Here is a 72,089-nt window from a genome sequence, read left to right as displayed (position 1 = left end):
TTTACTTGATTTACATGACTTTGTATTATGTTTTGAATGGAAATGGAACAAAGAACTGAATTGAATTGACTTATGCATTAGCTTACTTATCTTTGAAAACTTTGGTCCATTATTGAAGGTAGAATTGATAAATTTCCATGTTTTTAAAGATCATTCTTGCATTCATTAAATTGATCATGGTAATATGCCTTTTTAGCAGTTTACGGATGACCCCTTTTAGTATATTCTTATAATTAGTATATTGGCTCTGAGTAATCTCAGTTAATCTTGATATTTTTTGTTTTGTAATAATATTTATTAATCATTCAGTTCAAAATCAAAATGATGGTACATTGCAAAATATAACAATATCAATATTAACATAACACTGTTAAAAAAAGACAAATAATTTATCCATAATACATATAGTCGTACACAATGTCATAGTATCAACATATTCATATACAGTGGATAAATTCAATAACAACAAAAGTAAATATTAACCATTTATAACCAATATAAATTCACAAAATCATGCAATAGTTATGCAGAAAACTTCTTGCTCAACATAAATAAAACTTAAGGAAATTTATAATATAAAAAAACGGCAAAAGGTTCGAGTGCTCACTCCCCACACACACAAAAGAAAGAAATCGCTCTCACACCCGACCCCCCCCCACACACAAACAAGACACAAAATAATTAGACAGTATAAACAAACAAAAAAAAAAAAACAATACAAAACTAATAAAAAAAGCAGAAGGAAGGAAAGAAAGCAAGAAAGAGAGAGAGAAAAAAGAAAGAAAGAAAGAAAGGAAAAGAGAAGTAACATGTAAAGTAAAGAAAAGAGGACAATCTATAGTGATAGACAGATCAGCCAACCCCGAACGTGTGCAAATTGGATGAAGCCATCCCTTCCTTATCCTTTTAATTGCTTTTTTGGTGTTCCCACTTTTTATAGTTGCAATTTTCTTTTCTTCTTCTTTACTTTTAAAAAGCTTTACTTGTATCTCGTCAGCAGTTGGTAGTTTATGATTCCCTCTTCCGTGATATATTAAAAAAATTGATGAGTTAAGATAAAAAGATTTAATAATTGTCTATTTTTGCTGTCTATTCTAATCCAACATGGATATCCTTCCACTGAAAGCTTTTAAGAATCGGAAATTTTGATATATTGCTACACAATCTCCACAATACTTTAACCATTTCACATTGATAAAATATATGTCTACAAGTTTCTTCATCTTTACCGCAAAAAGAGTATTCATTACTCGATATAAATCGAAACCTATATAAATGGTGTTTAACAAAGATAATATTGTATAATAATTTATATTGAAACCCTCTTAGCTTATTATTTAGTGTGCAAAATCTTGGACGATAAAAATCTATTTAGATTTCTTTTTCAGACATGTTATATGACGATTCGAGATTGTAAAAACTGACAGGAGTGTCGGCAATCTTTTTTTATACATGATCTATACAATTGTTTTGAACAAACCGACTCAAACGGAAAAACATTTTCAAAGAAAACAAATCTTCAAACCATCAACTAAAGTATTATTTTTAATTCAACTTTCCATTCCACAGGAACGTGTGCAAATATTTCATTAATTGTTACTATTTCGTCGTCATTTAGACCAAAAGATCTAAAATAAGTATAAGTTCACCATGTTCATCTACAATATGGTGCAGTTTGTATGTTTTTTTAAAGAAAATATTTTCATGAAAACACGCTTTTCTTTCATTTTTAATACACCTGTTATTAAAAAAAAATCATTTCTTTTATTACTTATGTCATTTTTGATGAACACAGTTATATCAAAATAAATACTTAAACGTTTCCTGGTAGTACTTTGATATTTATTATATATTAATCATATCAGGTGTAAAATTACATTAAAAAATTAAATTACCACCTAATGTTCTTTGCAGAAATTTGAAATATATTTTCCATTTCACTTTCTGGTCACCATTTACCAGTCTTTTGACCCACATCACTCTCTGTATTTAATTCCCCTTGTTTATAACCCAGACATAATGTGTTTCTTTTAATTTTATCTTTTCCTCGCCATAAAAAGTCGAAACAAATATCTTCAATTTCTTTAAAAGCCCACTCCGGCATAAGCGTTAAAGAACTAAATAAATCAATTTAAAAAATGCATATGTTTTAAGCAGATGAATTTTTCCAAACAAAGTCAGATCACTTTGTTTCCACCAATTTAATAACTTGTTAATTTTGCTTAATATATTTATATAATTCATTTCTTTAGCAACGTCAGGATTTAATGAAAATACAATACCTAAAATTTTAACCATATCAACTTGTTTTCCAAAAGGGAAAGTGTGAGTAAGGCTAACAGAGGGTCCTAGAGGCAAAATAAACGTTTTATTTTTGTTCATCCTAAGTCCGGATGTCTTCCTAAAATTGTCAAGAATTCATTCTTATCTATATACTGAATCTAAATCTTCTACGAATATATATAGTCATATCATCAGCATGAAGTGTTTGATTAATTTCCGTTTCACCAAATCGGATACCCTTTACTAAATTATCATTACAAATTCAATTACAAAGTTAAAAAAGGAAAGGGGAGAGGGGATCCCCTTGTCTTAGCCCCCTCTTGATTGCAAAATAACCGGTCGACCCCCATTAAAAGCACAACTCAGCGAGTTAAAAAATGACCCAAAACCAAACGATTTAAGCACCCTTTGAAGGAATGAATGTGATATTGAGTCAAACGCCTTTTAAAAATCGATTGCAACTGATATACAGTGCGTCCCAGAAAAAACGAAACCGAGATTCATCGATGATTTTATTATCATATCTTAATCACAAATACAATAGACAAATGACCTACCATTGTAAAGCTTAGAATCTCCTCTTTCATCTGAAATTACTTAGATTATTTCTCATTCACGCATGAGTGAGCAAAAAAAATTGAAGAGGGGATACCAAAAAGTCATTTGGCGGGGGCTATCTGAATTTAAAAAAGAAAATCACATGCCGAAAAAGTTCAATATCTGCTCTTTTATTTGATACCTCAATTAAAGAAAATTGTCAAGAAATAAGAAAGTTCTGGTTATTTGAAACAAGGCTTGATTTTCAATAATTTCATGAAATGAAGAGGTTTTACAGGCTAGCGTCCAGACTCACTCGACACTCTGTTTTGTTGACGATCAGCCATGCATTAAGTTTTTTGTTACCGTGCGATAGCTCCTGTGGGAAACCGGTGAAAACACGTTTATTTAATGAAATTATGGAAATACAAGCATTGTTTCGAGGGATCATAACTTTTTTACTTCTTGACCATTTTCTGTGATTAAGGTATCAAATAAAAGAGCAGATATTGTACTTTTTACCCATGTGACTTTCTTTTTGAAATTCAGATACCCCCGCCAAATGAGTTTTTGGCATCCCTTCTTCGAATTGTTTTTGCTCACTCATGCGTGAATGAGGAATAATCTAAGTAATATCAGATGAAAGAAGAGATTCTAAGCTTTACATTGGTAGGTCATTTGTCTATTGTATTTGTGATTAAGTTATGATAAATCATCGCTAAATCTCGGTTTCGTTTTTTGTGAGAGGCATTGTACAGTGTACAGTGCGTCCCAGAAAAAAACGAAACCGAGATTATTTATTTATTTCTGTTTTCTTTAGACAGGGTGGTCTCTTCAGTACATAAAAACTGCTTTTCGAGAGAGCCCTGTACATATAAAAATACATAAAACAATCATAATACAATACATAATACAGAACTAATTCAAATGAAAAACTAAATACAATATAAAAGATATAAAAATTAAAAGCATGCATATCAAATTAAAATACACGATGGATACTCAGAGTGGTCGAAATGTAACAATAAAAAATACATCAAAATAAAATGAAATAGCGATAATGATCATGCTACTGGAATGAAAAATTTAAAAAAATATATAAAAACTGTGAAACAAACAATCAGATTATAGTACAATTTATTAGTATGATAAAATAACAATTAAATAAAAACGAAACGATTCTCTAATTGCATAGGACCCCCCCTTTTGTGGAAATTTTGGCAGTATTTAGTAAAAAGGAAAAATAACTTGTTTAAAAAGGTCTTAAAATGTGTGGCTCAGTTGTTTGCACTGTCTTTTAAAAGATTGAAATGTAAGGCAAGTTTGGACATTAAGTGGAAGACTGTTAAAAATCAATGTGCCTTGATAAGAAAACGATAGTTTCATATATTCAGAGCGTGGAGTTGGGATAAAAAGAGGGGTATTTGCAGCATTTCTTGTCGTATAATAAATTGGCCTGTTCGATATTAGCTTCTTTAGATAATTTGGGGTAAGGTTGTTGATTATTTTGAATATGATAATACAGTGATTAAACTTGATCCGTTGGAGAACGGATTGCCAATTAAGTTTCTGCAGTAAGTATAAAGTAGATGTATATCGGTCGGCATTGAGAATCATTCTGGCGTAGCGATTCTGGGCTCTTTGTAGTCTCTTAATGTTCGTTTTTGTTGTGTTACCCCAGATTACGGAACAATAATCAAGATGAGGGACAAACATTGCAAAATACAGATCAATCAGTGTCTTTTGTGTTAAGTAGGGCTTAATCCTCCGAATACAAGCAGTGACCCGATGAAGTTTGCTTAACACACTGTTAACATGTTTTGTCCATTTCATAACTGGGTCGAGAGTAACTCCAAGATACTTGATGCTGTTTACGTTTTCCAGTGTTAGATTTTTACATGATATGTCAATTTTACAACTTTTTATTTTCTTTGTGGAACCGAAGATCATGACTTTAGTCTTGTCGATGTTAATATACATTTAGTTTCTGTCTATCCAATCAGTTATCATATCAAACTGTGATTGTAAAGAATGCTTCAAATTATCTTCAGATTTTTCTCTGCAAAATATCACCGTATCATCAGCGTATAAAGATAGTTTTGAATATGGCATAAACTTCATATTGGCAATATCATTGATATATATACTAAAAATCAAAGGCCCAAGTGTCGAACCCTGAGGAATTCCTGTTTTTACGATTAACGAATCACTTAAAGTACCATTTATTGAAACACGCTGTATTCTACCTGTTATATATGATTTAAACCAACTATATTCATTTTCTTTTATGCCGTAGCAAGATAGTTTATTTAACAATTTATCATGAGGTATAACGTCAAATGCTTTACGGAGGTCTAAAAAAACACCGCCTGTTATAAGCCCACAGTTCATATTTTGTAAGATGTAATCTGAAATATCGAGAAGGCAAGAGTTGGTTGAGTGGAAAGGCCGGAAACCAGACTGGCTGTCAGTCAACAGGCAATGATCGTTGAGATACTCATATAGCTGTTTATGGACTGCCTTTTCAAAAAATGTACTTACAGTTGATAAGATAGAAATGGGTCTATATTTCATCGGTTGTGTTTTTTCTCCACTTTTATATATGGGTATTATTTTTGATAGCTTAAAATCATTGGGTACACTTCCTGTTTTAAGTGAACAGTTGTATATACATGTAAGTGGTTTGACAATAATTATTGCAGCAACCTTTAACAACGCAGGGTGCAAATCATCGAGACCATAGGCTTTGCGGGTGTCAATACCATTCAATTCTTTCAATACAAACTCCTCTTTAATTTCAGAAAAAGTGAAGGTACTCTCTGAGAATGGTAAAATATTCATATAATTATAATCAGTATCCAAATAATTTTGTCTTTGCGTACCGGAGCTCTTTATTTTATCTGCAATAGAATTAAACATTTCATTAAATACATTACCAATGTCTTCATTGTTTTCAATCATTATACCTTCATGTTCTATCTTAAAGTCATTTTGAGAATCCGACTTACTGGCTGGGAGGAGTTCTTTTATTACTTTCTTTGAACTTATTACAATAATACTCCCGTTTCAGTTTTTTGTTCATGTTATTTATTTTATTTCGTGTGCACTTATATTTTTTCCAGAAGTGTTCAATTTGATTTACATCAGATGAATTTTTACACTTTACAAATTTGGCTTTGAAAAAATCTCTATCTCTTGAAAGTAATAAATATTCATCTGTAATCCATGGTGCTGGTTTTGACTTTTTACGTATAGTGATGTATGGCGCATGCTTATCACATAGTTCAATGAACTTTGCTTTAAAGTCTAACCACATTTTGTCCACATTGTTTATGTCAGTAAATAAAGAGCTCCAGTCCACACTAGACAGATCATTCAAGAACAATTCAGAGTCAAATTTACGGAGAGACCGCATTTTCGAGATCTTTGGTTTACATTTTACACTATTCTCTTTTAAGACAGCATAGATTAAAGAGTGGTCACTTATACCAATAGAGTGAACTCCAGACCTTAATGGACCAAAAACATGGGAAACAAAAAAGAGATCAATCAATGTTTTACTATATGGTGTAATACAAGTGGGATTTGAAATTATTTGATTAAGTTGAAATGTTTCACATTCAGAGATTAAGCAATGATTAATCATAACTTAATCACAAATACAATAGACAAATGACCTACCAATGTAAAGCTTAGAATCTCTTCTTTCATCTGATATTACTTAGATTATTCCTCATTCACGCATGAGTGAGCAAAAAACAATTTGAAGAAAGGATACAAAAAACTCATTTGGCGGGGGTATCTGAATTTCAAAAAGAAATAATGGGGGCAAATTCGGTTTCAGATGTAACTTAATTGGTGTTGTTTCTATCATCCATAATTTTTATCACCACACACTTTCCGAACTTTTACACTGTCATGGTTAAATGAGCACACTCGAAAACTTGGGAATTAATACTCGAGTTACTGCATAAATGTATTCTTTTCCTAACAATTTTTCAGGATCAGTTGAATTTATGGACAAATAAGTGGTGGATCCAGAATTTGAAAGTGGGGAGGTGTCGAGAAATTGGGGAGGGGAATCACTGACATTTTCCAATTTTAACATGTTTTAACAAGTTACAGAGGATACTACCATAAACCCATATGAGAGGATGCGTCATCACCGAAACAATGTGCTCACTCAACCATGAGCATACGTTATCAACATTTTGTGTGGAGTGGTTAAATGATGGATAGTAAAACAACATTATCGCCATAAAATTTACTAAAAAAAATCCAACTTTGTATTTACACAATCTGAAAAAACGACTCTTGTGACTTTCAAAAATTGTCATTTTTAATTCAATCTTTGATTATTCATGCATGAACCAACTGATTAATCTCATTTCCTCCCAGGAATTGCCTAATGAGTGTAAAAAACGACCTACGAAATGTTATGTCTCAAAATTATTCCGTTCGAAAGTTACAGCATTTTCATATAAGGGGGACTTACTTTTTTTCTTGTGTATAGTTCAATTTAAATCTACCAGGAAGATATAGTTTTTGGTGTTTAAACCATGATTTAAAGAGTCAAATGATAAATTGGGACATCTTACAAGGATAGCCAGTGGTCCAGTATGTCCCTTTAACTTGTCCTAATGTGTTATTTGACCCTTAAGACCATTTTTTAAAACACCAATATCTTATATCCCTGACAGATATTAAATAAACTATGTAAAATTTTCAGTAACAGCAGTCAATTTAGACTCCATCTTTTACAGCCATCTTGAATTTATCGATATACTGGACCACTGACTGTCCTTCTAACTTGTCCAAATGTATTATTTGACCCTTCAAACCACGGCTTAGACACAGAAATCATATATCCCTGGCAGATATTACATGAAATATGCTAACTTGTAGGTAACAACAGCCATTTTAGACTCCATTTTTGGAAGCCATCTTAGATATTTGGACATACTTGACCACTAAATGTCCTTTTCACTTGTCCGAATGTATTTGACCCTTCAAACCATGGTTTAGACACAAAAGGCATATATCCCAGGCAGATATTAATGAAATATGCCAATTTGTAAGTAATAACAGCCATTTTGGACTCCATTTTCGGAAGCCATCTTGGATTTTTGGACATACTTGACCACTAAATGTCCTTTTAACTTGTCCAGATGTATTATTTGACCCGCCTTCAAACCATGGTTTAGATACAAAAATTATATATCCCCGGCAGTTATTAAATTAAATTCATCAATTTGTAAGTAATAGCAGCCATTTTAGACTCCATGTTTGGAAGCCATTTTGGATTTTTGGACATGCTTGACCACTGACTGTCCTTGTACATGTAACTTGCCCCAATGTTCTATTGATCATGAAAACCATTTAATAGAAACAAAATTAAAGACATTTAAGTAAGTAATGGATGAATTGTGGATTTTTAGGCTTTCACAGCCATTTTTGGACGCCATCTTGAATCTTTAGGTTCCCTGGTTTGCCTATGTTCACGAATCTGTGTCAATAAATCTTTTTACCCCTTTATATCATAAAAATATTCACCAAAATTGTATGTCTAATGTGGATAATGGGTGATTATATCAATTTTCTGTGAATGGCGGCCATTTAAGACGCCATCTTGGATTACGGAAAACCCTCAAAGAGGATATATGAGGACTTTTAGTATGTAATTCTAGACACAATTCTGAACCTATCCTGAAAAAATCAGCTGGTTTCCTAAATTTCCTTCTTAAGCCTATTTTGGCCTAATGCTCTTTATTAAAATTTGATGTATGAAAAATCATGTCGTTTATTATTCTTACAGCATCACCAATATTCCTATCATTTAAGTAACCTACTTGGTCGACTGACACAATATTATCCAAAATGGTCTTAATTCGTTTAGAAAGTATTTTGGTTAGAATTTTATAATCTACATTAAGCAAGGAAATTGGTCTATAATTGCTAATAAACATCGGATCTTTACCTTCCTTATGTATAATTGTAATTATTGCATGTTTTTGTGAAGGTGACAATTCTTTATATTTCATGGCATCATCAAAAGCATTGAAGACTAGGTCACCTATTACCTGCGAAAATTTAATATAAAACTCAACATTTAATCTTTCATTTCCTGGTGATTTATTTAGTTGCATTTCTATTACAATTTCAATACAACCCCTTGGTTTATTTTCCCTTCGCAATGATTTTTTTTTGGTTTTCGCTTAGTTTTTGTAAGTTACTAGGAAAGAAATAATCACCAGATTCTACCTCTCCTTTAGAATATAAGGAAAAATAAAATTCTCTGATTTCTTTTAAAATACTAGATTCGTCATTAATTATATTTCGTTTTACGTTAAGTTCTTTAATAAAACCCTTCCGACCATTATAATCTACCAGTTGTTTAAAATATGCAGTTTCTCGTTCTCCACTTTCAAATCATGGGGCTCGGGATCTGATATTTATCACAGAATGAGTAATGGCAAAATTAACATTTAATTCTATTGCAGAATGATCAGGCGACAAAGCCGGTATTATTTCACAATTTAATACGTTTTCAACAAAAATGTCTGATATCACCCAATAATCTAATCTGCTCTGCATGTAAGGATTTTGTTGATGATAAGTGTAGTGCATCTTATCGATATTTCTAAATCGCCATATATCTATTGCCTTATGATTATCCAAAAAAACTGTACTAAAAACCACAATTCATACCAAAAACATTTAATTAGACCAAATAACTTGTCTCGGTATGTCAAATTGCGAGTTTACTAAGGCAATTTACAATAACTACCTTGCATACTATCAGATCAATTAAAGTAGGAGTCAGTGAACGTTTGAAACATTTCTATAACTGGTTAAGCAGTGAAACATAATGATTCTAACAAAATTGAGTGAAATGGATTCTTGTATAAAATAAATTAAGCTTTTCAACAAAGGATAGGAATATTTGTATCTTAGTACTTAAGCATAAAATTGGCTGTACACAAACAAAATAATTTGTTCAGTATTTTGCAACAGATGCATGCACACACAATAACTGTTTTTCAATTCTCCAGAGAAAAGAGATTGATAAACTATACCATTGAATGTGCTACATTGTTCGATTATACAGTCTTCGTAAAGTTATAGGAAAGAAGAAAACAAAAATAATAACCCCGCCCATTTTGTTTAGCGTTAGATAATGCAAACGACTTGAATGCAATCAGTATGTATAGTAAGGTTGATTCTTACCAATAGAGCCCTGCATACCGACAAGCAAATTTAAATGGAAGTTTAAAACATTTCTATAACTGGTTGAACAGTGAAACATAATGACATAGATATAAAATAGTTTCAGCTTCATGCTTTACAACAATAGATTCCTTATTGGATTCATTTGCATCTCAGTATTTGAATTGTAACCGAGTATCCTCAATATTATTGTTTGGTATTTACAATAGACATACACACAGAAATCCAACACATTTTCGGTTCTCCGAAAAAAAAAGAGAATGATGAATTATATTCCTAATAGCCGTAATGCATTGTCTGAATCTATTCATGGGAAAAGTTATCACGCCGAGTTGTTAAACGTTAAAATTCAATGCAACTTTCATGCAAATTAAGTCAAGGTTACTATTGCAAGGTAGATCCTCATTAAAGCCTCTAATTGAAAAATTCAAATTAATTCAATGAAATGGCTCGTTTGAACAATGAATGATGAGGACGTTGAACTATGTGCATGGTAGACGTCAAAAACATAATGTCAAAGAACAAATTGTTTCTTTTAACTTGGACAAAGAAAAAAAATTTACTCCACCTCTTATTGATGTCTACTTTGCATATCAAAGAAAAATAGGGCATGTCAACCCTCCCAACATTGAGATGTTTGTCTCTGTATACCCATTTTCGTAAACCGATTTACATAAGATCCCGTGCATGCCATAAATATGGGATTCTAAGAAAATGTTTTTTTTCCAAAGAAAACCTAACATCCCGTTTTGATATGAAATTACCTTAAAGATTTGTACTATAAAAGCACTTTCTTTGCATCTATAATCAGAATATGCATAAAAAACCCAAACAAACACGTCAATGTTTCAAGATCCCACCAAATTGAACTATTCCTTGTTACTCAGTACACGTGTTCACTGCACAATGATAGCAAACTTTTTTAAGTTTTACTTAACGACCATTTTTTTTCAAAGCTTTCATTGATGATATTTCGTTAATCTAGCTCATTACAAGATATTATTAAATTCTCAAATCGTCAACAGAAGGTTATCATAAATTTATTCCGGTTTGAGTTAATCCAAAAGTAACATCTCATATAAGCTGGATCCTCTAATGATAAATATATCAGTATAATTATGCACACTAACGAAAACGATTGATTATAAACAAGACTTGCTCTGATAAACTTTTTTTTCACTTCAAGTTACTTAAAGCTGTCCTTTGTGATCAAACTTTTGAAATGTTGGTAATACTGGTCATATCCCTATTTCATCATCACTTGAAATAATGATTCATTCTGTTATAAAGACTGTTTAAAAGAACAATTATTACCTACCAAACAGATCAAAATACTGTCAGATTCTCCGACCGAATCAAATCCTTTCTTTTTCAAAACCATTTTATAAACAAACATTCGTATTGTATACTTGATAGGCCTGTATTATCTGAAATGATTTTACATAGATCTATATTTTGAACATACTCCTGATATTCCTCTTTATTTCTTTTTGTTTTACGAATTAATATCAACAATCTTTAAAACATCGTGCACTTCTCTCCTAGGCTTTTTCAAAGTTATCAACTCTCCTATGAATTATCATTCTCTTCAGTGAGATTTTGCAAAATAACTTCTGCTCATTGCCAACAGACATTCAAAATAGTCCTTTCCTAATGTCATCATCGCTTGAAATAAAGAAATTTTTGTTTTTAAAGTTAAATAAAAAACGAATCACCTTCCAAACAGATCAAAATACTATCAGATTCCCCGACAGAATCAATTCTTCTCATCCTTTTTTTTTTCCAGAACCTGTATAAACAAGCATTCTTCTTGTATATACTCGATAGGCCTGTGTTAACTGAAAAGAAAAAAAAACATTTTGAACATCCTCCTGGTGTTTCTCTTTATCTCTTTTTGTTTTGCGAAATAATATTAACAATCTCTAAAGCACCACTTCTCTCCTTTTTTTTCTTCAGTGAGATTTCCAAAATAGCTTCTGCTCACTGCCAACAGATATTCAAAGTATAGTTATATCCTAATTTCATCATCGCTTGAACTAATTATCTTTTTTGTCATTAAAACTGTTTAAAAAATTGAAAAAAAAATCAAAAACATTAATCATCTTCCAAACAGATCAAATTACTGTCAGAATCCCAGACAGAATAATTTTTTGCCCCAAAACCTGTATAGACAAACATTCTTCTTGTGTATACTCGATAGGCCTGCGTTATCTGAAGAAAAAAAATTTACATAGATTTTTAGATTCTGAACATCCTCTGATGTTCCTGTGTATCTTTTTTCGGTTTGCGAATTAATGCTAACAATCTCTAAAACACCTGCACTTGTCTGATATTTTTCCCAAAGTTGTCAAAACTACTATCATTCTCTTCGTTGAGATTTTTCAAATAACTTCTGCTCATTGCCAACACATATTCAAAATAATTAAGTACTGTCTGTTTCTCCAAATCATAAATGATTTCTTTTCCTCCGGCAGGTTACCAAAAAGAGTTTATCATCACTGAAATCATTTCATACATCTCTATAATCATCAACGTAAACGTTATTATTCTGATCTTCAAATTATGTGGCGTATAGATAAGCATTCTCTTTGCCTGTTTCATCACTCGCCGAGTTGGTTTAATCACTTCATTCCATCATGATCAAATCCTCTGTGTTTTGGTTCACTTTCCTTGTTATTTTCTTCCCTTGATCTTCCTCTGCGATATGATTCATATTCACATTTGCCATTGCTTTCATTCCTTCCTCCGTTAATTGCTTAACATTACCCGTTGCTCGATTATCTCCAGAATCCTTTTCCGCGTTGGTATTTCTACTTCTATCTCTCGTCGCATTCCTTCCCTCGTCCTCCCTCTCGATGATGACCAGCTTCCACGGTTCTGCTCTTGAGAAAAACGCAATTTTTCCTTCTTCTTTAGCGGCTCGAAGAGCTGGGAGTTGGCGGCTACGCCCCAGGCGGACTCTCTTCGGAAGATCATCCAAGATGTAGAAAGATGTGCCTTTCAGTTGACGGCCATTCTGTTAAGCTTTCACTTTATCACTATGACGGAGAAAGCGCTCTTTGATAGGACGTGGGTTTGTCACAGCTGGTACTTGATGCACCATCTGATACTCTATTTCTCGTATCACTCCTTGTTCAATTTTCAGGCTTCTCCGATAGAATGCTCTTACCAATTTGTCTGTATCCTCCTTCTCTGTGAGCTCCGGGATCTCCATTATTACAAGATTCTCCCTGCAAATGTAAGATGACATTCTGTCATCACGATTCAGTCTTTCCTCTTTCAATTTGTTTTGGATTCTGTGTATTTCTATCTTTTTAACTTCTTTAATCTCTTTAAAAAATAATTTTAAGGACTCCGCAAAGCTGTCCAGCTTACTTTCTATCTGCGACACCTTCGTGGCTATTTTGCTTTCTAAAATATCAAAGCGACTGTTCAGTTTATCAATCTTTGCATCCAGTAGTTTCTCTATTGCCATAATTGCAGGTAGCAGATCCCCTGAGCTTTCTAGTAGGGTAGGGCTGGTTGGCATGACTGGCCTACGCCGCACAGTGGGCCAGACTGAATCAAAAGTGCGCCAAAACCCATTATTCACACATTTGTACGATTGAATTTGGAAGATAGGGATATTTTCACCCGCAGAATTCAATAAAAGTATTTTCAAATAAGGATGACGTCGTCAAAATACCGTTTTCTGATTGGCTGTTAACATTTGAGAAGAAATTACATGTTTTAAATTCTACAATAAGTTTCAAATTTTCAGAAACTAGTTTCAGAGAAATTTTAGCAATAATTAAGCATATTAGCAAACAGCAAACAGGCAAACAAACAAGAAAAGTCTGTGCTCGGGGTACAAAAAAATCAATTGGTGACTTGAGTATCGCTTAAAGAGGGCGCCCTACCATTAATCCGGAATTGTAAAATTCAAAGTGAAATTGTAAAAAAAAATGCAAAGGAGTACTTTCATTCCCTGGTACAATGACTAACCACACCTACATGAATTAAAATGGATTGATACCAGAAGTGAACAGTGAAACCTTTAAAATAATGATTCCAATAATAAATAATAGAGGGTCCTCTGCAGGTTAATCACTATAAGGCCTACCTATTTCACCAAGAACGGCGAATACAAAGTTGTTCCGAATCAGAGTCTCTCTCTGCTATCTCACCATCTATTATGTCTTTGGTGAGAGGATCTTTTAGCATACTTTGAACATCAGGAGGAAGAGGCTGTGATTGTTGTACTCTTAAAGACTTGCTACTAATCACAATGTCACCTGTTACCATTAGTCTGCATACATCATTCATGGTGTCTGTACGATATGTCTTTATCGCATGCATTCGTCTGTAGATCTTATTGTCTTTGTTCCTGGCTTCTTGCGCCTCCTCACTCATCAATCCGGTTGGCAGGACTGAAGATGACAAGATAGTGGCACGATAGACTAATAATACGTGGACTTTTTTTTGTATTCAGTGGTTTTTATTGACAACTTCAATTCATATACAAAATAAAATATATATAACAAATATAAGTTTGATGTCTTTACAAATTGATAAATATCTTGACAACTTGATAAATTTAACATCATTTTTTTCTTGAATGTTACAATAAAACACAATCATGTCAGACATCTTCTAAAACATAATTATAAATAACCTTGATAATAATAATATGCATTAAGAATAAACTTCTACAATAAATTCAACATATTGAATTTTTTTTAGTGTCAAATACACAAAAATAAATCATTAATAAAACCTAACGAATTGAAGCCATCAGCATATTTTTTTTTTAAACCCATTGCATCGGCCTCTTCACTCAAATAAAATCAATCTCAACAACAAACTCAGCCCTGGACCAAACCCCCCTTCCCCCCTCCCTAAAACACCCCCATCCCCTATCCGGTAGAGAGCTGGCTCTGGGCTGCAATAAATGGTCTAATAATTAAGTTTTCCCATTTAGAGAAATGGATTGTATGAGTCCCCCTCTTTGTTGCTAAATTATTTTCTTCTCTTTGATCCCCCTAATACTATTTTTTTTATTTCATCCAATGAAGGAGGTTTTTTTAATTCTCGGATTTTGTAAATAAGATATTTAACTAAAATCAAAACATGATTAATTAATTGATATTTACCATTACTTTTCTCCTGCTTCCCGAAAAGAATTTCCTGCCAACTAAATTTATTCATTTCAAAATTTAAACTTCTTGCACACAGATCCCAAAGTGATTTTGAAAATTCACAAGTATAAAATAGATGTTCATACGTTTCTTCTTCCTTTTCACAAAATGAGCATAAATTGGTCGAAACAAGACCAAAACGGAAAAGGTGGTGGTTAGTGTATATAATTTTATGCAAGAGTTTATACTGAAACTCCCTTAATCGACTATTCAGTGTGCAATATCTTAGTCTTAAAAATATACTTTCTACTTCCTTATTGGTAAGATCATAATTCGTTCTAATTTTGTCGAAAATAGAAGGTTTAATGTCATTTTTATTCAACAGCTGTTCGTATATTTCTTTTGATTTTAAAAGCATTAAATTAGTTGTTTTCTTACCCAAATTGAAATCGATGCCAGAGTTATGCTTTGCATTTATTTCGATATTGTTCTTCCAACTAACGGGTAAACAGGCATATATATGCTTGATTTTTTCAACATCATTTGCATCTAAATTCAAATTAAGAAAATGTGTATCACATTTTAGTTTACCATTATTATCCAAAATATGATGCAATTTATAAACCTCTTTATCGTATAGGATCTTATCAAATATACAACTCCCTTTATATCGAATAAGCTTATTATTAAAAATCACCACTTTCCCAAACTCTATACTTCTAATATGTCTTATATTTACCCACTCTTCTAATAAGTCCATGTAAAATTTGGAAGCTGTTACTTTCAATAAACCTGGTATATAGTCACATGAAAATATCAAATCTCCACCCAAATGTTTAGTGGCAAAATTAAAGTACTGTTTCCATTTCATATCTTCATCTTTATTTAAAAGTCTTTTAATCCACATTATTTGCTGTGCCTTTACCTGCACATGGAAGTTTAACATCTTTAATCCTCCTTGCTTATAGTCTAAAAACATTGTATTCCTATTAATTTTGTCTTTCTTACCTTTCCATAAGAAATCAAAAGTTAATTCATCCAATGATTCATAAACCCACTTAGGAACAGGAGTAAGAGACGCTCGATAGAGGACTTTAGAATAGATATGTACCTTTAATAGTTGAATCTTCCCCATAAGCGTTATATCCCTTAGCTTCCAAAAGTTCAAGAGTGTTTTAATTTTGCTTAAGATTTCTTTGTAATTTAGATCTTCTTTCTTATGTTCATCTAGGGTGAAAAATACTCCTAAAACTTTAAGAAAATCAACGATCTCGCCGAAGGAGAAGTCATAATCCAAATGCTGACATGAGCCTAATTTTAATACTTTATTTTTTTCATTATTGATTTTTAATCCAGAAAGTTTTTCAAAATCTGCAAATAAAACTTTTAGTCTATCAACTGATTTTACATTACGAGCAAAAACTGTCATATCATCTGCATAAAGTGCTAATCTAATTTCTTTATCTCCAAATTTAATTCCTTCAATCAGATTATCTTTTCGTAATTTATGAGCCATTACTTCAATACACAAAATAAAAAGGTAAGGACTAAGAGGATCCCCTTGCCTCACCCCCTTTTTATTTCAAAATAACCGGTGGAATTTCCTTCATTTAAAACACAACTTAGAGTATCGGTATACAAAACTTTGACCCATCTCTGAAAGGATATACCAAAACCAAAAGCCGTCAGAGCCTTTTGAAGAAAATGATGAGATAACGAGTCAAAGGCCTTCTCAAAATATCTATAGCTAACAAAAAAACCAGGTAGATTAAAATGGGATGTATGAAAAATAACGTCATCTATAATAGTACGAATGGCCTCACCAATACTTCTACCTTGTATGTAACCCACCTGATCCCCTAACGATTTCATTAAGTATTTTCTTGATTCGCTTAGCCAAAATTTTTGTTAAAATTTTATAATCCACGTTAAGAAGGGATATAGGTCTATAATTTTTCAATAAAAGAGGATCTTTCCCATCTTTAGCGATTAACGTAATAACTGCTTGTTTTTGCGACGATGCTAATTCCCCGGACCAATATGCCTCATTTAAGGCATCTTTAACTAAATCTCCAATATCCGGCCAAAAAGTATAGTTGTCGGGTGTGAATTGGCGAGACTGACGTCATAAGCGATGATTTCGAAGCGAAATACAAGTTTGGCCAGTGAGGGCGTTGTCAAAGCGTGCTGCTAAATATTCTGAGTTTGGAGTTGTTTTGTTGCCCAACGATGCCATTAATTTTGGTTTAAAATTGCATACAAGCCCAATGATGTGAGTACACGAGCATTTAATCTTGAAGTTAAATAGTTGAATTATCTATACAACTGATTCAATTGTAATTTCATGGGATTTAAGTATGATTATTTGAAGTGCCAAATTACTGTATCGTGAGTTTCAATATGTGAATGAAAGTGCATGTGAAAGTGCACGCTATGTGTGTTTAATACATAATGGCGAACAATAGCGATTTCGCCGAGATTCGGGAAAATCCCTGTAACGTGCATTGCATTATGGGATAGCTTTTTCGGTATTACAACTTCCTGTTCGGAAGTCCAATGCACTGTTTTGCCATTCAGATCAACAGTGCCGTCATGCACAACAACACAACGTCGCTTTCGCTCGGAAAGTTCGTGATCACAACCCTCTCTTTCACGATACAGTTTAACAGTTTTACAGCCTTTTCTGCTAAAGTCACTAATTCTGCCCGACGCTTTCAATTGCACGGTATTCATCTGTCAGTTAAGATTTTTTAAAAGGAGAATGAAACTCTTGGAGCAAGTTAGCTTTTGTGAAAGCAGACAAATCAAAGAATAAGATCAACAAAAGTTTGAGTAAAATAGGACTAGCAATAGAAGAGTTATGAGCATTTGAATATCGAGATCACTAATGCTATGGAGATCCTCCTATTGGCAATGCGACCAAGATCTATGATGTCACAGATGAACAACTCTCCCCTTTTGGACATTGAAAATATACCCCAAAACATCTCTTTTTGCTCATTCTAATCATATGACAAACGATTCATCAATGATATAATGTTGTGAAACCTCTGTACTTGTCCTCTCACAAAGAGAACACCTCATCTTGTGATAGACTCTATAAAAGTGAGAATATAAGTGAAATAAGTACTAGGGTAATGAGGGAGTTGTACGTGTGTGACATCACAGATCTTGGTCGCATTGCCAATGGGAGGATCTACATGGCATTAGTGATCTCAATATTCAGATGCTCATAACTTTCTTATTATTCATTCAATCTTCCTCAAACTTTCAACAATATGTTTCTTTGATTTTTCTCTTTGATATGGATTCAGCTGGTTTCAAGGGTTTCATTCTCCTTTAAGTTCCGAAACTGATTTTTATCCATTTTGTGGTCGACAAAAAATTGAACGAAATGAATGCTGTATATATTTAGCGTCTAGTTGAATACGATCGTGATGTCAGGCCGGTCGCTAAATGCAAAATTTTAGGATATTCATTATTTGTTTGATTTTTTTTTTACCAAATAAAAACATGAATAAAAATTATTTTCACGTGAAATATATTTTTTATTTTTATTTATAATTCAAATGGAATCAAAACTGACCAAATGTAATAAAAAGTATTATACTCTGTACATGTTACGCTGATTGGCATCGATTTCAGCGTGGTGGAAAACTCAGTATCGCGAACCTCGCGCGAGCATGACTCTAAACCGGAAGTGGTGATGACGACCCGACGGAGTGAAAATTATCTTGTCTCGCGCATTATGAGATTTTTGTTCCTATTTGGGGTAGCGAGAATTACAAGAAAATATGACTATATGAGTTCTTTGTTTACAGTTAATATACATGTATTGAGGGCTATGACTAAAACAAAGGCCTGTATAAATTTGGAGTACATTTATGACAATTAGTGTAGTTCATGTGAGACAAAAAGGGGCAATGTTAGACAAAGTTGAGATATTTCAAAGCTGGTAGAGGCTCATGAGAATGCCTTGAGTAGAGGTTTGATTTAATCGAAGAAGGTTGTGAGAATACAGCTGATGTAAGCGTAGGCTATATTGAAAGAATGACACTTGATACAACAAAATATTAGTATTTCAAGCAAGATAGATATTTATTTGCGTGATGATATTTATTTGCATATAAATTAAAAGGAAAAGAAATAATTTCATGATACATGTGAGAAAATGTATCTGTTACAAGACATGTTGACTTAACAAGTGTTTATTGTTTATATTAAATTGCAGACTGAACCTGAACAGTTGCACGGTACTTTACATGGACTTGGCTAGTTCTGTCGTCGATGGTGTCAGGGGTTGTACGTCACATATAGTAGAACTCCGAAGAAAGACCGTCATTTCCAGGTGATTTATTATGTTTCAATTCTTTTAAAATTTCTAGACATTCTTTATTACTTATTAACCCTTCACAGAGTTCTCGAGATGTCTCCGCCAATTTAGGTAATCCTTGAAAAAATTCATCAAAGAGGTTATCCGAACACACGCACTCTACTTTATCATACAACCTACTGTAAAATTTCCCAATTTCTTCACTTATTCTTTTTTCATCACAACAGATGTTTCCATCTGTGGTTTTAATTTTTTTAATTGTGGTTTTTCTTTCATTACTTTGCATCAACTGGTTGAAATAACGCGAGTCTCTTTCACCACATTCATACCAGGAGGCACGAGATCGAACCTTAACACCTTCATTAACATAACTATAAATTTCCCTTAATTTCTCTTTTGTATTTTCTAGTTTTTCTAAAGTATTTGCATCAGTACGATCTTTCAATTGTTCTTCTAAAAACTGTATTTCTCTGTCTAAATCCGTTTTCATTTTCCTTCTTTTATCAGCCAATTTTTTCGAAAATTTTTGGGTAAAACTTCGAATTTTCATTTTTAGAAAATCCCATAACAACCTCTTAACTTTTATTTCAGATTGCAATTCATTTCTCAATTCACGAATTTCTTTCTTTAATTCTTTAACATAATCTTCATTTTCACATAAACTATTATTAAATTTCCAATATGACCTCTTCCTTGCATTAACTTTATTTTTTGTTTTATCGAATAAGTGTACAAAAATTGAATGATGATCAGGGGCCACAGATGGAATTATATCGCACTTTATAACCATTTCCTCTAAACATTCAGAAATTATCCAGTAATCAAGTCTGCTTTGCATGAAGGGGTTCTTTTGCATGTATGTGCATTGTCTTTTCAGGGGATGTCTACATCTCCAAACGTCAAAAAATTGAAAGTCTTCCATAAATTTTCCAAAGTCTCGATTGAATCTATTTGAAATCCTATTTTGAGATTGTCCGTTATAATCTAAATTATTGTCCCTAATCATGTTAAAATCACCACCTATTATAACAGGGTATTTATTTTTATTCAACTTAGCAAGGGTATTTCGTATTTTTTTGAGAAATTGCAATTGTTCTTTTTCAAAATTTCTTGTAGGAAAATATACATTTCCTAAATACATTTCATAAAATCAACCTAACCCCTTGAAACTTACAATCTATAAATCTAAATCTACCCTCATTGTCTCTTAAGACTTGTAATATCTCCATATCTACCGTTGGCGCAATTAAAACTAATACACCCTTGCTATGAGCTGAACCATTACTGAAATAACTGGTGCCGTCCCACGACGAATCCCATCTACCCTCACATTCCCTAGTACTAAAGGTTTCTTGCAAAAAGACAATATCGGCCCCTTTATCTTTACACCAAAAAAAAAGATACGGTCTCTTTTATCACTATCTCTAATTCCTTTCACATTGAGGGAGATCAATTTACAACTAATGTGGAGACTCATAAAAAATCAGATACAAAACAAATATTCTAACACCGGAGCCAATCCCCCACCCAAGGGGATCCCATAAATTAGAGCCCCCGTCCCCTCCCATCCCAGACCCCCCAAAAAACCCAGGGTTACTCCGAAGAGTAAACTTCATGCTATGAGCAAGAGGCAAAGGGGGAACGTCCATGACTATCGTAGGCAAAACCCCCTCCTCCGACAATGAAAGAAGACAAAAATAAATAAATAAATAAAAGTGATCTAACAAGCACTCTAAATTACAGGGATCCAAACAAATTCGGACGGACTACGACCCCGGACCAAACAAAATCAGGTCCCCACCCCAAACAAATACTATACGAGTACGGGAACCAGAATTTAAATCACAAACAACTCAGACCAAACCCCAACAGGTCTATAGAAGTTTAACAACTCCAATTAAGGTGTATCTGCTCTATTATCGCCATTATACAGAGCTATTAGAATTATCATGAGCACGAATCAAGAAGGCAACTGATTTCTTCTAACCACCAATATGCGTCACCCATTTAAAATTCTATAACCTACCTATATTAAACCAGAAAAGAACAATGTAAGCATACAAACAACCATCTGTAAAACTTCCAGTCTGTTAAAATATTTGTCCAAAGACGACATGGTCTACTATTCATACCAGTTTCTTAAGGCTTCAATAGTGAATTACAACCCAAATTAAAAATTCAGATAAAATAGCTTGGCACTGCATGCCATATCGAAATCAACACAATATACATTGTAGTTTAACTATTCAAAACATCTGTTAAGGCCACCTGCAACGCTTACAGGGAATCGATACCAAGGGTAGATCGAGCTCCAGTTGTAATTCTGCTGTTTCACGACAGTATTTTCCGAACTTGTTGGCATCCAATGGAAGTTTTCAAAATAAAGCCAACAAAACTATTCTGCACCTATGGATTAGCCCTTCGTCCAAACCACAAATATCTGCAAAGGCCTTTTCGTTCTTGAGAGCTCTTCTAGCTGTGTTGCCATCGTTTTTATTTCCTGCACCTTGTTTAGGATCATCCACTTTGATTCCAAGCTCTTCCTTGAAGCGATCATTGATCACTTTCTTTTTCCTTTGGATCAAGTCCTTGTCTCCATTCGATGATACACGCCATTTTTTTTAAATCTCAGATCGGTAAAGCAATGTGAAGCAGCATCTCGAAGCACCTGATCAATTTGTGAAGAGGTCATACACATAGGTCTTCGGATCGGAGCAATGCATTTCTACCAGGTTGTTGAACTGCGTTGGGGTCGCATAGCAGATATAGCATATCATGGAAGATTTTGTTTCGGTGACGCGTTAATGACCTTCCGGTCAACCATGGTGAGATGGGGTTCATAATTGACCTTCACATCTGCTACCGTATTCAAGTCTGCTTCCCCTTACAAAAAATTCCTGTAGTACTCTGTGATATGTACTGCAGGAAGTATCGCAGGAAAGTACTGCAGGAATTACGTGCACGTAATTTGGGACGGTACTACAGAAATGTACAACAGGAGTACAACAGGTCCGTGTCCTGTGATACTTCCTGTGGTAATAACCGCATAAGTATGGCAGGAAGTATGACAGGACACGATCACCACAACCGCTACAACCGCTACAACCACTACCACACTACTATTAGTACTACAGGACAGTATCACAGGATAGTATCACAGGATAGTATCACATGATAGTATGACAGGACAGTATGACAGGATAGTATGACAGGACAGTATGACAGGACAGTACTACAGGAATACCGCAGACCAGTATCACAGGGAAGTACTACAGAACAGTATCGCAGGACAGTACTACAGGAGTACCGCAGGCTTCTGGTACTGTGTCCTGTAGTACTGTCCTGTGATACTGGTCTGGTATTCCTGTAGTACTGTCCTGTGATACTGGTCTGGTATTCCTGTAGTACTGTCCTGTGATACTGGTCTGGTATTCCTGTAGTACTGTCCTGTGATACTGGTCTGGTATTCCTGTAGTACTGTCCTGTGATACTATCCTGTGGTGATAAATAGTATCACAGGACAGTATGACAGGACAGTACTTTAGGAATTCCGCAGACCAGTATCACAGGAAAGTACTACAGAACAGTACTACAGGACAGTACTGCAGGAATACCAAGAGACCTTACCGCAGGACAATTCCTGCAGTACTGTCCTGTGGTATTCCTGTGATACTGATCTTTGATATCTTCTGTGGCATTATTGGTCTCATCCTGCAGCCTTCTTGTGATACTTTACTGTGGTAATCCTGCAGGGGTATTCTTGTTGATTTCCTGTGACAATCCTATGGTATTGTCCTGTAGTAGTCTGTGCGATTTTCTCACGACACCGTCCTGCACTGGTTTGTTAGGCGTAGTAGTTTGTAAGAATTTCCTGTGATCCAGCACAACAACTTTGACATCTTGACTAATGAAAAGAGGCGTGAAAAAACCCACAAATTTGCAAAGACGTTAAAAGCATATTCACATACCTTTATTATGTATGAGCTGTACTATGCACAGTATAGAACATCTTTGATATCATAAATGACTGCTAGAATAATGCAGTAACATTTCATCTTTAGGATAAGACATGTACAAAGATTTATATCCATGAACATTGAGATGCCACATGAACTACTTTCACTATTCATACATTGCTGCCATTTTGAGATCACATAAAGAAAGCTAGATTCGACCCAGAATCCTTCCCTCTAACACAACAATAAGCGATTATTATTAATACCTTGGTCACATTCCTTGACCGGTTGCCTTACGGCGAGACAAAATCAGCAGTTTTAGGTATTCCTGTACAAACCACCCACGTGTAGCTGGTAGTAGCTGGTACAAGGATGATTAAGACTGTTAATTTTGACTCGACGTAAGGCCACGAGCCGGCGAATGTAACCAAGGCTTAACCAGTATTATGGTTGCAAAAAAAACTGTAATAGCTGAGCAATTGCATTTTCCCCTTCTTGTCAACACCCGATTGGCTTAATACTAAAAGCAGAACATCCTTTACTCAACCATGTTATGAAACAATGGATAACCACTTCTGCATGTACAGATAATGCATGGTGCACATACAGTAAGGGATGAAATTATGATGTGTTGATCACCAGTATAAACTTAAAGTACATGAACGTAATCATAATCACTTCATTTTGCTCAGAATTCACTTAAGTCCATAAATACTGAAAGATATTTTTGAATGAATTTCACATGATTTAGAACGTTCACCATAGGTTAGAAAAAATATGAACATAAGATTACTTTGCCAAAACGTAGATCAAATCTATTGAGACATTAACCTTTTTGACATTGAATAGGCATATCATTTTACACAGTCTTCTTGTCTAAGAATTGCTCCAACTACATATTGAAGGGTTATATATGAATGTAAGCATGAGCCCATCATAAACACGAAATTGCGGCATGTAATTTGATTTGCTACATGTCATAATTGATAACTAAATGACGTTCAATACTTGATGTTGCTACATAAAATAATTAAGGTCATGTGGCAATGTGAATTCATACCTACTCGAGTCATTTAGTAATTTCAATTAGTATATGACCTAATTAATTATGACATATAGCTCAAAATTGACTTGAATAATTATGACCAATTTGATTGACCTCAATTATTTGAAGTAGCAACATCAATTATTTAACATAAGCACTCTCAATCGAGGTGGAGTAACTCTTCTTTAGGTCATGTTACTATTCGAATTGGAACATGTCATTGTTTAGGTCATGCAGCAATTCAAATTACTTGCTCAAGTAAACAATTACAATTGTAATATCACGCAAAATAAATTAGCTGTACATGACATAATTCTGTTCTTTGATGGGCTTATGCTTCCATATATTAAGTAAATGGCTTTAATTCTTAATGATTATCCAAAAATTCATATACATAAAATAAACCAATATGAAGAGCATCATATCCAAAGTGATCACCAGCTCACCCAATGTTACAGTACAAAAATAAAAAGCTGATTTTCTTATGTACTTTCACACATGTTATACATGTGCACTGTATGTCACTTGACCCTGGCAGACAATAGAATTGACAAGCAGTGAGTCCTACATGTACATGTAGCTGCCTGGTTTGCATACTTTAATGTTATATGAATTTCAATCATGGCCATGTGCTGTTTATACACTAAATGGAGGGATCTTGTCATAATGTTATGTCAATTAAAAACTGAATAAAATCCCAATTATCCTGAATAGCTAGACTAGCCCCCTTGCAATGGACATTGTAATCTTGTTTTCTTTTACCTTTCATTATTTTTGAAAATTTTCATACAACTAGGGCTGGGACTAAAACCCGGGTACCCGAGTAGAAAAATCAATACCCGATACCCGAAAATTGCTCACCAGTATAATGTACATGTATTTGATTTGTATTGCGTAGTGTAAGACATGATTGTAACTCATTACAAAAGTACACAAGCCTCATTTTGAATTTCACCAATTACCCTCTAAATATCCATAAATATACAAGTTTTCAAGTGATGATGATGTGACCGAGATCGTTCAATCATCGCCATGTTTCTTTTGCAGCGCAGTGACGTCATCCAGCCACTGCGACGCAAACCAATTTATGAATGAAAATATAGTAAGCATGCGCATTGCAAGCCTCAGCCCCACGCAGTATTACGTCAAAACAAGTCTGCAATACTCTGTCACCTCATACCAAAATCGACCTACGAAGCACCAGCCAATCACGTTCTTGTTACCATTTTTAGTTCATCATAAACCGAAAATGGGAACACGATCGTGATTGGCTGGCGCATTTGACGCTCCGAAACCCGGAAATCAATTGACTTTGTTCACGTAGCGATACAAACTCACGAACACGATGTAATATCGATGCTACTTCGTAAGATTTTGACGGAAAAGCAAGAATAACAATTTGCTTACCTGTGCAGTATCGGTGAGAAAACCTTTTATAATTCATATGATATATAGGAAAGTGGAATTCTAGGTCGATTTTGGTACGAGGTGACAGAGTATTGAAACTTGTTTCGATGGAATACTGCGTGGGGCACGGGAGGCTTGCAATGCGCATGCTTACTATATTTTCATTCATAAATTGGCTTGCATCGCATTGGCTTGATGACGTCACCTATGGGGTTTTTCCACCAGTCATATTTCAAGTGACATGATTTTCAGGTACCCACCCGAAAATTACCACGGGTACCCGAAGAGAAAAAACCCGAAAGTCCCAGGCCTACATACAACTCTTTGTTTTTTTTTATACTTTATCAAAGCTTTTATGATTATAAATGTAATTAAATAATTTGATTTGATAAATGTATATTACTGGTATACTAATTGTGAATTTTTAGCAAGAAACAGTATTTGTGTTGGATTAATACATAAACATGTTGCGAAATTTCGGAACAGCGTACCCAGGCATCACAAATTTGGTCTCAAAAGATGTGCAAGACTTGAAAGTAAAAAGGCAGCTAACAGCCTCCCAGTTATTAACCCTTAGTTAAATTGGACCAATTTGACCCCCCCCCCCCTTCCAAAAATTTTGCGACCATGCTGTCGCACAATTTTTTTAAAACATGCCTCTTTCTAGTCTTGTGCATCTTTTGAGACCAATCTTGTGTCACCCGGTACGTGGTTCTGTAATAACGTGACATTATGTAAGTACATGTCATACCAAAAATTGCTCAAAAACGTGATTTTGTGTACAAAGTCAATGCAATAGAGGAAAAAGTATGATTTTGTATTCTAATTACGCATAAATTAGTATTATCACTTACTAACAATTTGCGTGAAATAATTTACAATTTAATTTTGTAAATTATGCCCTAGACAACCCATGTGCCAATGTTAGACGCGATTGTGCGGTCAAGATCTCAAGGAAGGGGGGGCCCTGGAAACCCCCCCTCCCCCCTTCCCCGGCCATATCAACTCCCAAAATACCCTGGCTTTAGTTGACTTTCTGGCTCCTCTTGAGTAGTCACCATTCATTGGACAGCTTGTTTTTATCCAAGTCTGTATAGCACGAGGCAGCTTAATCTGTAGAAAAAAAAACACATACCATTATGATAACATGAACAACATAAATATACAAGAAATAAGGTGTTTTGCTCCCATCTAGATCTCTTTTCACAAGTACATATCTATCGGATAATGAGGTCCTTGCGGCTATCTCTCTTAGCATATTCTTGCTTATAAAAGCAAACTAAGCCGAAGAGTGACAAACAATTTATAATGCAAACAAATTGTCATAAGCACATATTGAAACTCTTTAATAAAACAATGAAGAATAAATCTACATCTTCTAACAAGGATTACACTGTATGCCACTGCATGAATACAATCTGCTTAATTTTGTAATTATAATATCTACTGAAGTGAATGCCTATATAATCACCTTTTATGAACTCCAACCGTGTCTTGTACAAGAACATGGCCTTTTCTGTGTACACCTGTAGTATCTTTCCCACATAATGCTGGACTTGCTGCTCGATCATCCAGAGATCCCTCTTTGAATCTTTAATGAAATGAAATGAATTTGAGTGACATAGTAAAATTTTATTTGCAGGTTAATACAAATTCATGATGTAATAAAAATACATGATAAAACTTCTTCATTTCCATATTTCAGTGTTACAATTCAGGTGCAAAGAGTCATATTCTTTAATAATATTCAACATAAAATCAATGAAAACTAGTGCTGTTGTCGATAGGCCTCATATCGACATTGATGTCGACATACGAAGGATTTTCAAAATTCCGACATGTCGACATGCACGCACCCACATCGACATGTAAACATAAAATAAAAAGGGGTCTAGCCTACAATCACGAGTGTAAAGATTAGCTGAAAAGTTAGAAGCATTTATCCACAGTAATTGGCGCGATTAAAAGGTTTATTCAGCTTAGCAGCGCATTAAATGAAAAAAGAATATCTGCGAGCTGTGCGGCAGTAGAAATACGTCAGTGCAGGGCCGGCCTGCCCGATCGAGCCGCCCTCGATATCCCGTTATAGCGAGAGTAGCATTCACCGTACCCATCCACGGAAATATGTACCCATCGCGCGCTATTCACCGTGCTTGATAATACGTTGCTCCTCAATGCATTACTTTTCACATAAACGTGAGCAGCAGCGAACACGTGTTTTTGTCAAAGTTGTGACTGCCGCAATTGAGCGCTTACTTCATATCACGAAGTCACAGAAAACTTCCCTTCATTCGTTTGGAGATCGTTGCACGGATCGCCGCGGAAGTGATACTGAAATTATCGGTCGATTTTCATTACTTTTCATTGTCAAATTGAGGAGCTTGCGTTTGCAGCAATGATCACTGTTGTAATTGGTGATTCTCAAATTGGCTACGAGTGTTATTGAGCAATGCTTTCGAAACCGGATCCTGGTACAAAAACTTGATTCTCCAGAAAAAAAATGTGGATTAAATCGGTGATTTTGGAAGCTCAATTCCCGAACTGAGCCTGTATTATATAGATCTAGTGTGGGGATATCACTCGTGTCAAGGTGAATATATTTGATTGAGAGTGTTGTTCCACGATCGAATGCTTTTTTTTTATGTTAGGGAGCCCAGGCTAAATTACGGTCCCTTTTTCATGTCGACATTGTCGATGTCGGGATTAATTTTTAAGCGACATGTCGACATGGATTTTTGTTCCCGACAACAGCACTAATGAAAACATTAAAAGTAGAGGAGCATTTTAACCTTACTCACAGTCTGTTATTGTCGCTAAAGTCTTTACAATAAGAAGATTGGGCACTTTGCCGACATCGCGTAATGCTTTGCATCGATTTACATGTATAATAGTCTTTGTGCCTAGTCTTTTCTACGTGTCTTTAATATGTAGATAAAACATGCGTCCTTTAGCTAGTTAGACGAACAATTTTGGAAATTAAAGACGGATCCATATTTTATCAACCGGAAGAGAAATTAGTGCTTAAATGAAGCTATTTGAGGGATATTGATGATATTTAGGGTGAATTGACTTCACATCTTTTCGTAAGTTTGTCATGTTCATAGAAGGCCGGACTTGATTTTATAGAAACCTCTTTTAAATTTGTGGGATTGCCTACCTCGAGGGAAGTTTGTGCAGGCTCCACTCCACTTCACTATTGCTACACTACGCTCCACCTACCCAAACTTTGAGACCGTGAACTGGATCTGTCGATCTGATATTCCGAGTGACAAAAAGTGGGATCTTATGGGGGGGGGGGGATATCAAATTCATGCAACATCACGCTCTTTAAAAAAATTAAAACTAATATTCTTCCTGCACACAAAGTTTCAGTTCTTCTCCATGCCTCTATCCGTCTCAAAATTGATGATTTAGAGCCAACATGAAGTTTCTCACACGTATCAATATTCAATACATCGCATGCGTGTGAGGTCGGTCGGGTCAGACCAGGCCCGGTATCTCGCGAATATTGCATCCGCATGCAATGTTTTGAAATCGGCAGCGAATTATAAATATGTGTGAGGAACTTCATGTTGGCTCTAAATCACCAATTTTGAGACTGATAAAAGCATGGAACTAAATGAAACTTTGTGTAAAGTAAGAATATTAGTTTTAATTCTTTTTAAAAATCAAGATGTTGCATGAATTTTATATTCCCCACCCCCATAAAATCCCACCTCTGTCACTCAGAATATCAGATCGAGTTCATGGTCTCGAAGTTCGCGTCTGTAACGTTGGCGAAGAACAATAGAAAACAAGATGGCGGCGTAAACATCGGGCAAGTCTCTTCCGTCTAATCATGATATTTTTCGCATTTTTTGGAATGAATTTCTTCTTCAAAAATAACGACGAGAGCGTAGAAATGTTGGAAATTAAGTTTTATCCCATGTACATGATTTAGGTCTAACGTTAGGCTAGATCTTTTAGAAGGAAAGTAGAAATCTCGGGGCCGGGGGTGAAAGTTTCAAGTTTTGGCTTCCTCTGTGTGGGTATATGAGAAAGGATCCCTGGCTTCATATGAGAGTGACCTTACGAAGTTACGTTAGTAAATGATTTTCACTCTCTAGAAGCCGCCTGGCTAGGCCTACAGCCATTCCCGATCACGATATTTTGAAAAGTGGTGGATATATTGACTTCAAATGTGACTGAGAGACTTGTCATGACATTTGGGAACAAATATTGGTGATGAGGTATGCTGGTATTAATCGGCCGGTGCGAAACTGCATTAGCGCCCACCCCTGACCTGGCTACAATCATGACAATACAAACATCCTCACCGCCGCCATCAATATACTACTAACTTAGCCAGCCGTTGGCCGTCCCCGGCCGCGCACACCGCAGATCAGCCCCCACCCGATAAGCGATCGGGAACAACGGCAGTGCAGTGGCCGTACGGTAATGATTAAAAAGTCGAAGAAATTTAAGTGCATGCCGCGCCAAACTACGAAAAATGGATCTAACTTACTGTTTAGCCTGTTGTGTGAATGTCTTAAGAAGTCGTTGTCCGAATCTGATCCATATTCTGTTAGTTTTTGTTGAAATATTGACGGCCTTCTTCATCAAGCTTCGGGTTCAGCTGAGCAGTTACGAACGTTTTTTTTTCAAATGGCGGAACCGGAAACACGTATACGGTACAGTCCGTGCGTTGTACGGGGAGCTCGGAGGGGGGGGGGGGGGGGGGTCTTACTTTTTACTTGGCAACCAGACAATTTGACTATTTTCGCCATCATTTATATATCATATTATTAACGTAAAGGAATTGAATAAAGTAAAATTCAAATATTTATTTCTTCTTCCTTTCTTTTTCTTTTCTATGTCTTTTAATTTTTTTCTTTCTCTTTATTCTTTTTTTTAATCCCATGCAGGACCAAAATCCAGTTAAAACCAATTAGGGCAAAACCAATTGAAACCAGTTGGCCAACTGGTTTCAATAGGGAAATTGGAACAACTGGTTCCAATTGAAAACCAGTTGCCAATTGGTTCCAGTTAAAACCAATTGGTTCCAATTGAAAACCAGTTGCCAATTGGTTCCAGTTAAAACCAATTGGGCAACTGGAACCAGTTGGCAATTGGTGTCAATTGGTTCCAGTTGTTCCATTTTCCCTATTAAAACCAATTGAATCCAATTGGAGGCAACTGGTTTCAATTGGTTCCAGTTGAAACCAATTGGAGGCAACTGGTTTCAACTGGAACCAGTTGAAACCAATTGGTTTCCAATTGGATCCAATTGGAACTAATTGGAATGAACTTAATTAGTTACAAATTAATTAGCATTTGCACTAACTATTGCTCATATGCCAACACAGAAGCAGTATTATATGTCTATTAATACCAATGTAAAGGGCATTGATTAAATACAGACTTTCATATGTATATATTGTATGGAAGATCTTCAAATATATGTATTTTTATTTGATGTAATTTGGTAACAGTTAGTGGTGTACTAATTATCATTTAATCTGTTTTAATTATAATCTATAACATTTATGAACATGGTTTTCACTGCTAAGTATTCTAAATACTTATCTTTAAAAAGTGTGGCACTTGAAATTGAAAAGAATTAAATAGATACATTGTTAATGATGATGAATCTCATAAAACATTAATCTGTGCACACTGGCAGATAATATGCAAATTAACTGGTTTCAATTGGATCCAGTTGGGTAACTGGAAAATTTCCAATTGGAAACCAATTGGAAATCATTTCCAGTTACCCAACTGGTTCCAGTTTTATTTCCAGTTACCCAACTGGTTCCAATTAGAATTAATTTCCAGTTACCCATCTTTCCAGTTAGAAGTCATCTCCAGTTACCCAATTGGTACCAGTTAGGATTTCCAGTTACACAACTGCATGGCTCAAGTTAGGATTTCCAGTTACCCAACTGGTTCCAGTTAGAAATCATTTCCAGTTGGAAGTCATTTCCAGTTACCCAACTGGTTCCAGTTAGGATTTACAGTTGCCCAACTGGTTCCAGTTGGGATTTCCAGTTACTCAACTGGTTCCAGTTAGAAATCATTTCCAATTGGAAGTCATTTCCAGTTACCCAACTGGTTCCAGTTAGGATTTCCAGTTACCCAACTGGTTCCAGTTAGAAATCATTTCCAGTTGGAAGTCATTTCCAGTTACCCAACTGGTTCCAGTTAGGATTTCCAGTTGCCCAACTGGTTCCAGTTAGGATTTCCAGTTGCCCAACTGGTTCCAGTTGGGATTTCCAGTTACTCAACTGGTTCCAGTTAGAGATCATTTCCAATTGGAAGTCATTTCCAGTTACCCAACTGGTTCCAGTTAGGATTTCCAGTTGCCCAACTGGTTTCAATTGGTTTCAACTGGAAATTGTTAAATTCCAGTTAAAACCAATTGAAACCAGTTAAAACCAATTGAAACCAATTGAAACCAGTTGGAAATCCAACTGGTTTCAATTGGATTTTGGTCCTGGGATATAAGGATAGGATTTAAAAACATGTCTCACAATTTTACTGAAAATATGTTATATAGGCCTACTAGTATGCAAGTAGGATGACAAAGAAAGCAATGAGGAAAATCACAGCTCCAATCCTATGTATTTTTAATTTTATTTCTTTTCAAAAACACACATTTTATCCTTTCTTGCGATCGAAGGAAAGATCCCTTTATAAGGTTCAAGTAGTAAAAGAAAATAATCTTAGATCAAGTGCCGGCAGGGTATTTTGATAAGGGGTGGAGGAGCAAGACAAGCAAATATAAAGATACCATTTTGAAGCGAAACATAAGAAAAGATAATAACTTTGCCAACGAGGTAAAAAATAATATGATATCGGTTGTGACACTTTAAGGATGGAAAATAGTTTGAAAATATATAGATACAAACTTCATACAAATTAGAAAAAAAGAAGCAAAATAAACTGCCATCATATGTGAACAGAGATACAAGATTGTTCTTGCAATTAAAAAACATATTTACAAACTATATATAGCTTCGCATCATAAAAATAGACTGAAAATATCCAAATTTATTTGATTTAAAAAGAAATAGATATAAACCAGCCTGGCTAACATATTGCAAGGTGGCAAAGATATAAACCGGGGATATAAAGCAAAAAATAGGCCTTAAAATGGAAATTAAATATCCTATTTTTAGTTTATCCTATTCCACCTGTAAAAAATATTGTGAATAGGAGAACAAATATTGAAGTAATTTTATTTATAATAATATATTTGTAAGAAAATAGGTCCTTTTTACTAAAAAAAAATAAATAAAAAAATAGATGGGAAACTTGGAAAAATGTATTTTCTCGCAATAAAAACTTTAAGGGGCCAGAATCGCATTAAAACTTGGTTATGAAACGTGTAAAACAAAATCTTAGATAGCATTTTAACTGAGATTTATTTTTTAATCAACATTCAACGCTGAACTTTCTTATGTTAATTGTTTATCAATATTTTGTGAAAACAGATAGTGTGCACATCGTCATGAATATTAATTTGGTGGGCTGATGATGTGACATTCCCATTTTTCTTTTTTAATGTTAGATATGAAATTATGATTATCTATTTTTTCAATACATGTGTAAATAATGTGTCCCCATTGTAAAGTTGCTGCATTAAATAACTAATGCGGTTAATTAGTCGTCATTCCAATTGTTTAAGTTCTTGGTAGAAATATGTTGAATAAATCTAATTTCATATATTGTACAAAAGAACATGGGATATGACATCATCAGCCCACCTAATGAATATTCATGAGACATGCCTAAATAAAACTGTTTCATGGGAATATTGCAAATCCTTAAAATTCAACTTAACTTCGTTATTTGTCATCCGATTTTGAATAAATTTTAAGCATTTTGTTTTGTGAATTTTACTCTATTTATTGATTATCTCTAGCGTTGACCTCCCCTTCAATTATTTTCTTGTATTGTTAGAAAGAGATGGATGAAGTAGAATAATACGTTCATGCTTATATTTTTATTCATTACAATATCTCTTTGAAATTCAACCCGGCTTCCTCACAACCATTAAGCTCTAAGAGTGTTAGGTGTGTCCTGTATATTTCAACACGTACCCTTTTAAATATAGTCATTTTTTTATTATTCATCCTGTTTTTTATGAAAAATAAGTGGCGAACAAACAAAACAAAAATGATAATTGAAATTTAAAAGAGCGCATGAAAAAGAAATAACCCTGAAAACGAACAATAGTCCTCAAAATATAAGTTGCCCATTTTGGGGTCAATAATTTTTCGCATTTTTCAGTTCGCGCTTTGCTCCTAGTTTTGATCTAGTACGTATAGTACCCTTTCTCGTAGAAATAGAAGCTATCAAACTTAAAACCTCTGAGTCTCAGTAGGCATAACCCCCCCCCCCTCGCTGATATAGACCTACACAATGGGACAGGGTGAAATATAATTTTGAAATAGGGCCTATATGTCACAATCTAGCTATCACAAAATTAAATTTTCATATAAAAAATTGTACTTTTTAAAATGAATGGTGCCCTTTTAAGCCATATGGCCTTCTAAAAATATAAGACTCAATACGCTACTGACCTCTCCCGAAACTGAAAAAAAAGATAAATCCCTCACTGGAAATAAAAAAATTAGTCTGTGGTACAAACAGGGCTTCCATACAAGTACTGAAGGAAACTAATTTTTTCATGTACTGTACCACAGAAAATACACCAGTAGCGTCTGTGATACAGTTTCAGTCATATTTCTGGGGTGGCTGCATGAGAAGTACCGCAGGAAATTTTGAAAGTATAGCACTGGGGTTGCCATAGAATTTTAGAAGTGCCTATATTGAGTCCTGCAGGAAATTTCAAAATTTTCATTTACCACAGAAGTATCACAGGGTTTTCATAGAAGTGTCTTTAATAGGATCGAGTACTGCAGGAAATTTCAAAATGTTCATGTACCACAGAAGTATCACAGGGTTTCCATAGAAGTGCTTAGTAATAGGAGTACTGCAGGAAATTTAAAAAATGTTCATATACAACAGAAGTATCGCAGGGTTGTCATAAAAGTACTGCAGGATATTTTAGAATTTTCATGTACAACAGAAGTACGACATAACTATCACAGAGTGATATTGTATACAGTTATGTACAACAGAAGTATTACACAGGTACGACAGAGTACCATTAAGGTATTGCATGAAATTTTCATATTTTTATGTACCACAGAAGTAGAACTATCACAGAGTGATACCACAGGAGTCCTGTGGTAATTCCTTATACAGTTTTGTACAACAGAAGTATCACACAGGTACGACAGCTAGAGTACCATTAAGGTATTGCATGAAATTTTCATATTTTTATGTACCACAGAAGTATGACAGAACTATCACAGAGTGATACCACAGAAGTCCTGTTGTAATTCTATATACAGTTTTGTACAACAGCAGTATCACACAGGTACGACAGAGTACCATTAAGGTATTGCATGAAATTTTCATATTTTCCTGTACCACAGAAGTATGACAGAACTATCACAGAGTGATACCACAGAAGTCCTGTTGTAATTCTATATACAGTTTTGTACAACAGAAGTATCACACAGGTACGACAGAGTACCATTAAGGTATTGCAGGAAATTTTCATATTTTCCTGTACCACAGAAGTATGACAGAACTATCACAGAGTGATACCACAGAAGTCCTGTGGTAATTCTGAGGTACCGTCGTGTATGACAGAAGTATCACACAGGTACAACAGAGTACCACTAAAGTACTGCAGGAATTTTTTGTAAGGGTCTACCTCGTATGTTATATCTGCAGAAACATCCATAGGCTTCAGGCTGTCAATTTCCTGCCTTATTGATGCATCCACCTCCTGGCTTAGCTCCGTAGTTTCTTTCGCAATCTTAAGGCGGAGAGGTCTACAGAATCTCGTTGAGGACGGCTCAGGATTCTCCCACAATATCTGATCACCCCTTTTTAGTTGTAGAGGAACCACAGTTGTGCACAACAAGCTCTCATCCGTTCTCTCTGGAGATGATTCGCTCTGATATGATGAGCCATCAAACCCATACTTGCAAATTAACTTGCACAACACTTGTTCGTCATCCTCTAGACCCTCCACTATGTTTGTTATTGCCTCCTTTTGATCTTCAATGATTCTCAATGTTGTATGGTCAAGGAAATTTTGAAGAGGAACCTCTGCAGAATCTTCCTTTATAGTAATGTTTTCAGGATAACACTTTGACTTTGCATTCCTCACTTCATTGTATGTTGGGTATATGTCAGCATTTTTTTCTCTTTGCTGACAATCTAACGTTATGATATGATTGCTTCGTCATATTTGTTTCTACAATGAGTGACAGCGCTTTATCTGGAGTGTATCTCTCAGGCGTCTTTTCTTGTCTTGTGATGAGTTTCCTGATCTTGGCAGGTCGAGATGGGGAAACCATAGCAAATTTGAGAACATATTTCAGAGCTGGTTCTTTCTAGCTCATCGTTATGCAGCAAACATCAGTTCTTGTGGTTCACTATGACTCAGAAGTTCTCGTGCTTTTCTTTGTTGATATCTCTTTGATTACTCTTCCCAGTCTTTAGCTGGTTGACCCCAGTAGATTGCTGGGAGGTTGAAGGCATGTTCCTCTCCAATCTTTGCATCCACTTAGCAAGATCATCGGGAAGAATATTGCTATCAAGCCACTCACTGTACTTCTTGAGAAATGTTGCATGTTGGCGATGGCTTTTTCTCCACTTATCCCTGCATTTGCACAGAAAATCATTCACGGATTCAGATATCTTACAGAGTAAATCTTCAGGTAGAACAGAGTTGTCGATATCATGATATTGACTGATGAAATCCATAAATTTGCCGAGTCCACGGTAAGAGATAAGTTGATTGAGGAAATTTCGGTCACTATAACACAGAAAGTGGCAGAGAACATTAAAGCAAGAATGGACTTTGATTTAGCAGAGAGAGACGACAAGATCGAACAATTAGAGAAGGAGATAGAGAGTATGAAACAGAAACAAGACGAGTCTGAGCAATATTCAAGGCGCAATTGTCTTGTATTTCATGGTATAGCTGAACATGATGACGAAAATACGACAACACTTGTCTCAAAATTATGTGAGGAGAAACTGAATGTCATGATCAGTGACCACGATATTGACAGGTGTCATAGGCTAGGTGCAAGGAAAGGAAAACCGAGAGGAATTATTGTGAAATTCACAAACTATTCTATACGTGATCATATATACCACGCCAGAAAGATGCTGAGGAACCAACATGGACCCCAGATATTCATCCAGGAAAGCTTAACAAAGCAGAGAGGGGAACTTTTCTGGGAAATCAAATCAAAACAGAAACAAACAGTGAACAATATTTGGACACACGATGGCCGAATTCACGTACGCACTAATGATGATCGCCGTGTAACCATATTGTGTCCAAAGCGGATCTGAAAAAATTGTGAACCCTTAACAAACCCTGAAAAGATCTGAAAGTACTTTGACCTATGTTATTGGCCTTTGACAAGTGATTTTCTCAATGACTTTGCTGGCATGGAGCTTCTACCTTCAGATTATCCAATTGATGTTATTTTAACTTATTAGGACACACAATATAGTCTTAATCTTTTTCTTTCACCCATGAAAGTGGATCCACAATTTAAAGAATGGTTGGTGTTAATTTGAATCGCTCTGATGATTTTCTGACATGCTAATCAACTCACTCTCCAACTACAAGCTCTACATCCTGAAAAGATCCGTCAGTACTTTGACCTTTGTTATTGGTCTTTGACAAGTGATTTTCTCAATGAATTTGCTGGCATGGAGCTTCTACCTTCAGATTATCCAATTGATGTTATTTTAACTCATTAGGACTCACAATATAGTCTTAATCTTTTTCTTTGTTGACGCATGCTAGTGGATCCACAATTTAAAGAATGGTTGGTGTTAATTTGAATCGCTCTGATGATTTTTCTGACATCCTAACCAACTCACTCTCGAACTACAAGTTCTACATCCTGAAAAGATCCGTCAGTACTTTGACCCATTTTCTGGGCCTTTGTATTTGGGACTCTATGACTTTCCTAGCAGAGCTTATACCTTTATTATCCAATAGATGTTATGGTTATTTATTAGAACACAAAATGGTCTTAATCTTCCTTGTAGTTGATGCTACCTGTAAGCGGATCCCAGGGACCTGGGAAGCGGGGGTGCTGAAGCACCCCAACAAATTTTCTTGGGGGTGCTGCGTGTATTATTTTCCATAGGCAGCACCCCCATGAAATCAGGTTCCCCCTGTATTTTTTTTTATATATGTTATAATTTACATAATTATCAGATCCGACAATCGCAAATCATTTACATAGTCTTTCACATATTCCAATAACATCCCTTCTATAACACGACTCAATCAAGCTCCGGCATTCCTCCGATGCAGACGTGGTCGCGCGCGATACGTGATAACCATAGTTTACACACTACTCGATAGCAGGGAGGGACATATGGGATATGGGTGTGGTTGGACTTGAAACTTCCAGGTTTTATGTCGAATCAAGTGTGCACGCGCCCGACCTCCCGTGTTTTGTATAAACAATTACAAGTAAGACAATATAAATCAAATTTCACAGTCTTTTCGCCCTGCCCCATGGCCCTGGGAAGCGGGGGTGCTGGGGGTGAAGCATCCCCAAAATTTTGGGGTCTGCATGTATTATTTTCCATAGGCAGCACCTCCTGGAAAGCTAGTGGTAGGTATGATAAATGACAGAAATGTAATAAAAATGAACGACGTTTTGTAGAACCCCACTTCAGAATTTTCCGACACAGTACTTAAAATAGTGTATAAATTCTTCACCCTTTTTCAGATCGGAATATCAAATATTTTCTGCTCGCGCTTCGCTCTCGCATTATTGATTTTTATAATAAAAAAATGCCCAGATACTAGGTCTAACTCTAAACACGCGCACGCATGTTTATTCAGATATGCAGCCTGTTTTGGGGGTACTCCGGGCTGAAAATATTTATATCAAATACATTTTATCAAAATAAATAAATTTTATGAAAATCTGATAACAAATAGTTAAGTTATTTAATTCTACAGTTTATCAATATTTTATGAAAATGGTGATATGCATGTCGTCATAAATACTTAATATGTGGGTTGACATGGGCGGAAATCTGTCCCCAAAGGTAGGGGGACCAGGGCCTGTAAAATTTGACGAGCAAAAAAAAATAAAAAGGTTATCACCCTAAATGTAAGGTCATTTTAACCCTAACAAAATTTGACAAGCCCCCCCCCCCAAAAAAAAAAAGTTTGTCACCCAAAATGAAGGTCATTTAGTCAAAAATACATGTATTATATCGATTGTGAAGTGATGTATTTTTTCTCCATCATGAATGACCAAAAAAAGTACTAGGGGGACATTTGATCTTGTGTCCCCCTACTATTTTTGGTAGGGGGGACACGTCCCCCTGTCCTCTCTGGGATTTCCGCCCATGTGGGTTGAAGATGTCACATCCCCACTATCCTGTGCTTTGTGTTATTACATGGAATCAAAATAGTTTCATTTTTTTTCTTACCAGTGTGAATGATATGTCTCCCTTATAATGAAATAAGATGCAGCAAAGAATATATAATGGACCAAATCAGTTGTCAATTAAACTGTTTTTGGTTCTTGAAGGGAAAATATTGAATAAACCTAATTATATAAAATAAAATACAAAAGAACAAGTGGGGATATGACATCATCAGTTTGCTCATTGAATATTAATGAAGACATGCTTAAAACTGTTTTTTTTCACCGGAATAATGCTAATCTTTGAAATGCAATAACTTTGATATTCATTGTCGGATTTTGATCAAATCTTTATTCTTATGTTCGTCTGATTTTTCTTTATCTGTTCAAACCATATTACGTTCAGTGCGGAGTTTCAGATCAGAATATCAGAGAATTTCTGCTCGCGCTTGGCGCTCACATTATTAATGTCAGAATATATCCAATTACCCATCATTTTCTTCATTTACAGAACATGAGTTGAATGTCCCGTTTATATGTCTGAAATCTCAATTTTGTTTCCGCTCGCATCAATTATATAGTTATATATACCTATCCCGTTCTTGATTAGAAAAGTGCTTAAGATGTCCTGTTTTAGGTCTGAAATCTAATTTTTATTTCCGCTCGCGCTTCACGCTCGCATCAATTGTATAGTTATATGCATATCCTTTTCATGATTAGAAAAATGCGTAAGATGTCCTGTTTTTAGATCTGAAATCTCATTTTTATTTCCGCTCGCGCTTCGCGCTCGCATCAATTGTATAGTGATATACGATATACATATCCTCTTCATGATTAGAAAAGTGCTTAGAATGTCTCGTTTTTTGGTCTGAAATCTCAATTTTGTTTCCGCTCGCGCTTCGCATCAATTGTATATTTATATACCTATCCTTTTCATGATTACAAAAAGTGCTTAGAATATCCAGTATTTAGGTCGGAATGTCAAAATTTTCAGCTCGCGCTTCGCGCTCGCATTATTTGATTGTTGATAGATGTATCGTCTTAATGGGTAACTGCAAATAGTCCTTATAACACGTCCCTATCGATCGGGCCAGAGCGTGTATAAAAAATATCTGCTCGCGCTGATCACGTTCGCAGTTATTATTTGTTACATACGCATCTTGTTCAGAACCATAAACATTGCTCAAAATGTTAAATTTTTAGGACAAAATACATGAAATCCCCCCCCCGAAAAAAAAATAGCTCGCGCTTCGCGCTCGATATCTAATTAAATATCTATGTTCTTTTATAAGAAGAAAGCTAATAAGTGACTGTCATATATATGTATATATATATATATAAGGGTGTGTGTGTGTGTGTGTGTGTAATTATGGAAAACTTAATTGTGTCCCCCCCCCACCTTTGAGGAGAGATTTCAGCACCCCCACTGTGAAAATCGTTCCCAGGTCAAGGTGAAATGTGAATGCTTACTCCCTATGTATCAGCAATTACGGTTCTCTAAGTTAAATTCCATACTTTAGCCTTTTGATTGATAGCACTGTTAAACAATTTGAATAAATAATTCATTATCAACAGGTAATCGTAATAAGGCCAACGTACAGGAGTATAGTCTCATAAAATAACAAAATAAACTCATTAACTCACTTCATTAACATATTTTATCATATCTATTGCAAGCCGTATTTGTCTTAGTTGTTTTTTAAAAACTTATATTCATTTTTTTTTTAAATCTCGGTCTCGATACCGTTATATTAAATGGTTGTACAATATCCATGTGCTTTATGTAAGTTAGCCGTTAAGAAAAATCATAAAGGTCTTTTGTGCACTTCGTGTGACAAATGGGTACATATATTTTGTGCCGGCGTACCACTGAACTTGTACAATAATGTATCCCATCATTTTAATAACTGGGAATGCCCTAGGTGTATTATGCAAAATTTGCCATTCTTTGACTTTGATATTGATGTAACCGGTAAGGCTAATGATGTTAATGGTAAGCATGGATCTGCCCAATGTAACGATTCTCTTACATGTGACTTTATTTACTAGTGCCTTTCAGGTAAAGGTATTAAATTTACTCAGTTGAATGTAGTGAGTCTTTATAAACATATCGATGAGATACGCACTATCTTGAGTTGTAATGACATACATTTACTTGCTCTCAATGAAACGAGACTTGATACGTCCATAACTGATAATGAAATAGAAGTTTCACATTACAACATTGTTCGTAAAGATAGGAATAGGTTAGGCGGTGGTGTTTCATTTTATATTCATGAAAGTGTAAAGTTCAGCATAATTGAGGATTCTCCTATGTCAGATTTTGAAGCCATACCTGTTGTCATAAATATAAAAAATTCTAAACCAATAATGCTCTTAAATTGGTATCGACCGCCGAATTCTAAGTCTGATATTTTTTACCATTATGAAAACTTTTTGGAATATTCGGAAACTCTCGACTGCCATCTTATTATCATAGGTGATATCAATCTTGATATATTGAAAGAGGTTGACGATTGTACCACGAGACGATATAAGCAGATTAACAACGTATTCTCATTATCTTTTGTCAATACTACTGAATGTACCAGAGTTACAAGTCAATCTGCCTCTCTTATTGATCACATGTTAACTAACAATAGTTATATGATTAAGTCCTCTGGTGTCATACATAATGGTGTCAGTGACCATTCGATGAGCTATCTCGTTTGGAAATCCCATCATACTCATTCTGGTGTCAAGTATTGTACGTACAGGAAATTGAAAGATGTTGATATCAATAAGTACAAGTCTGATTTAACCCAGCAAAACTGTATTGAGGTTGAGTCGGAAAATGATATCGATAAAGCTACTGATAAATTTGAAAAGCTATTCCTAGAAGTTGTAAATACACATATGCCTCTTAAGACAAAGAGGGTTCGAAAAATTCAATCACCATGGATAAATGAAAGTATATTTCAAGCAATGAAGAAAAGAGACATGGCCAAAACAAAGGCTATTAAAACCAAAAATGAGAATTTTTGGAAAGATTATCGTGTATTAAAGAATAAAGTATCATCTCTGATCAAAAAGGCTAAAAAATATTATTATACAGAACAACTAATCAAAGATAAAACTTCTAATAATTCATGGGAAACATTATCTTCTTTGTTACCCAAGAACATTTCTTCGTCTCCACGTCAATCTAGTGAAAGTCAAACCATGGCCAACCAATTTAATCAATATTTTGCAAATATAGGTAATTTGTTGAACCTGGCCTCTGCGACAGAAAATGACTTAGTGCATGATGAAAACGTTACTGGTATGGCAGTTGAACATCCATTGAAACTTTGTACTGTAAGTCAAAATGATATATTGAAAGAAGTACTACAACTAAAAAATAAGAAATCCGTGGGTTTAGACGGAATACCCATTCATATCCTAAAAATGTCCATAAATGAAATTATACGTCCAGTTAGCTATCTTATGAATGAATCCATCGTTCAAGGTGTCTTTCCAAAGAAATGGAAAATTGCCAAAGTTATTCTGTTACACAAAAAGAGTGATCGATCAAATCCTAATAACTACAGACCGATTTCTATTCTTTCTTGTTTATCGAAGGTTCTTGAAAGATTAATCCATAAACAGCTCGTACAACATTCAAATTGTAATAACATTATCACTTTGGACCAATCAGGCTTCCGTCCTAAACATTCTACCTCAACCGCCCTAATCAAAGTCACGGATGATTGGAAAATACACTGGTGCGGTCTTCGTTGGCCTCCAAAATGCTTTTGATATGGTTAACATTCAATGTCTACTTGAAAAAACTTAAAAGAGCTGGGATTAAAGAAACGAATTTGAACTGGTTTCATAGCTACCTTTTAGACAGAAAAATTGTAACATGTATTCATAACTGCAACTCTGAAGAATTACCAATCAGGCAAGGGGTTCCTCAAGGATCGATGCTAGGTCCGCTGCTTTTTATAATTTTTATTAATGATTTACCTACTATTTTCAAGTCAGGCAACATCCATCTCTATGCAGATTACACTGATTTACTTTTCTCATAAAGATCCCCACGTAGTTCAATCAACGTTAAATAGAGAGTTGCTCATTCTTGATAGATGGATGGACTCGAATAGACTTTAAATTAATTATGACAAAACAATGTGCATGCTTTTTGGAAATAGACATATGCTAAAAAACACAATGGACTAGTTTTAAGAATTGATGGTCATACCATCAAACAAGTATCTTCGCTGAAATACTTGGGTGTGTATATTGATTCAGAACTGAAATGGGATGTTCATGTTAACCACTTAAGTGAAAAGGTGGGTCGTATGATTTCGTTCCTCCGTAGATTAAGTAAATTTATCAATAGGAATAATTTGAAAATTATCTATCAGAGCGTTATACTACCCAACTTGGATTATGCTGATGTAATATGGCAATCTTCCTATGACAAATATACAGATCAGCTACAAAAGTTGCAAAATAGGGCTGGTAGAATTATCCTTAATATTAATAATCGGTCACATGTTTCTACTGACTCAATTCATGAAATAATGGAATGGCAAACCCTGAAGTCTAGGCAAAACTTTTATATTCAAACAATGATGTTTAAGATCCTCCATGATTTGGCTCCCAAATTTCTAACAAAATATATATTACACCTCAAGACCTTACCATTTTCGAAAAAATAATTTGTGCTTCCCCAAACCCAGAACTAATTATTGCAAACGCACATTTTTTCTATAGGGGGACTAAGTTGTTTAACAGTATCCCAGATAATATTCGTAATTGTGTGACCTTAAATTCTTTTAGATCAGCGTTGTCACATTTGAGACATTGATTTTTTTTTTTTTTTTTTTTTTTTGGGGGGGGGGAGGGGGTAGTAGGGTAGGAGTAAGCAAACTGATAGTGATTTTTTTTTCTCTCCTTTCCTTCTTTCTTTTTTTTTCTACCTTTTCTTTTCTTTTCTTTCTTCCTTCATTTCCCTCTTTTGTCTTTTATTTTCTGTTCTCATGTTCCGCTCCCTATGACTCTCTATACTTGGTCCCCATGGAAGACCAGCCGCACATATAATTGGTGCAGCTGAATATGGGTTATCCAACCGTCTCTTGTCTTAAGTTTGATCTTTTAACTTTCTTAACATGTTTCAATCAATCATTTTTTTCCTTTTCTTTTTTAATCAATGTTTAGAATTTATTTTATTATGTATGTATATGTTATTCCTTGTATCTCTTGTATTATATATTGTTATGTATTTTTTATGACGGAAAAAAAAAAAAAAAAAAAAAAACCTTCACATTACTCATCCCGTCAGAAGAGTGAATTACTTCAAAGAGCATTCTCCTTGAAATATTAATAAAAGCCATTGAGAATTTCCTCAAAATGTTCAGTGATCGACCTGTCATAAACAAATAAAAAGACATAAACACGATTTGATTAATTTGTTCATATTTGATTCACTATTAATCGTTAATTCTTAATTGAGTCATACGAATACATATAAAGTCAATGAGAGTCATAAACCAAACAATCCATGAAATGATAATATACACTTCCTTCTTGATCGATACTAACAATAATTTATAGCCAATTTAGAATGAACCTTTTTTGGGGGGTAAATACTACTAATAATGATAATGCAACTTATACATGTATAGAGCCCACGTATATCCCATCTGTGTCCTATACATTTTTTTATATTTTGTCAGAGAACTGCGTGAGACCTATCACATCCCTAGTTATGTGTGTTATATAAATATCGATATACAGTAGGCCCTACTTGGTTATGAACAACAAAACAAATTAATAATCTTACCTTAAGAACTAATCTTCTCAGGATGACAGCATATCAAATATGGAACACGGGATGGAACAGTTTGGCATCAAAATGAAGTTGTGCTACATGTATTTTTATATAGATAGTGGAAGTGGAAATGAACGCTTTTCTTTATGTAGGTTTAACGAAAATATTTTAGGCAGATAGCAGTCATAAGAGCCAGACATTCATGGTCATTTCAACCATTAAATGTAAACATTGGATTGCCCCTACCCAATCTCCACCCCCCCTCCCTCTCTCTCCCAGCACGCGACGGGGATTTGTTATGTCACCTGCAACGCTCGGCACGCGCATAATGGGACACTAACTTGGAACGATTTCTGTGATAAATACGGCGAACATGTGGTTGGAAAATTGGTTATATCTCCAGAAAATGGACGTATATGCAGCTAAATTTGGTATCAGTGTAAAGCATGGACTATAACATAGACCGTCATGGTATGTATAGCGCAGCAATTGACAGCAATTTGTAAAAGAAATGCTCATGAAAAAAGATTTGCTAAAACCCCCCATTGTCAAATAGTTTCGTCCAAAAGTACCTCTGAAGGGATTATTATTTTATCTTGAAAATCTTTGATCACTTAAAACAATCATTCATCAAAGAGCACCGTGAATTGAAAATATATTAAGCAATCCGTTTTGTTAAAACGGTGAAATATCTAAAACGTGTCATTTACACATGCTGTTGCCGTAAAGAGTCATTTTCCGGTAATATTGAATAAAATGGGCAACTAATAATCAATTTCATGAAAAAATATTGTATGGAGACATTCTACAGATTCTTATCTTCGCTTAGAACATGAAAAAAAAATTTGTTTCATGACTAAAAACCAGATTCTTATTCTAAATATATTTATATCACTATACACACGCCTCTTATGTACATAATCGGGTAAGTTGTTTGGCTGATATTGATTAGAACAATACATGAAAATTGGGAAATGATCAGATAACTATACCGGCTTTAAATTCTGAACGTATTTGGAAAAAAAAATGTCAATAAGAGTTGCGGAAATATTAGTAATCCTAGTGGGTCGAGAAATAAGTGGCAAAAAAGAGGCAGAGGGGAATGTCTCTAAAAAGTCATTTGCAGAAATATTAGTATCACTCCTAACGGGTCATAGTTAAAGTCTCCCATTATGATACACCTTTTGTCTTTAACAGACTGACAATGTAGTAAATCATCTAAAGTGTCTATAAAGTCAGCACTATTGCTGCAAGGAGGCTTATAAACAACTCCCAATACATTTTTTTTTTATCACGATCACTAATTTCAATAAATAAACTTTTTGCAATTTCATTCATTAAATTCATATCTTCAATAGCAACATAGTCAAAATGACTCGGCACAAAAAATGCAACACCACCACCAATTTTATCAACACGGTTATTTGTAAGTAAATCATAACCTGGGAGTGAATTCATATTATATATTTATCTGACAGCCATGTCTCAGTTAAACCTATTACTGCATTTGGGGAACACCTGCGTTATGTAAAAATAAGCGAAATTGTTCAAAATTCTTGTTAAGGCTTCTGATATTAAAATAGACAAGCAGAAAGAATGTAAACCTTTGAAAATGTTTTTGGCCGAAGCCTGACGGCACTCGAAGCCCCATCATTTGGATCTGAATCAATTTTAAGTTCATCATCATTAGCACCAATATCTTAAATAACATTATTGGAATAATTGGAAATGTTCGTAATCATATCAACGTCAATCATTATCTAAATTAAGAAATCAGTAACATATGCGTAAGAGAGTATTCCTTAATTTTGTTCAGATCCTCTTCTCGATGAATAGCAACCATACATAGGGCTACGGAACCGAGGCTTGAACTTCAGCAAGGGCGGATCCAGCTTTCGCGAATGGGGGGGGGGGGGCGAAAAAATTGTTCACCCATACTTTCCCCGATCGGGCGCTCAAAGATGTTTTTTTTCTTTGAAGGTGTAGTCATATAACAGTCTCTTTAATTAGCTCTATTTTTATGAAAGAACATAAATATAAGCCCTATTTAAATAGTGCAAGCCAGAACTTACCGCGAGTTAATGTTTATTTTGGGAAATTTCATGTATTTTGTAAACACTGAACATTCTGGGCGATGTTTGTGATCCTGAACAAGATGCGTACGTAACTAGATAAATTACTGCGACAGCGAAGCACGAGCAGATATTATAAATATACGTTTTGGTCTGATCGAAAAGAGACCTGTTAAAGACTGTTTGCAGTTAGCCATGAAGATGATTACATGTGTCAACAATCAAATAATTCGAGCGCGAAGCGCGAGCTGATTTTTTTTTACATTCCAATCTAAAAATGGCTATTCTAAGCACGTTAATCATAAACAGGATATGTAACTAAACAATGCGAGCGGAAAATATTGAGATTTAGACCTAAAAACGAGACTCTCTTTCATGGTTTATAAATCATGAAAAGGATCGTAAAATGGTTTCTTCCTACATTCATATTGCGAGCGAAAAGCACGGGCCTAATTGTTTTCCTGCCGGTGGTAGTGTTTAAAAATTGATATTTCGTCGCCGTCTTTCATGCATCTCTCGATGAGGCCTAAAAGAATGAGTTGGCACACTTCATCTAGTTGTGCCTGTTCATTGGTCAGATTGGCGACCTCGAAGATGCCACTGAAACCATACCTAAGCAGCACTGTTTTGAGGGTTTCCACGTTGTCCTTCCCTGCCACATCTACATTGGTTATGACAGCCACTGGATAACGACCTGACAGAACGAAAACATTAAAACACGAACATGAGGAGCATGACGGGGAGCAAAAATATGTAGAATTTTCCAAATTATGCGAGCGAGCTTGTAATGGTGAAAGAATATCGAGCAAGGCCTCTATTGATATTTTCAATAAAGTTTTTATAGGTTTTGCCGTCCAATTTCATATAGGAGTCATTTAGATTTATTAATGAGAATTTAAATTCACGAGTTATCCATGTTATCGTTTTCCCGGAGATATCGGTCATTCAGATTTTAAAATCAGACAATGGGATTCATTTAAATGCACTAGAATTCATTTAGAATCATTCCAATTAATATATGGTCAAGACTATTTGATCGTTTCAATATTTGTCACGTGCTTTTGATTTCGTACCAAGGCAAAGAGGTTCGTTAATGGTATTACATATATTCTAAATTTGGAGCATTGAAATTCAGGAATTGCGCATTCAATTTACTCAACAATGACCGATGGGATTGCTAGAGCAACCGATTTCATTTTTGAGAGTTCATATCAAAGACGTGTAAACTTGTTTGTTTTGCATGGTATCTGTATCTAATATGCAAGATGTATAAAACATTTATAATAAGATTTCATCAAATAAACAACTTTTTTTCATCTTTTGCAATTAGCAATTGTTGAGCATTGTGGCTAAATTAGATATTTGTTTAACCTAACTTGAATTTCCTCAATTTCATCATATTAAAAACTTTTTTTCATCTTTTGCAATTAGCAATTCTATAATCTTACTTTTCACCCGACCATGCTGAATATATGGGCATTTTCATTATTGTGAAGTTCCTTTTTTGTTCTTTTCAACTTAATTGCAAGTCTCTCTCAAGGGCTGACCAATAATTTTCCGGGGGGGGGGGGGTGGGGTGTACAGGGAAATTTTGACAACCCAGAAAAAACAATCATCATTAAAAAAACCGAGATCTGTTCAAGGAAATATTTGACAAACGAAAAAAAGTCCACAATTGTCTCTGCATGACACATTCCCTAAATTTTTTTTTTTGCGCCTCTCAAAAGTGGATCCGTGTTATGTGCAAACAACGGTATATGAGCAAACGCCACGCCGGGAAATGTGCAAATCTGTCAAAATTTATCAACGGCATCTGTGCAAACGTGAAGACGGGGTATGTGCAAATGAACAATTTGACACCAGTCCGGAATCTATTATGTCCACACACCAGTTTCGTTATCCAGAAAGGTGTTTATACAACACAAATTAGTATAGGTTTTCCCTTCCAATTTCATCTGAGTTGCATTTAAATTAATGAAAGGACGTTCAAATTCGAAATATTTCGTCCACACTCTAAACACATGGTTCATCAACACCGGAGTTTTTGCAGTGCATATACGCATGCTTTAGTACAGAAGTCTTATAGTTTTGAAGATTCTTAACATTTTCCGAGTCTGGAGTAAAGACCACTACACACACACACACATATATATATATACAGTGCGTCCAAGAAAAAAACGAAACCGAGATTAAGCGATGACTTTTCATAACTTAATCTTATAATCTCCTCTTTCATCTGATATTACCTAGATTATTCTCCATTCACGCATGAGTGAGCAAAATAATTTGAAGAAAGGATAGCAAAACTCATTTGGCGGGGGGTATCTGAATTTCAAAAAGAAAATCACATGCCTAAAAAGCTCAATACCTGCTCTTTTATTTGACACCTTAATTAAAAAAATGGTCAAGAAGTAAAAAAGTTATGTTCCCTCGAAACAATGCTTGTATTTCCATAATTTCATTAAATAAACGTGTTTTCACCGGTTTCCCACAGAAGCTATCGCGTGGTTAACAAAAGACTAAATGCATGGCTAATCGTCAACAAAACGGAGTGTCAAGTGAGTTTGAACGCTAGCCTGTATAGAACCTCTTAATTTTATGAAATGATTAAAATTCAATTTTGAAATTCAAACCTTCTTTCAAATAATCAGAACTTTGTTATTTCTTGACCATTTTCTGTAATTGAGGTATCAAGTTAAAGAGCAGATATTGATTTTTTTTAAATGTGGTTTTCTTTTTGAAACCCAGATACAGCCCGCCAAATGACTTTTTGGTATCCCCTCTTCAAATTGTTTTTGCTCACTCATGCGTGAATGAGAAATAATCTAGGTAATTTCAGATGAAATAAGCTTTACAATGGTAGGTCATTTGTCTATTTTATTTGTGATTAAGTTATGATAAATCATCGATAAATCACGGTTTCGTTTTTGTGGGACGCACTGTATATATATATATATATATATATATATATATATATATATATATATATATATATATATATATATAATGTATATATACTGTATATATATATATATATATATATATATCCATTCCACACAATGGTGGGTCTGGAGTACATTTGTGGGTAAGAGAGTTATTACATTTGCCGGCGATCTTTTGTGTGTAATGTGTTATACGTTTGAGGGTGTTATTACATTGTGGGTAACATCTCTCGCCCGAATGACAAAAATAAATACTTTTGTGCCCCGATGATTTTTCCTTGAAAGTGCCTCAGGCAGTGTTCGAAATTGAGTGTCTCTTAAATTTTAATATGGTGCCCCCCCCCCCGCTGCCTCTCTGAAAAGCTTTTCATTGCCGATGGCACTGTAGCTACCTTATGCAGGCATGTATTAATTTTAACAGTAATGTTATGAAAAATTTCATGGGAAATAGCATTAATATTGATTAAAAAACAGTGATTTGAACATACCCCGGAGGTTTGCACATTTCCCGTGAAAAGTGTTCATTTGCACGTATCCCGTCGTCACGTTTGCACAGATGCCGTTGATAAATTTTGACAGATTTGAACATTTCCCTGTGTGGCGTTTGCACAAATCCCGGCGAAATTATGCACATATATGCACATATCCCGGCGTTTTGCACATAACACGGCTCCACAATCCGCCATTGATTTGTCCCTTTTTATACATATTTTCAACTTTAATCAATTTCATGGGTGTTCCTCTGTATATCAAGCATGGCGGATTTTGAAGGAATGGCTCCATACCATCATTTGGTGCCTTTATTCTAGGAAAAAAAAACCCATATAATTCTACTACAGAAAAAAGTAGGCCCATACATGAAATAGAATCGCCGAATAATTAACATATTTTAAGTAAGTTGCTGATTAACGTCTTAAATCAAATGCACTAATCTAAAACACTCGCCTATACGTGATATTCGTTTGACTAAACAGCTGCCACGCCATGCAACATTTGATTTTGAATGCCCATTTCTTAACTTCCGTGCACTTACTTAAAAGACAAGTCCACCCCAACAAAAAGTTGAATTGAATAAGAGAAAAATTCAACAAGCATAACACTGAAAATTTCATCAAAATCAGATGTAAAATAATAAAGTTATGACATTTAAAGTTTCGCTTAATTTCACAAAACAGTTATATGAACAACCTGGTCGGTATGCAAATGAGACTGATGACGTCATCCACTCACTATTTCTCCTGTATTTTATTGTATGAAATATCAAATATTCTGATTTTCTCCTCATTGTCAAGTGAAACAACGATTAGTTCCTCCTTTAACATGTGGAATTAGCATTGTTCAATATGATATGGTTCAGTCAAGTTGGTCCTTATTATCAAATCTGTAAGAAATGAAATATTGTACATTTCAAACAATAAAAAACAATGATTGAGTGACATCATAGACTCTCTCATTTGCATATCACTGTTTTGTGAAAATAAGCGAAGCTTTAAATGTCATAACTTTCATACACTGTAAAAAACAATAATTGGAATTACTCAATAAAATTGTGGCAAAAATTGCTTAATTTTTTTCAAGTATTTATGAGTTTGGCAGATTTAAGTAAAATTTACTTATTTTCTTTGCATTTATTACTCAAGAAAATTAAGCTAAAATAACTTAATTCAATTAAGTAGAACAAGCACTAAAATATTTGGAAAAAAATCAAATGGGGGAGTGGACTATCGTGATTCGAAAGTCCCCTCCCCCATCGTCCCACTTTTAGTGTCACCATTTTCATCTTAGACATCTTTTATCCAAATATTAGACTTTGTGCATTGCCAAATACCTGTTCATTTATAGTTACTGACATTGATATTTATACGCGATCGTTTCATTCTAACAAATAAAACAGTGAGAATGATATAAGCATTTTCTGAAAACCTGAAAAGAAATCTGAAATTTTTTGCTAAATGACTATTTAATGTTGTTCTTTCTTTGATTCAACAAAAGAATAAATTAGTTAGCACACCCTTATCCAAAACATTTTCAAACACAAATAGATATGACTGTTATTAAAAAACATTTGCTTGCTCTAATGAATTTGCATGCATTATTTAAATAAGGCGTAGTACATTCAACATGATTTCTTAAAGTTATATTGAACCCAAATAAATCAAGTAAATCAAGTAAATCAAGAGAGCGAAGTTGGCTCAGTCGGTAAAGCGTCTGCCCGTCGAACCAAAGATCGTGGGTTTGAGTCCACCCCTGAAGCCAGTGCGTTGTGTGTAAACGTCTCTCCCCTGTTTCAAAGATGCAGGCTATGTTACAGTGGAAAACACTCCGTCCCTCGGATAGGACGTTAAATGGAGGCCCCGTGTAGAGGAGAATCACCACCTTTGCACGTTAAGAACCCACTGCACTATCCGAATAAGAGCAGGGGAAAACCCCGGTGTAGTGGTCCACCTGCATTCCACCAACCAGTTATCGGGAGGAGAGACCTGCGGGTCACAGGTCTGTGTGCGCGCCCTTCTAGGCGACCCAGATTGGCTGGCTCCTCCAATGCGCCTTTGAATGTCTTTGACAGATATATGGCGCTATACAAATGCTGTGCATCATCATCATCAAATTAAAAGATAAGTTTAAACTACTGAAAAAACGAAAATAATTACAAATTATAAATTCTACTTATATACAAGTGTTAAATACTGATCCGGGCTTTTTAACAGTTTATTTTACATCCGATTCTAATAAAATTTTCAGCACTACTCTGTTAGAAAAACAGAACATTTTACAGAAGAGAAAAAAAACCCGATTTTATGGAAAGGGAAAAACCAAATCATTCTGTAAATTGTTATAACATGAACAATTTTGTGCATTTTTTCTAAAATTTTACAGTACAGGTCTAGTCCAGTCTATATAGGGCGTGACCCACCACTAATTGCAACACGGGATATTCCACTGCAATACTTTCCAGGAAGGTCTGCTAAACAACATACTAAAAGTCCCCAAAAATCCAAGCAGTGTAAATTTATGAAATTTCAAAAAATATGCAAATTAGCCATAAAAAGCTAAAAAATAAGGAAAATAGTATAAAGATTACAAATTTAGTGTTCAAAACAATTTAATGTGAGTGAAAATTCATGTTTAATAACTCTATTCAATGTTTCTAATCAAAAGATTAACCAAATCTACCTTATTTTCATATCAGCCTTATATGGACAAAATATCAAGATATTGTGATTTTTCTCACATTGACCAGTTGACTGCTTGAAAACATTTCATTCATGTTGAAATTCACATGCTGCTGTCACTGAGGATGTTGAATACATTTACGTGTATATTCAGCTTAGTGTCTGTAGTGTAATTTGCATATTATGCAAATAATTACCTAACATCTTATAAATAATCATTAAAACATACTGGTGATGCATTCCTAAAAAATTGCAAGTAGATTATCTATTGAAATTGGAATATTATGGCAATGCCTCACAGGAAGGTTTCCTAAACACCATACTAAAAGTCCTACAATACACAAGCATAGGAAACTCACAAAATTTGCATTTTATGCAAATTAGTCACAATAAGTTGCAAATAAAGAAAATCCAAATATTGGAAATCAAGTGCAGAAAACAATATAAATTGAACGGAAGTTCATGATAAATTCGACTAATTCATTTATTTTTAAAATCAGAAATCGTAAATAAATCTACCCAATTTGCATATGTATATACATATGCAAATGCTCATATGCAAATAAAAAAATGTGCTTTGTTGTTGCCAATCCTATCATCTTGCCAAACTAACAACATGGCTTTATGAAGCGAAGATCATGTGAAACACAACTCATCTTAACCATCAAAGACTTCGCTAAAGGACTTTGAAAAATCATTTGACAAAACAACTTATCGTTGATGTAGACTAACCACTATTGAATACGTTACTATTCTCTTAATTGGATCAATAGGTTTTAATGGCCAAACTAAGCATATTACACGAGGTGGTCATTGTCAGGACTAGGATCGCATCTGGAGTGGCCTAAGGTACTGCACTTGGCCCGCTTCTCTTTCTTAATTGTTTATATCAATGATCTGACTGACCGTAATCTGCAGTGGCCCGAACGCTTCTCACATGATCCAGCCTATTACTAGTACTACATCTCTTGATGCTTTCAATGCTTTAGGTGGGATGCAGAGATGATGTCCACAAAAACAAGAATGTTTTACCAACATATTTATGCACCACCAAGAACAGAAACTTTGATTATACAATAAAATTATATTTGAAAATATACACAACCAGTGGGTTCATCCTCTGTACCATAAAGAAGCACTTCAAATGAAAGATAAATAGATTTGTATATTATGCATATTAGGCAATACTATCCAGAATAGCGCTTTCTAAATGTGCCCCATCACATCCTCTGATCTTGAAAACGTAAATAATATATTGTTCATTCAAGCGTTTAAGCCATAATAGCTTTTTGGGATATTTTCGGTTTTCAACCACAGACAAAGATAATTTGCATATAACTGATAGTTCAATTACAAATATTTGAATGACTTAGGACTTGAAATATGGTGTTTGGGAGGATTTTGCTGAATGAAATTCTAAATTGATTATCTACATGCAATTTATAAAATGAACATATTTCCAGTATTTTTCCCTGAATATAAATTATATTACGATAAATTTGCATACTTAGTGATAGCAACATATTAATTTGAACAGCTGAAACATTTTCACTGCAGTCAACGTGAGAAAAATCAAAATTTCTTTAAATATTCCATATAAGGACTGGACTAGTCTGTTTTAAAACAGGGGAAAACAGTTTTATTACAATAAATTTGCAAAGTTACATACACCAAATACAAATCTTCTGTAATTTTACACAAATGCATGTAAGATTACACAGTGCAGTAAGATTACAGGTGATCTCGAGACTCTGCTGCAGGAATTTTTGTATTCTTAAGTAGAAATTTTCCAGCAGTGTATGCTTCTTTTATTTTTCTCTATCGAATCAAATCAACATTTAGTGGAGGTGCCGTGGCCGAGAGGTCTAAGGCACCTATGCCCATGAGCAAGGCATTTAATCTACCATGCTCGTTTATCCTGCTTTCAAATAAATGGAAAATGCCTTATGCATTATTGGTAACTAGGTGTGCACTTGTTAAAAAAAATAAATTGAGGGGGTGGACTTGACCTTTAAAGTATTAGTAACACATTTGAAATATAATGAATTCACATGTAGAAAAAAATACTTTGAATGCCCACTCATTAAATGGCATGCTCAATAACAAAAAATCACTTGATTCACTTGAAAAATGTTTTGCAGAGATAAGAAACCCGCATGTGGATAAATGGTTATGCTTGCGAATTCATGAAATTGCATGCTGTTTATGTACATTTTCGTGACTTCTATGATGATTATTTTGCACGGAAATACATTCAAGTGACAAATAACGACAGCCAATGGCAAATAACCGAGGCGATCATGGCTATTGCGAATTTAAATGCTAATAACATTAAATCAAATGATTTAAATGTGAAATTAAGCTGGAAAACCTATAAAGAAGAGTGTACATAATTTAGGGTAATACAATGACTATTTGATATTTAAGGGAACCTTGCATGGTCATCTCCCTCCTACTTTGGGGTCGCCCCCTCCCACTTTCAAAACCATTTCGCAGATATATAAAACGTGAATTATCAAAGCTTTGTATTTTGCCATCTCTCTTTCCAAAACCGATTATTACGCGGAACAGCGAAAAAAAAATTGTAATAGATTCCATACCTTCGCACGTGTACAGAAAGTCCATCAACTCTTCCGACAAATAAGGATTTTCTTCATAACCATGCAGAGCGCTGTGTCCAAGGGGATAAAAATGTGAAATTGATAATAGATAAGATAGGCACGAAGATAAAACACGAGCAATTTATATTTTATGTACAGATCAAAATAGGTTAAAGGGAAAAAGTATTGAAAAAGACTAACATCTTATTTAAAAACTAGGCATCTAGCCTACGTGAATCCGTTAAAGGGGGAATCCAATCGCCCCAAAAATTGCTTTGCCGGAGAGGGGAAAAGAAAAATCGGACCAGTAGTTAGGGTGAACTTCAAAAATTGGTCTTAAGAATTCAATTCGAAGTTTGAGTTTAATTAATTTGGCTTATTTGATTTCTAGCATAAAATTACATATCTATTTTTTCTGAATACAAATCAGAAAAAAATTCTTTATTGAAATATATTTATTTAGGAAAAACACAAATCAGTATGAAAAAAATGTATTACATAAAAATCCCGAAAATTTTAAAATCAAAATTAAAAGCTGATAAAATAATACGACCATCTGCATAAAATAAACTTTATAAACAAAATAAGAATGACACTGGCAATTCGCTGTTTACGCCATTTACTACAAATTATCATTTAGAAGTAAAAAAAAAAAAGAGAAACCTGAATCCACTTGCAAACTTCGTCACCCATTATAGGAGCAAACAGTACGCAACCACCCACTTACCCAACACACCTTTACTAACACCCCACCCCACATCCACTCATAAACTATCAACAAACAATCACAGACGACTGACCATCCGGTAATACCGACATTAATAACAACAATCCACACACTACTCATTCTTAAACATATACATACATGGACAACTATTATGAATGGAAGACGAAGCATGCAGCGTCCAGGTCCGCGCTCAATACGAATTATAGCACTAACAGATTAAAACGAGACTAAAAAAAATGCAGCTGGACGTGTAAATTGGTAAAAATAGATGAACAATCAGTAAAAAAATATTTTATTTTTTATACAAATACTTAAAAGATAGTAAGGATGCTGATTTTTTTTTTATAGCATATGGCAAGGTATTCTACAGCTTGCCTCCCTCATACATAAAACCATGTTTGAAACATTGGGTCTTGGCAAGATAAGGTAGTCCAGTCATTTTAACTTTTAACTTGGAACAAATTATAAAAAAAAATATTCCAATGCAGAACATTTCTTTGGGGTCCATAAAAGACCATACTAAAAGTCCCCAAAAACCTGAATAGGGGAAAGTGTTCTAATTTGCATACACATAATGGTTAGTTTGTATCATATTCGCTCATTTAGTTTACGTAGCAGATGGCGCTAGTGTATATTATGTACTCAGCGTCGATGTGCTCATAATTTTTTATATGTAGCTGAAAAAATATTCTCTTTCATCTCCAAGTGGTTTTACCTTATAGCAGAAAATCTTTTTTTGCCTGAAGGGGGGGGGGGGTTAAAACCGCGATTTTTTTTTCAAAAAAGGAGGGAAAATAGGCAAAAGGGTGGGGAGACTTCAGCAACACCTGAGGGGGTAGGCTTTGTTGTGCCAGCAGTTCTTTATAATGTAGCTGATAGAAGAACATCTACTTTTTTATCTCCAAGTGGTTACAAAACAACGGAAGAGGGTTGCTATAGAGCAGAAACACTGTTTTGTCTCAAGTGGGGCTCCAAATTGGCGGATTTTCCCATAAATTGACAAAATACGGAAAAGGGGTGGGTGACTTCAGCAGCCCCTTGAAGGGGTAGAATTCGATTTGCCAGCACTCCTTTAAGAGAAGCAGATAGAGGATAAGATACCCTTCAGTTTCCAAGTGGTTTTAAAACAATAAAAGTGGCTTACTATCTTAGCAGAAACACATTTTGCCTCAATGAGGGCTCCGAATTTATAGATCTTCCATAAATTGACAAAAATATGGAGAAGGAGTGATTGACTTTGGCAAACCCCTGAGGGGGTAGGCTTTGCTGTGCCAGCACTTCTTTATAATGAAGGTGATAGAGGAAAATCTGCTTTTTTAGCTCCAAGTACTTACAAAACAATAAAAGTGGTCTACTGCAGAGGAAGAAACGTCTTTTACCTCAATGGGGCTTCCAAATGGCAAATTTTCCAAGAAATTGGCAAAATACTCAAAAGTGGTTGGTGACTTCGGCAGTCCCCTGAGGGGGTAAGCTTTGCTGTGCCATCAATTTTTCCTTTGCCTCCAAGTGATTTCAAAACAACGAAAGAGGGTTGCTATACAGTTCGTCCCCCAAAAAACTATACACTTTTGAAATGGCTTCCAAATAAAAAATATAGCACTTTGGGGGAAAAGACTTATAGATATGGAAAGTCAATAAAGTCAACGTTCGAATGACACAAAAAAAATTGGAAAACTATTCATGCTTGAGCGAGCACTGCCCACTTCTTCTTCTTCTTATGTTGGTTTGAGTGGCAATTAGTCATATTTGACCATTGTCGCCATTGACTTTATCTATAAAATCTCACTTCTCATATTATTACCAATATGATGTATACATATATGAAATATTTTTCTTGTGCATCCTTCTATTATAAAAATGATGAATATAGTATACCGGTCTACAAAAGTTTGTCTTAACTCTTGTCAAAATGGCATATAAACAAATCTTCACCAAAAACAAACCGCTATCTTCAGCCCAGTTCCAACTAGTTGCGCTTGCCCTGCCCTTTCTAAGATGCAATCATACCGGTCAGCACGGTACATTGTGCCGATTTTTCGGACATAAAAATGCCTAGGTCACCCATGCATAGACGAGGGGGCGCTAGTGTACCTGTGCTTACAGATGGGTTAAACATTAAAATAATTTGTTTCTTTTTTTTTAAACAACACCAACAACAACAAGGCGAAAACACTTGTGGGCTTTGTTAGTTATATGTGCAGAACATATCATTTTGTATATATTATATCATACATTATTATGTATATATATATATATATATATTCTTTTCACATTAGACTTGTACAAGCATATCCTTTCATATTTCTTATAAACAATACAATATAATAATAGCACATATCACTCCTTACTAAAACGTTTCGTTCTTGAAACGAAACGTAAAAATGCTTTTTGTATCCCTGGGTCATCTTTTTTAAAATACTCCATTATTTGTCCTGGCTGTGATTCATTCAATTCTACAAGGAGCATTGATCTTTCAACTATATATTTTGGACAATGTAAAAGATAATGTCTGACAGTTTCTACCTCAGGACATCTATTACAAAACCCTGTTGGATGGATCCCTAATCTTAGTAGATCTTGGTTAAGACCAGCGACTCCAAAACGGAGACGATGGAGTACAGTTTCCTGTCTCCCTAGATTACATTTATATGTGGATAGCACTGATGGTTGCAGTTCTTTCAGTGCTGAGTTAGTTTTATTCCATCTTTCTTGCCAAATTATCTTACAACTTATTGAAATAAGTTGCTTAATTTCTGATGTTATTTGATTATGAATTTCTATTTTATTTGATAAAGCTTTTTTTGCGCAGGAGTCTGCTATTTCATTTCCTTTTATTCCACAGTGACCAGGGATCCACTCCAGGTATATCTCTATACCTTTATATTTGAGTCTTGTACTAATAGTTAGAATTTCTGTGATAATAGGATCGTCTTTCCGATTCTGTAAAGATAAAAGTGCACTTAATGAATCACTGAAAATAACAACACCTGTATATATATCTAAATCTTCTATCCATTCCAGTGCAAGAACAATCGCAATTAATTCCGCCCTATAGGAGGAGGTGAAATTCGATAGTCTTTTGCCTTGGTAGAAGGAAAAATAAGGTACATAAAAAGCAGCTGAGCTAATCCCCTTTTCAGGGGCTTTGGATCCATCAGTGTATATATGGAGTTGGTGTGACCATTTTGTATGTATCAATTCCAAACTCAATTGTTGTAATTGTATTGGATGATCCGATTTCTTGATTTGTGAACTCAATTCAGTAGATACAACTGGTGGACAAAATAACCAAGGGGGAAAGGATGGAGAAATAATATTTTCGATACTAATTTCTTTTCCTATCTTGGATTGGAGCCTATAACCAAACAGTTTACTAACATTCTTACCTTTAAGAAAATCGAACTGCCAGCATGGTTTGATACGTGTTATTAATGGGTGATTATTATGTCTTTCTATATTTTGTCTATACTTGCTTGATAACATTTGCCTTCTTAAATCTAAAGGGGGTTCTCCCATTTCCACCTGCAGTGAAACTAGCGATGTTAATGGCAGCCCACCAGCACATATTCTGAGTGCTTGATATTGCACCGAGTCTAACAATTTTTTTGTAGATACTGGAGCACTGTCATAAGCTTGACAACCATAATCAAAAATTGATCTAATAATTGCCCTGTAAACCATAAGTAAGGACTTAGATGAACTCCCCCATTTAGTTCCTGTTAAACTTCGCAATATATTTAATTTCCTTTTACTTCTTGAAACTACGTTCTCTATATGGGGATGCCAAGACAATTTACTATCAAATATCATTCCTAGGAAACGGTAATTATTTTTATAAGTGAGTATACTCCCTTCAAACTTGACTGTTGGAGGAGTAACGTTTGTGAGCTTAGTGAAAAATACCGGAACAGTCTTCTCAATAGAAAAATTGAAGCCCCAGTCTTTAAACCAGGTACATAATACATCTAGATAAGTTTGTTTCCTTAATCTAATATTCTCTACATTTTTTCCAGAAAACCATACTGCACAATCATCAGCATATGTGGATATTGTCACTTCAGGATCAATTGGAATATCTCTCATCATGACATTATATAAAAGGGGACTCAGAACACTCCCCTGGGGGAGTCCGTTATGGACTTGGAATGTTCTGGATTCAGTATTTGTAACTCTTACCTGAAAGGTACGTTCTGTTAGATAATTTTCTAAAAAATGTAACATATTTCCTCCTATACCACATTGAGTGAGTTTGTACAGTAATCCATCAATCCAAAGACTGTCATAAGCCTTTTCGACATCCAAAAATACTGCAAGAGTGTGCTCACTGCAATTGATATATTTTTGAATGTCATTTTCTAATAAAACAATATTGTCAGTAGTACTACGACCTTTTCTAAAACCGCTGATGAAATTAGGCAATAAGTTATTTTTATCTATGTACCATTGCAATCTATCTTTTATCATACGCTCTATAACTTTGGCAAAACAAGATGTAAGTGATATTGGTCTGTAGGAGATAACATTTTTTGAGTCCTTACCAGATTTCAAGATTGGCACTAAAATTGAGTGTTTTAGAGAACTCGGGATATCCCCGGATTCCCATATTCTAATAATAATGTTCAACATAATTTCTTTTGTGCTTTTTGGCATATTTTCGTATACAATGTATGGAATATTATCTTTTCCTGGAGCAGCAAATTTAGTAGATATAACTGCTTTCTCAAATTCATTCATCGAGAAAGGTTCATTAATAACATGTTCATTTTGGTAGAAAAAATGTTGTACTTCCTTGGTTAATGTTTTATTGGAATCTTTTTTTGTCTGTCCTAAGGATTGAAAATAAGTTCCAAAAATCTCTACTGTCTCTGTTAAGGACGTAATGGCTTTACCTTTCTCCATCAAAATAGGCATATTTTGTGATTTTTTGACAGGTACACCATTTAAACGTTTTATACATGACCATATCTTTGTCTCTGGCATGAATCTGTCTAGTCTTCTGCAAAAAGCTTGCCAATATTCTCTTTCCGCTTTCCGGAGAACTCGTTGGGCTTCTGCCTTCTTTTTTTTGTATTCGTTAATTCTATCAAGTGTGATTTTTCTTGATAGATGGTTTCTTATTCTATTTCTTTCTTTAATCTTTTCAGTACATTCCTTGTTCCACCATGGGACAGGATTTTTTCCCGTCTTTCTTTTTTTCGGGATTGCTTCATGAATACATTCCTTCAAGCATTCCATAAATGAATAAAAAATGTTCTTAATACCATCTTCAGATTTAATTATTTCATTTTTTATGATATTTTCACATTTGTATGCAAATATGGGCCAGTTAACATTCTTGAAAGAGATATGTTCATGAGACATGTTATCTTTGGCCTGATTACTTAGATATTCGTGATTTTTTCCTTTCTTTCCAAGTGTTATTTGAATAATAATTGGAAAATGATCGCTCCCAAAGGAATCTTCCATAACCTTCCATATCGCCTTACCGGCCAGTAATGGGGAGGACATACATAGATCTAAGCACGAAAGCTTTCCAGTACAAGGATCAAGTCTATTTCCTGTTTTATCATTCAATACTATTAAGTTATTCTCATATATAAATTGCTCAATGGCTTGCCGTTTTTGTCGGTTTTGTCACTGCCCCAGAGGGTACTATGAGCGTTGAAATCACCTAATATTATTAGGTTATCTGTTTTATTAACATTCTTCAACAATGTGTTTAGAATTGATTCGTTTAATCTTTTGCATGGATTATAAAAGTTGATGATTGATATTTTTTTATTGGTGACATATATGTTAACTTGTTGTAATTCTAGACTTGAATCATTGATTGGATCTTCGTACTTAATCCTATCGTGAATATATATTGCACAACCCCCTCTTCGTTGACCTTCCCTATTTCTTGGGAGGCATGTATGATTTGGAATACAAAGTGAACTATTATCATAAAACCACGTTTCTTGAACACAAATTAAATCATATTCTTTATTTGTTTTTAGATGATTAAGTAGCTCTTGTCCGTGCCCTAATAAGCCCTAAGAATTCCATTGAAGAATGGAAAGTAGGGCAAAGAAAGCGTTAGTTCCTGCGTTGTTGAGTTATGATCTCCTTTTTTTGTTGCCGCAATCTTCTTGCAGCAGTTAAAATTAAAGCATTTATTTCTTCTTCTTCTCTCCCTTCAGTTAATGACATAATTAATTGACATATAAAAACAACAATTTGCTCATCACTGGCTAGACTTATAAAATTAGGTGTGGTGTTCTTTGCCGATGTATCGGCTGACCTGGTAGCCTGGTCTTTAACTGCAGACAGTGGTGTATCCCTTTGTTGGGTGTTGTCAGGAAGGTTAGTCTCCATAGGTAGTTCGCTTGGAACCGTTGCTACCTGTGGATTTGTAACTTTACTCTGGTTATCTGTTACATAGGTTTTTACTCTTAACTTAGGTACTGATTGGGAAAATTCTTTAGCATCTCCAGTGACTGTCTGTGTGACTTTTTTTTCACTTTTTGTTTTCCAGACCTGGGATGCTTCAGCATATGTTAGCTTTCTTGTTATCTTTATTTCTTGTACTTCTTTTGCTTTTTTTGCCTACTGGCATCCTTTAAATGCAGCGGAGTGTTCACCTCCACAATTGGCACATATTGGTGTCAATTTCTTCGGGCATTGATCAAAATTATGATGATCTCCACATCTAACACATCTAATCTGAGATCTGCATATATCAGCAGTGTGACCATACCTTTGACACTTAAAACATCTGGATACAGGTGGGATATATTGTTTTACTGTAAACATCTGGTAGCCCAGATTGACATTCTGAGAGAGGTCTGCCCGACTAAAAGTAAGAATCACACTCCTCAAGGGAATAAAAGTAGGCTGATTGTTATCAACACCTTCTCTTTCTTTGTCATTTTTGTTTCTCTGGTCTTTCTTTACTATTCTTTTTACTGCTGTCACTTTCTGGTCTCTCAATTCTTCAAGAATATCCTCTTCTGATGTTTCAGTTGGGACACCATATATCACTCCTTTAGTTCCCGACCTACTTTCCGTGACCTTTACTGGTATATTACCTATGTTTTGAATCTGTGAGATGGATTTCATCTGCTTTAGGTTGATACATTTTACCAGCAACCCAGTGCTAATTGGTTTGATAAACTCTACTGGTTGTGAATTCACATCTCTGATCGCTTTTTTTACTTTTAAGGGATCACTATTCCTTAAGTTCAATTTCTTCTGTCTATCTATAGGTGCTATAAATAGCTTGGAATCAGACAATCTTTTGGTCGAGGAAAAACCTGGAGTACGATATGATGTATTCGAGTCAGAGTCTGACGATGCGTTTTGATTAATATTTTCAATTGTAATATCGTCACTCTTTTCTCTTTTTCTTTTTTCTGGTTGGTACGAAGTGCTTTTTTTTCGACGTGGTCTTTGTATCATCCAAATATCTTCATCCGTACTCGTTATTGTATGGTCCGGCTCGGATGCCGCCGGCCCAGTCGCCATGATTGGCCTTTGGTAAAAGGGCGGGAAATTTGAATGTTAGTACGGTACGTATATAGGTGCGACCTACGACATAAAGTAAGTGTGAAGTGCTTAAAAAGCCCACAAATGTTCGCTTACCCTGTCACTTGACCATATAGGAAGGATGTTCCAAGTGCACAATATTTAGTCTAACAACGCGGTATTGGTAATTTATAGAATTTTCCTGATATTTTCAGAGAAAGTGAGTTGCACGTCCTACTATTGCCACGTACTCGCAAATCTCACAAAGGGTATGAAAATTACGGTGGGCCGGAATTAGCCTTCCAATTTCTTTCATGTTTTTTTGTTTGGTACATGCAAATTTGAGGGTTATTTGGTGAATTAAAGATCAGTTGTGATCAATTTGTTGTTTGTGAAAATTCAATTCGTTATTAAATTAAAATTTAAGCATGAGTGATCATAAATTGCAATTCTTAGTGCAGCATTTTGTCTTTTTCATGTGGATCTCAACAATGTGTTCATGACAGTTAGGAGAAGAGGGGGTAATATGACATAGGTAAGTGAAGTACGTTGATGGGATAAAGGTCAACAGAACATTTAGCGACCCCTCTCTCCATCTCAACCCCCGCTTCTCTCCTGAGAGACTAAGCTCGGCTAGGCTGGGCAGGAATTAGCCTAATATTTTTTTTGAGTGGTTAGTCCTTTGGAACTTGCTAAGCTAAATTAATGAGTGAGATAAGTTTTGGTTTCTTGGGCAAATTTCATGAGTTACTAAATTGGAATTTAATGCATGAGTGAACATGGATTTAAATTTTAGTGTAGCATATTCATCTTGTGGACCTCAGAAGTGTGTTCGTGAGAGTCAGAGTAATATGATGGTACCTGTTACAAGCAAGAGGGCGAGATATGCTAAGACTTGGTTAAAAGGGCATTCCTCCTCTTTTTTGTCCTTTTACAAATTAAAAGTCATATGTACCCTCCCCTCTCCACCTCCATCTCCCAGCCCCCCTCTCTTTCTCTCTCACTTCCTGGATTGTAGCCTATTCAAAACTTATAACTGCCAAGTGACCGGTGGCTGATGGTCAGTTTTTTTATTGAATGATTACCAAGAAATTTAATGATTATGATGATTAATGAAATAATTTATTGAAAAAATGATTGATTGATCACATTGCACCTTGAATGATTTGATTTACTGATAAATTGTTGATTAAATGATTGATATAGGAAAAAGGTGATGCCCCAATTCAGAATTAATCATTAAATCAACATTCTGCTCTGGACTTCACGCGTACATGACAATAGCCATCAGTCTCTCAACAGGAGGGGAGGGCGGGAAAGAGGGAGGGGGCGGGGGCTGAATGTTCTGCTGACCCTTATTCCATCAACCTACTTCTCCCACTTAAATCCTATCTCACCCCCTATTCTCCGACTCCCATGAACACATTGCTGAAATCCACATGATAAAGTTGAAATGCAGCCCAAAAAGAGATGATAAAGTTGAAATGCTGCCCAAAAAGTGTAATTTGTGTTCACTCATGCATTAATGTTCAATTTAAGTATTTATAAAAATTTGCTTATGCAACCAAAACTGGTCACGGTTGATCATTAATTTATCACAACGCCCTTAACTTTGCAAGTTCGAAAGGATTTGCCTCTCAAAAACTGACATAAATTGGAAGGCTAATTCCAGCCCACCCTAATTTTCATACCCTTTGATTCAGTGGGCAGTGCTCGCTCAAGCATGAATAATTTCCCAACTTTTTGGTGTCATTTGAAAGTTGACTTTATTGGCTCTCCATATATGTAAATCTTTTTCCCCAAAGTAATACATTTTTTATTTGGCAGCCATTTCAAAAGTGTATAGTTTTATTTGGGACGCACTGTAGAGCAGAAACACTGTTTTGCCTCAAGAGGGGCTCCAAATTGGCGGATTTTCCCCATAAATTGACAAAATACGGAAAAGGGGTGGGTGACTTCAGCAGCACCCTGAGGGGTGTAGGTCTCGATATGCCAGCACTTCTTTATATGAAGCAGATAGAAGAAAGGCTACTCTTTCGTTTCCAAATGGTTTTAAAGCAATAAAAATGGCTTACTATATAGCAGAAACACCTTTATTGCCTCAATGAGGGCTACTAATTTATAGTTTTCCATTAATCGGCAAAATATGGAAAAGGGGTGGGTGACTTTGGCAAACCCCTGAGGGGGTAGGCTTTGCTGTGCCAGCACTTTTTTATATTTAGCTGAAAGAAAAAAAATCTAATTCTTCATCCCCAAGTGCTTACAAAACAAGAAAAGTGGTTTACTGCAAAGGGGAAACGCATTTTGCCTCAAAGTTGCTCCAAAATGGCGAATTTTCCAAGAAATGGTCAAATACAAAAGGGGTTGGGGACTTTGGCAGTCCCCTAAAAATACTAAAAATCTACCAAAATCCGCATCTGGGAAAGTGGTTATTTTCAAGATGGCGTCCAAGATGGCTGCCATTCACTGAAAATGGATACAACTCACCCATTATCCATCCAAGAATCCTATTTCGATTCATATTTCATGGTCTAGGGGGTGAAACATTGTTGATACAGGATATAGTGACTTATAAGCCCTCCAGTATACCTAGTAAATCCAATATGGCGCCCAAAATGACTGCCGTAGGCTAAAAATCCAAAATTCATCTAAGTGGCTTCAATTTGGTTTTTATTCAATGGTTTAAGGGCGAATTAGTACTTGGAACAAGTTACAAGGACAGCCAGTGGTCTGGTCTGTCCAAAAAATACAAGATGGTGTCCAAATATCCAAGATGGCTTCCAAAAGTGGAGTTTAAAATGGCTGTTGATAATTAACATGGACATAGTTCATTCATACCCACTTGGGACATAATGATATTGGTGTCTAGACCATGTTTCAATGGTCAAATAAGACATAAGGACAAGTGACTAGGATAGTCAGCGGTCCAGTATGTTAACAAATTCAAGATATCTTCCAAAAATGGAGTCTAAGATTGTTGTTGCTACTTAAGAAAACCGACATAGTTTGCTCAATATCCAGAAATATGATTTTGATGTCTAAACCACTGGTTTCAAGGGTCAAATGATATATTAGGATAAGTTACAAGGACAGTCAGTGGTCTGGCATGTCCAAAATTCGAAGATGGCTTCCAAAAAATTATCTTGAAAATTTGAGGCTGTTCTCACTACGTTCCTAAAACTAGTTTACTGGAAACTAGTTTAGTGGAAACTAGTTTAACGCGTAGTGAGAACGGTCTAAACGGTCTTGGAAGCGATCTTCCAAACCAGTTTGGAAAACCACCTCGCGATGTAGTTTTCAAGATCACTTTGCCTCGTTAAACTGGTTTTAGCGTAAGTGAGGACACAACCGTTCTTCGGGAAGCGATCTTCGCACATTTTGAGCGCGCTACTCCACACGACAGGTGTAGAATTCCTATGCTGCGGTTTCGAATTTCGCGCGAAACGTGTCACCCCACTGAGAGCGTTTCCATAGCAATAAGAGCCCTTTACGTGAAATGATTTTGAAAACCACTTTCGTGTGATCAAGTGGGAACGCTAGCAAAGCGATCTTCCAAAGTGGTTTCCTGAATCGGTTTCCAGTAAACTAGTTTTAGAAAGCGTAATGAGAACGGCCTCTAAGCTGCTGATACTTAAAGCGGACATAGCTCACTTCATATCGGCCTGGGAGATGCGATTTTGGTGTCTAGACCATGTTTTAAATGGTCAAATGAGACATAAGGACAAGTGATAAGGACAGTCAGCGGTCCAGTATGTTAACAAATCCAAGATATCTTCCAAAAATGGAGTCTAAAATTGTTGCTGCTACTTAAAAAAACCGACATAGTTTGCTCAATATCCGGAAATATGATTTTGATGTCTAAACCACTGGTTTCAAGGGTCAAATGATATATTAGGATAAGTTACAAGGACAGTCAGTGGTCTGGTTTGTCAAAAAATCGAAGATGGCTTCCAAAAATTTATCTTAAAAATAGGCTGCTGATACTTAAATCGGACATAGCTCATTTCATATCGGCCTGGGAGATGTGATTTTGGTGTCCAAACCACTGGTTTCAAGGGTCAACTAATACATAAGGGCAAGTTACAAGGACAGTCATTGGCCTGGTATTTCAAAAAAGCTATATGTTGGCTTCCAAAAACTAATTCTAGATAGACTGCTGTCACGTAAAGCGGACATGGTTTATTCATTCGGCCTGAGAAATGCGATTTTGGTGTCCAAACCACTGGTTTCAAGGGTTAAAATAATGCATTAGGACAAGTTACAATGACATTTAGTGGTCTGGTATGTCAAAAGTTCCAAGATGGCTTCCAAAAAAGGTGTAAAAAAATACTGATGTTACTTATAAAAGGACATAGTTGGTTTTATATCTGTCTGGGGAATATGAGTTTGGCGTCTAAACCATGATTTACAGGGTCAAATAATACAATAGGGTAAGTTACAGACCAGTCAGTTGTCTGTATGTTGAAAAGATCCAAGGTGACTTAAAAAAATGGGGTGTAAATTGACTGTTGTTACTTAAATGTATATATAGTTTATTAGAAATACACCTTGGATGTATGATTTTGGTGTATACACTAGAGTTTACATGGTCAAGTAATATATTGGGTTAAGTTGAAAGTTAAGATGTCAGGTATGTCCAAAAATCGAAGATGGCTTTAAAAATTGGGATTTTAAATGCCTGTTTTTACTTGGGGATATTATTTTGGTGTCTACACTAGGGTTTCAAGGGTTAAAAATACTTTACAAAGTGACTGCTGTTCTTTTTTTTTTTATTATTATTATACATTTTATTGCTTCAAAATCAAGTTACAATATACATAAATAATAGCAGCAATATAATAAATCATATACATAAGTTAAAAAAAAGTGTTACAATTCAGCAAGAACATCTTGATACTTGTTTAATGAATTCCATTTATCAAAGTGAACTAAAAGTTTGCCTTGTTTAACTGCGATTGCTCGCTCTACTTTTTCTAAAAAGATAATTTCATTTTCAAAGTGTTTAAAGACTAACATTTTCTCATTGTATTTTTGTTTATAAATAAAGAATTTTGCATAAAATATAATTGTATTAATAAGACTATTTTTCATTTTGACTCCAAAACAAATATCCAAAACTGAAAAAGGCAAAGTAAGAATGTTTAAATTAACTAACCATTTGTACACTTTATTCCAAAATAATTCAACAACTGGACAACAAAAAAACAGGTGCATAAGATCTTGAGTTTCGTATTTAAAAAAATTACATGTAGGTGAACTTTTTACCCCAATGCGAAATAAAAAATAATTGGTTGCTATACGTCTATGAATAAACTTAAATTGGAATGAACGTATCTTGGTATCCAAGGTCGCCCTATATAATATTTTAAAACGCTCTTGCCACTGAATTAGTGTTTTTAAACTTAGATTTAGGTCACTTTCCCATTTATCTAAGTGGTTGGTATTTTCCAAATTTAAACATACATTATTTACAAATATAGAGTAACAAAATTTTGTTGGTTTCTTTTGTGATAAAAATAAAGAAAGTTTCCTGTCTTCAGAAGAAAATGTGGGGTTGCGTTGGGTAAACATTTTTGACCAGGTCGACTTTATAGAATCAACAATAGCGTAATAACGCATAAATTGATTTATATGTAAATTAAAAATTAACTGCATTTCTTCAAAAGACCGGAAACATCCATTTATATTAAGACAATCCCCAATCGACTTAATTCCTTTATCAAACCAGTGTTTGAAAAATATCAATTTACCATCTATTTTTACTGATGAATTATTCCAAATGGGTTGAGATAAAATCTCCTTAAATTTGACCGGGTTGTAATATTTATAGGAAGACCAGGATATCAATACATCGTGCCAAAATTGGCTGACATGAAAAAATGTTACATCATTAGCAAAGAAATTACCGTAAAAAATGTATTCACCTCCGTTTGAATTTACTTGATGAAGAAAAAACGGTTTCCACATACCCTTATTCTGATTATCTAATATCCTTTTGACCCAAGAAATTTTGAGCGCATTACAAAAACTTTTTATATGTGTCATTTTTAAACCACCATTTTCATATTCATTATACATTATTTCTTTTAATTCGATCTCTCTTTCCACTCCATAAAAATTCAAAGAATATTTTTTGAAGGTTATCAAAAAAGCTTTGAGGTGGATCAGGTAAGTTACTGAATAGATAAACAAATTTTGGAAGTACCAGGGATTTCAGTATAGTAATCTTACCTAAAGTGTCAAATTGCGAAAATTCCAAATTTTTAAAAGTTTATGGATTTCTTTCAATTTAATATCAAAATTTATTGAAAAAATACTTGATAAATCACGTATAGGAACTTTTATCCCAAGGTAATCAAATATTTCATCACCCCATTCTACATTTAACTGTCTACATAATGTGCCTTTGAAATTACCTAGCCTTACAAATTTACTCTTGTTAACGTTTATCTTAAGTCCTGAAATATTAGAATACTTTGTTAAAATATCAAAACAATTTAAAAGGTTACATTCATTGGCATCAAGATAAATCAATGTGTCATCAGCATACTGACTTACGCGTATTTCATGTCCATTAAGATGAATTCCCCGAATTTGTTTACTCTGTCTCAACATAAGACCTAATATCTCCGCCCCTATTAAAAAGAGATATGGGCTAAGGGGGCAGCCCTGCCTTACCCCTCTTTGGAGATTAAACACTTTAGATGAAAAACCATTATTTATAATGCAACTCTCGATGTTTGTATACATAAGTTTAACAAAAGATCTAAATGTGCAACCAAGACCAAATTTGTTTAAACAAATGTCTATAAAATTCCATTCAACCGTGTCAAAAGCCTTCTCAAAATCTATTGAGAAGACAATACCATTAGTTTCTATTTTTTTACATAAGTATATTGAGTCTAAGAGTAAACGAATATTCTCACCGATGTATCTATTCTTTAAAAATCCAGTTTGGTCCCAATGGATAATAGATGGTAGAACTTTTTGAAGTCTTGAAGCAATAATTTTAGCCAAAATTTTATAGTCGGTATTTAGGAGTGAGATTGGACGCCAATTTTTTAAATAAAGATTATCCTTGTCCTTTTTTGGTAAAAGTGTTATTATTCCTCTTTTCATAGATGGGCAAAGTTCACCTAACGTATAACAAGTATTAAATACTTTGCAAATGAGTTCTTTTATATCTTCCCAAAACATCTTATAAAAATTAACAGGTAGACCATCGGTACCAGGTGTTTTATCACAAGCCATTGACATGATTGCATCGTAACATTCTTTTTCTAAAATACAACCTTCACATAACCCGACTAAATCTTGTCCAATTGTAGGTATATCCAGATTATTGAGTACATTTTTTATATCGTTATCTTTTATATTATTCGAACCGTATAATGTTTCATAAAAATTCTTTTCTTCTGATAATATATCTTTGGGTTTGGTAATAATCATTTCACCTTTCTTCAGCTTCTGTATATGTTTTTTATCAAAATTTCTTTTTTCTAAATTTAAAAAATAACGGGAGTTTTTTTCTCCCTCCGATATCCACGTAGCTCTAGTGCGAACCATTATTCCCCTTACATGCTCCTCATGCATACGATGTAACTCTGCTTCTTTACATAATAGCTGTTCTTTTATAAAAGAGTCATCAGGGTTATCCGCCAAAGCATCTTGAATGTTTTCCATGTCTTTGAGTATAGAGTCATATTTGGTTTTTAATTTTTTTTTGTGATTGGAAAATATAACAATACATTTTTTTTTAATTTCATATTTTAAATATTCCCAAAGCTTATGAGCTTCCATATCTTTGTTTTCCTCAATAACTGAATTTATAGTTTTTTTCAGATCTGATTTATAAAAAGGGTTTGATAATAAAGAAGTAT

General features: G+C 34.8%; 1 long non-coding RNA gene across 1 annotated transcript; it reads right to left on the bottom strand.

Annotated features, from left to right (window-relative positions):
- Window positions 1–23,445: 23,445 nt before the first annotated feature.
- Window positions 23,446–30,544, bottom strand: LOC135155192 (uncharacterized). Its single transcript, XR_010294521.1, has 3 exons — window positions 30,410–30,544; window positions 27,377–27,496; window positions 23,446–27,018 (listed from the first exon to the last, which is right to left on the bottom strand). It is a non-coding gene; the product is annotated as an uncharacterized LOC135155192 (long non-coding RNA).
- Between the last annotated feature and the right edge of the window lie 41,545 nt (window positions 30,545–72,089).

Source organism: Lytechinus pictus, chromosome 8 (assembly GCF_037042905.1).
Source record: "Lytechinus pictus isolate F3 Inbred chromosome 8, Lp3.0, whole genome shotgun sequence".
NCBI lineage: Eukaryota > Metazoa > Echinodermata > Echinoidea > Temnopleuroida > Toxopneustidae > Lytechinus > Lytechinus pictus.
This window is presented reverse-complemented; position numbering and strand designations above follow the sequence as displayed.